Source organism: Vigna unguiculata, chromosome 8, assembly GCF_004118075.2.
Source record: "Vigna unguiculata cultivar IT97K-499-35 chromosome 8, ASM411807v1, whole genome shotgun sequence".
Lineage (NCBI taxonomy): Eukaryota > Viridiplantae > Streptophyta > Magnoliopsida > Fabales > Fabaceae > Vigna > Vigna unguiculata.
In genome coordinates this window covers 4,056,626-4,128,714 of record NC_040286.1, presented here as the reverse complement: position 1 = coordinate 4,128,714, position 72,089 = coordinate 4,056,626, and the positions used below count along the sequence as shown (strand labels likewise).

General features: G+C 31.8%; 3 protein-coding genes, 1 non-coding gene and 1 pseudogene across 13 annotated transcripts in view; 3 read left to right on the top strand and 2 right to left on the bottom strand.

Moving 5' to 3' along the window:
• LOC114194748 (cytokinin dehydrogenase 7-like) overlaps window positions 1–2,425 on the top strand; it is a 4,471-nt gene extending 2,046 nt beyond the window's left edge. Inside the window, exons 3-4 of the mRNA XM_028085137.1 lie at window positions 1–262; window positions 1,960–2,425. The exon at window positions 1–262 is cut by the window's left edge and continues 1 nt beyond it. Coding sequence (XP_027940938.1) covers window positions 1–262; window positions 1,960–2,287 — 590 coding nt within the window. The 3' untranslated portion in view covers window positions 2,288–2,425. The remainder of the gene's footprint in view (window positions 263–1,959) is intronic.
• A 21,608-nt stretch (window positions 2,426–24,033) lies between these two features.
• On the top strand, window positions 24,034–24,107 carry TRNAN-GUU. Its single transcript has one exon. It is a non-coding gene; the product is annotated as a tRNA-Asn (tRNA).
• Window positions 24,108–32,938: 8,831 nt separating this feature from the next.
• On the bottom strand, window positions 32,939–35,110 carry LOC114195634 (annotated as a pseudogene).
• Window positions 34,879–44,354, bottom strand: LOC114195633 (pentatricopeptide repeat-containing protein At5g50280, chloroplastic-like). 10 transcript variants are annotated; one of them, XM_028086160.1, is made up of 7 exons: window positions 44,092–44,354; window positions 43,915–44,008; window positions 41,433–43,826; window positions 38,878–40,171; window positions 38,045–38,203; window positions 35,359–37,496; window positions 34,879–35,104 (listed from the first exon to the last, which is right to left on the bottom strand). In XM_028086160.1, exons 3-5 carry the CDS (start codon window positions 42,161–42,163, stop codon window positions 38,063–38,065), a joined length of 2,166 nt encoding a protein of 721 aa, XP_027941961.1. In that variant the 5' UTR covers window positions 42,164–43,826; window positions 43,915–44,008; window positions 44,092–44,354; the 3' UTR covers window positions 34,879–35,104; window positions 35,359–37,496; window positions 38,045–38,062. The 10 variants fall into 10 exon arrangements, with proteins under 10 accessions (XP_027941961.1, XP_027941964.1, XP_027941963.1 ...); XM_028086163.1 differs by lacking the exon at window positions 43,915–44,008 and having other exon boundaries at window positions 35,359–35,559; window positions 37,249–37,496; XM_028086162.1 differs by lacking the exon at window positions 43,915–44,008 and having other exon boundaries at window positions 41,433–42,331; window positions 42,427–43,826.
• Window positions 44,355–61,597: 17,243 nt separating this feature from the next.
• LOC114194016 (F-box/LRR-repeat protein 15-like) lies at window positions 61,598–71,645 on the top strand. The gene is made up of 17 exons (XM_028084046.1): window positions 61,598–62,267; window positions 62,491–62,740; window positions 62,850–62,982; window positions 63,778–63,874; window positions 63,955–64,152; window positions 64,230–64,500; window positions 64,602–64,700; window positions 64,798–64,886; window positions 65,052–65,151; window positions 65,236–65,406; window positions 65,745–65,897; window positions 66,189–66,349; window positions 66,421–66,619; window positions 69,775–70,232; window positions 70,514–70,577; window positions 70,986–71,072; window positions 71,193–71,645. The coding sequence occupies exons 1-17, from the start codon at window positions 61,960–61,962 to the stop codon at window positions 71,271–71,273; spliced, it is 2,919 nt and encodes a 972-aa protein (XP_027939847.1). The 5' UTR covers window positions 61,598–61,959; the 3' UTR covers window positions 71,274–71,645.
• The last annotated feature ends 444 nt before the right edge of the window (window positions 71,646–72,089 follow it).

Genomic DNA, 72,089 nt, shown 5'->3' with positions numbered 1-72,089 from the left:
AGGTGGATAAATTACTCGGACGACTCCGATTCGTTGAGGGTCTAAAGTTCTCCCTGGATGTGACCTACATGGAATTCCTGCTACGTGTGAAGCGTGTGGAGGAGGATGCAAGAGCCAACGGCATCTGGGACGCACCCCACCCTTGGCTGAACCTGTTCGTCTCCAAGTCCCACATCGCTGAATTCGACCGTGAAGTGTTCAAGAAAATCCTCAAGCACGGTGTTGGTGGCCCCATCCTAGTCTACCCTCTGTTGCGATCCAAGTAAATATAAAACCCTAAACTTTATCGTTTTAGATTCTTTTGCAGTTCCTTTCATTTCCTTCAATTTCCTTCAATTTCACCACCTAGAAATATTTATTCCAGCATTAATTAGTTCCACAGGCCAGATTTGGCAAAATCTCCCCTCACCTTCGTAGAGGGGATAGCAAGCTAAGCTAGGTAGCTACATTACATGCATTCACGTCAGTCTCTAATTTTAATGCGTTTGTTGGGTCGGTTGGTTGGTTGTGTGTGATCTTCACTTCACATGAAACTGCTCTATCATCACTCTTCTCTAAATAACTTTTCACTATATATATAGTTCTGTAAATAATAATTTCCTTGTTTTTAACCCTTAATCATCTCATGATGAGGTTCTATTCTATAACATGAAGAATGAGAATGGTCTATGGGGTTGACACGCAAGAGGGTATGGGACAAGGGTCCCACAGGGGAACCCAGCGTGACCTGTAAGCCACGTATGTGAGTCACCTGAGTCCTTACTTTGTTTGCCTTGTGTTGTGTGTGTATTGGGTATGTGTATTTATCTATTGTGTGGTGAGTGTGGGTTGGTTTGGACCACAAGATTGTAAACTGGGGGTGGTTAAGATCTTGAGGGTGGGTCTAATATATTCCACCCAAAGGGTCAAGCCAATGGTGGGACCCACTTCCATCCCCATTTTTGGTCGTAGGGAAACCTCTCTTCCTCTTCCTCTGTATCTCTCCGTACAGTATTGGTAGTATAATTTTACTCTACTATATATCACCCTTTTCTGTTTCTTTATTTTCTCTGTTCCCTACTTATTCTCAAAAACATCTTCACCATGTTCCTCTGCTTTGGGACACCCTCCTAAGGGGGTGCATGGGTTAAACTTACGACTTTAGATTTTACATCTTGTCTGTCTTCACTTGGAAATCTTCACTGACAGAGACTCAGATCGGTTCTCAACAAAAACACCAATATTTCAATATTTTAATCTTTTTGTTTGGTGTCGCTATTTATTTCTAGAGACAATAGTGGAATGTGTATTTCACTGTTTCACGTTGTGCATGATAAATTTGTTGATGTCTTACAGTAAAGTATTTTATATGTGTATGACAGTAAATAATCAAGTTATTGTTATGATTGAGATATAAATTTAAAATAATTACAGAAATTGTGAATCAGTGGGGATGTAAGAAGTTATTGAAAGGTTTGTATGAGAAGGTGGTAGTGTGAATTTTGAAGATTGTTGTAAATGTGTGTGGATTGGGATTGATTATGAGCATTAAATGATTGGATTGGATGGGAAGAAAGTATCTTTGATGGTGTGTGTGTTGGCAAATGGAATGGACAAGGATATTTATTGGCCAACCGGATTACAGCGACACCGGTGTTTGTAAGGACTCTAGAAACGAGATTTGATTTGTGACAGACAAAACAAAATCCCTCTTCTGGTTCCACACACACAGGGATTCAATGTGTGTTGTGGTGCTCCTTTTCCGGGGGATAACAATTTCCCTTCCTTTTAAGGGTCCCCTCCCCTCACCCCACCTTCCCCCATCTGCAACTGCTTCAAGTCATGCGCAACCCATCATCAATGCATTCATCTCATCAATAACATGCTTCAATTGTGTTGTGATAATTAAGGACCACCACCACCACCATCACCCCAATTCATTAATTGCTTCTACTTTTGTTTTTGTTTTGTGTTTATCAGGTGGGATAGTCGACACTCGGTAGTGGTTCCGGACAGCAACATCTTCTACATTATAGCCTTGCTCCGATTTATTCCACCACCACCCAAGGGACCACCTACGGAACTGTTGGTGGAACAAAACCATGAGATTATTCAGCTCTGCTGCAACAGAGGCTTTGATTTCAAGCTCTATCTCCCTCACTACCACTCGCAGGAGAACTGGATGCGACACTACGGAGACAAATGGACCAGATTCCTCGAGAGAAAGGCCAATTTTGATCCCTTCGCTCTTCTTGCACCTGGACACAATATTTTTTCCCGAATCCCTCAACCCTTGCCCATCACATAAATATATTTACATTAATTAAATATATTGTTTTCCTTTCTCTCATCATTCTCTCCTCTGTCACACCCTTCTACCCACATATTGTAAATCAACATTTTCGGGCTCAAATTAATGTGAATCTTCATCCTTTTCTGCTCTTAATCAACTACCAATAATACAATTTCACACCAAACTTTAAATGCCTTTTTTCTCCTTAACTATTTCTGCTGCTAAAACTCAAACGTGAACAGCGTAACATGGATCAGAGGTGTTAATAAAATGACACGTAAACTTATTAATTTGTTTTTATAACCAAGTAACTTGGTATATGTAAAGCAGGTAGTGCTTGTCAAAAGTCGTTTTCCCTTTGGATTTTTAACCTTGGGGAACAACCTACGTGCCAATCATGAATTGGAGCGAGCACTACATGAATATTTGTCTTATCTGAGACAGCATTAACCGACCTTGATCTTTCACTTCATGTTTGTTTCATCCTTAGCCAGCTCTTTTGGATTTGCATCTTCTCTGGGTCCAAAATGTTGAAATTAACTCGAAAACTGGAAAAAGTAAAACTGAGAAAAAACATATAGAAATCTGAAAGTGAGGCCACTTGGGTTTGGAGTTAGGTATATGTGGGATTCTTTATTCCCCCCTTTTGTAGCTTTTTGAAGTAAAAAGAGGAAGTCCAATCCAATAAAAGAAGCTAAAAAATGTGAAGGGAAAAAAGGTTAGGGTTTTCTTTTCTTGGCCCTTTGAACTGGTTTCCACAAATCCTCGGGCTGTGCTGGTTCGTTGTTTGACGCGAAAATCAAACAAAATCTATTTTGCTTGTTGATTCTCCTCCATCTAGATATATTATTATTCTTTTTGTTTTTGGAAGTTCTGTTGTGTTTGTTTGGGGCTGTAACTTGCTTTTACTCGCATGAAAAGTAGAGAAAGGTAGAAAAATACATGGTGGGTGGGGGTCCCCTACGTAGCTTTAGAAGGCAATAATAAGATCATGATTTCTTGTAAGAAGCACCAGCCAATGAGAAAGCGTTACGCGATTAGACTCATGCAAAAGTAGAATCTACGTTCTATGGTAAACGTGTCATGCACGGACGTGCTTATTTTTTCTCTATGTATTCTTTCGACTAACACACAGTACGGACGCGTAACCCCTGCGCGTGTATCTACACACTCTCTTTCCCTTTCTTACACTTCCACCCTCTTGCTTTTCAAAAAGCACCCTTTATATGCTTTCTTTAGTTTCATCACACATGCAAACCCTACAACTTACGTTTCAATCCTTGGGAAATGTGAAAAATAAACAACCTCGTCATTGTTTTCCAAACAAATTCTTCTCAAATCTTCGCTAACTGCTTTGTTTAATAAACAACATTGACCATGTTACTAGAAATATTGTGCATTCTAATTTATAAGACAAGATTATATATTATTTATCAAAAAAATGAGAAAATAATTATAATAAAGTTGTTGTTTTTGTTTTTGAGAAAAATAGTATAGAATTATGCAGTTGAAATTGTGACAGGAACCAAGTTTGGGATATATGAAATGAATGGGAATTGGAAAGGCAATGTCACTTCGAAGAAACAGAGAATAATCACTATCCTAATGACACTATATAGCTCAATTCATAAACTCTTACCATTCTCTATCTGTCAATTCTATGAACATCCAAAGGAGACAAATTCCTAATGTTCAACACTGTTCTTAGTGCACGGATTCTCACGTTACACTCTTTTTTCCTTCTCCAATTACTTTTTTTATTAACTTCATCTTTTAATTTAATCTTATCAAATATTAAATGAAACACACCACACCACCACCAACAATTAAATTGTCTTATTTTCTTAAAATAATCTTCAGATGGGAAGAAAGAAACTATTTGTTTGATTTAATTAACTTCAAATTTTACAATCAAATAGTATCTATACTTTTTAATGGAAAAAACTAGTATCTACTACAAATTTTTTGTTAGAAATGTTCTAATTATTAATTAATGCGAATTTATATTATGCTATAATGTTGATATTAGTTATTTATATTATTATACTAGGCTCTACTTATTTAAGGTGGTGAAGTCAGATCAAAAGAAGGGACATGTAGTTCCATTCTCCTAGCTTGTTAATGGAGAATCAAATGTCAAAATAATGGTGGAAATTAGATAGTTGGATGCTCATCATTTCATTCATAAATTGCTTTATCTTGTTGTGAGGATCTTTTCAGGTTATTAACAATTACTAACCATGTCTTTTCAGTCACAAATATTAAATCAATGCCATTATTTACATTTTAAGAATAAATTTGTTCAAAAATTTACCTGGATACGAATCAATTCCTTCTTTAGCTTTGAAGTGTAGGATATGTAAAAGAGTGAACAATTAAAATAGATAAATTAAATGTAAAAGATGAATGAATTGTATTTGACCCTAAAATTATTTTATCACTAAATTTTCATTAGAAGCATTTCTACACTCGATTTCATTAAACGTAATAATGGTGTTAGGATTAAATTAGTATTGGTTAAGGGTTCATTTAAGACAAAAATGGTTGGGTAGATATATAAATAACATAAGTTTTTTTATAAATGGGATTTAAAGAATAATTTGTGTTTCATCATTATACATTATTATAGTTGCTAATTGCAAATAAATATTGGTGTTCTCGTTTTTTTTTTCAAAGTCAGTTAATATTATTATCGGATTTGATTACATCAAAGCAAATCGAATTCTTATACTTGTCTGGACGTCAATGTCTTGATCAAAATATTGAATTAAGATTTTGAACAAAATAAGCGTAATTTGACTGAAAACTAAACATGATTATAATTTGACCAAAGAAAAACTCACTAATATTTCTTTGATTCTTTAGTCTCATACACACTTCATCCAAAACATTGTGAAAAATATCGAGATGTTGTGCAAAAAAAATTCAAATATTTCAAGTTATGTCTCAAATTAAAATATACTAAAAATCAAAATCAGTTTTTACCACCAGTGAAAAATATAAAATAATGACAAAAATAGACTACGGTCTCCTAAAGATGTCTTTTATGCTCAAGTAATGAGAATTTTGAAAATATTGATAAAAATTAGGTAGATTATATGTTATGAGTTCCACATCGGGGAGGTCACCTCAAAGAGGAGTCCTTATAAGGACTTGGGCTCTCCCACTCTAGTAGCTAGCTTTTGGGGTGTGGTTCTCCCAAAGACTTATGCTCATAACAAATGGTGCTTATGCTTATAACATCGGGGAGGTCACCTCTCAAAGGGGAGTCCTTATATAAGGACTTAGGCTCTCCCACTCTAATAGCTAGCTGGAGAGTCCTTATATTGGGCGTGGTTCTCCCAAGGACTTAAAAAACATATTTAACTATTTTGACGTAATGTGGAATTTGGATTCACTCCCACAACCCTCCAAAAATTTACCATATTAATGCAAACAAATAATAAGCTATACTAATTGCTCTCACTCTTTGCTCCTTCATCCTCAGACATCTCTCAACACTGCACCTTCCCAACTTCATTATCATGAAGCTATGAACCTTAAAAATTTCAATAACATGTAAACATTTCAAAATATTGGATTTGATCCCATGAGATCATATTATTAGCTTAATGGTGAGATCATATATTTCCATTTATATAAGTCTATATTACTAAAAAGAAAAATAAACATTTTAAAAGATTAAGAAAAATATTTTGAAATTAATTTTCTCTAAGTTAAAAGTTATTTAACACTTCATCCAAACTCTCTCGTATAGTTTTATATACAAGTTAGTTTAAAAGTTATTAAAAAAACTCATTTATGTTGTTCATAAAATGCTTATAAAGAAGCACGTTGATTAAATTAGGGTTATTTTGAAAGGTTAATTCTAGGGTTTCCATCTTTAAAACGCTTAATTACTCTCCCACCTACATGAATTTGGGGAAATTTTTGAAGAATTTAGTTTACTTGATCCATGTAGAAGCACGTGGGTTATGTTCTTTTGTTGGGAAAAAAAATAGTATGAGTTTGAATGCTCAAAAGCAGAGCTGCTTTTTGATGCATGGAAGACTATTTGCAGCAATTCCCATTTTCTCCATTTGGCAATTCATTGTACGACGTTCAAATTTTCATATGCCATATCACATTTCACTTTACAGGACTCTGCTCCATCATCCATCTCTTCCATCTTCTCTCCCCATAAAGAATATTCCACCTTTTTACCTCAATAAAACATACACCAAAATATCACAACATGCAAATAGTAAAATATTAAACGTCAATTAAAGTTTTTAATTCAATAAAAATAAAAAAAATTGACCATCATCGTGTATAAAAAAATGTGAGATCTTTTACGAGAAAAGATACCAAATGAATCAAACGTGAATAAATTCACATAAGATATCATGTTAGGACACCGACTATAATGTAGAATCTTAAGATAATAAGTTCATGAGTTTTTCCACTTATATACTAATCATTTCTTTTCATATTTATTCAATGTGAAATTTTTAACTCATCTTAAACCTTTATTAAAAAATAGTTATAAACTTATTATCTTAAGGTTTTGAAATCAAGATTAGACCAATAATTTATCTGTGTTCAACTCATTATTAAAAAAATCTAAATATGAATCGAAATCTTACATTAAATAAAAATAAAAAAATCGAACAATAATAAAAAAAAACCTACAAATTTATTATTTTAAGATTTTTTGTTAGATGTAATATTATTAATATTGTATATTTTCTTAATCTTATATGGACATACATTCTTAAGTGATGAGAGTCATCACCGGGAGAATACAATAATGAATCTTGGGGTTCAAATGAGTACATGTGTCAAAAACTATACTTTATTGTTTACGTGAAGAATCATTTGGTAAATCTTATGTTGTATTAGAATACAAGATTCGAAGAAGACCTTAGCCTAATAAAATTTAACATAAGATGTTGTGTTCTCACTCAGGGAGGGAAATAAGCAACAGCAGAGCAGAAACTTTGTCCAACTTTTAAGAGCTTTTATTTTTGTACATTTCACAATGTCTTTATATCTCCACTACTAAGAAACTTTATAGCAACTTTTCCATTTACAACGTGATTTTCCCACGCTAAGGAAACTCCTAAAACTCAACGTCAAATAGTTTTACATTTCTGTCTAATCATAAGTTAGGTATGATCAAAAGTTTATTAATTTATAAAATAATAATTTGGTAAAAGTAACAATAATTTCTTAAGAATTTGAAGATGGACAATTTTAAAACATAACATTTCTTGTAACACAAATAATCGCTGGTATTTGTTTACCTATTTTTTCTAATAATTAATTTCAGGGAAGATTTGAAAGATTAACTTTTTTAAATTAAAATTAATTTTAGCATACTAAATCATGTTACTTTTTTATATTATTTAAGGTGATAATAAGTAATGTTTCTGATAAAATAGTCGGTTCTTATTTTTAAGAAATTTATACGAAATCTATAATAATATATAAATGAAATATTTTTTTTTGGATCAACATTTCAATAGGGATAGTAATATAGGTTTGACCCAAAGTCGAGTCGACAAACATATTCACAAAAAATACGTGGGACAGACCAGAAGAATAAACTCACAAACCCGCACTGGTCCGGCCTGCAATGACCCGTGACCCGCGCGGGTTGGTCCGTTGACCCGCATACTCGACTTAGCTTAGGGTTTACTAAAGTCAGTTCTCTCTTTCTCTGCTCTGTTGTTCCAGTGCTCATCCACCGTCGGATTGCACGCCACTGGTCCACCGCACCGGAGCAACAGGGATCACGTCACCAGATTGCGTCAAATTTCTTCTCTCTTGCTGCCTCCATCGTCGCAGAGTCGCAGTGGTTTTTCTTCTCTCTTCTCTCCCTGCTGCCTCCATCGCACCGCCGTGACGAGGTTGCTGCCTCCATCGCACGTGCACCGGTGACGACGCTGTTGCCTCCATCTCTTTCTTTTCCTCGCATCTGGATCTGTTTCTCTTCTCTCCCTGCTGCCTCCATCACGAGGTTGCTGCCTCCATCGCACGCGCACTGGTGACGACGACGCCGCCTTCATCTCTTTCTTTCCCTTGCATCTGGACTGTAACTCGCGATTTCCAGACATCATTGCATCTTTTTCTTTCCGATTGACAGTAAATTGAGGGGGGTTTTGCTGGAGCAGGGTTTTTCTTCCAATATGGGGATTCAAATTTGTGGCTGACGGGGTTTTGCAAAATTGAGAGATATGGCAGCAATGTATGCGGGCTAATCCGCAGTCCCGCGGGCCAACAGATCTACGGGGCGGACCGTGTGTTCCAGCCCGCGAATGCGCTATTGTCCGACCCACAACTTGTAGGTCTAATGTGGGCTGGGCCTAAACGGACTGGATCAACCCGCATTGACATCCCTATATTTCAAAATTTTAATTTTACGCTTAATTATTATTTCTAAAATTAATTATTTTATAAATAATTTACTCTTAACTATTATTTTAAGAACATATTTTATCTTTAACCATTATTTTGAAAATTTCTTTTATATACATATCTTATTTTTCCAAATTTTACATTTAATAACTATTTTAAAAATTAGTTATATATTTTTTATTCACTTTAATTCATTTTTTTTATAAAAATCAAGAAAATGCGAACACACGGTACTGCCCGATAATACATGTATTTTTGCTAAGTGTTTTTCAGGAATGTGTATAACCAACCAACTACACTTTTAAAAATTGAATTTTTCAAATTTTATGATTCTCTTACCTACAAACACAATTACTGTTATTACGCTTGGGCCTTTATCCGACCTTGTGATCCTTTGAATTAGAACTCATTGCTTCCTGCACCCTCAATATTACTAAATACACTCCCATAATATTAGGAAAAGATTCCTATATCCTTTATCATTGCACACATCACACCACCGTTGTCACCACTTCCTCGACCGCCGCACTGCCGCTGCACGGAAAGAAGAAAAGATGGAGAACGTTAAATATAAAAAAGAAAACAAGAGGAAAAATGCAGAAAAAAAAGAAAAAAAACTCTTTCTGAAAAGTTTTTTTTTTTCAAAAGTGTTTCTTATATTTTAAAAATATCTTCCTGAATCACATTTTTTGTATAGATATTTTAAAACACGAGTTCAGATTTTTTGTTGATTTTTTTTAATATATAAAAATATTTTTAATGTATCTTAAAATTTTAAATGTAGAGTTCATAGGTATATTTTAAATACATGGCAGAGAAACTGAATTCAAATTTCAAAAACACTCGTTATGGAAAAAGGAATTTTACGAGTTCCAAAAATATATTTATAAAAAAATTTATTACGGAAATTTTATTCTGGAATACATTTCATATCTTTCGAAAATCATACTCTAAAAATTTCTTTTTGGAAATTCTGTTCCAAAAATTTTGTTCCAGAAAGCTTCTGAAATACATAATCCCCAAGACAGTTTTCCGGAGACAATGTCAAGAGCTTGAGGGGGTGCTTGAATAAATTGTTGGAGTGCGGGAAGTAAAAGCCTGAGTTGGACCCAATGTGTGTAGGCCCATTTATGGCTTATGAAATTGGGCTCGGTTAGTGATGTGGTGGATGGGTTAATAGGTTACATGTTGAACCGTTTGAGTTGGTTTAACCTAGATTATATTGAAATATATAATATGTAATTGGACTAATTTCAAATTCATCAACGTATGGTATCTTTTCTTCACAACTCATTACACTCTTTAAAGTAATTTTTACTCAAAATATGGCAAGCATAATATAAAATCTCATCCCATGTTTCGTTAAATAAATCATAATTTTTAAATACAACATTTACAATATTAAGTAATGTTGTTCTTCTTTTATTTAGCGAAGTGTCTCTTCATAGATAATATTATCATGCATTTTACAAAAATTTCTTGTATTGTTCTCTCTCAATTAGAATGAAGAATCTAAATTTTTCTTTCTAATTTTTTTATTTCTCCATTTTGTATATTTTGATTTTATCAGCTATTAATTAAATAGACATAATAAAATTTAGATAAATTACTGGTAAAATTAATATAATGTATTATGTTATCGTGTGTTAAATCATCACTATGTCACATAAATTATTATGAATAAATTCAAGTAAATTATTTTTTTTTGTGTATTTATAATTTTGTTTGTTTTCCTTGAACAAGTGATTCACACTTTTACTTTGATTAAATAAAAATCTTAGGATTAGGAGACATTTTTTTTTTAATTCAAATTTACATTAGGAAGTTTAATATGCCGCATACCACAATATTCAAATATATTCAATAATTAAAGTTGGATCGTTGGATATTTTATTATTGAAAAAAGGCATAAGATTTAGCTTAAAAAATATCATAAATGTATCCTTCACTAGAAAAAACATCGTATCTAGACATAACGATTCTATTGGACTCACAAATAGTATTTTTAACCTCGTAAAACTAACAAATAATCCTTATATATATTTTTTTCTAATATTAGAAGATGAAAGATTCCATTTAAAACAAAATAATTTATAGACTATGACACCCTCTTCCATAACACGTGTTATACTTTCATTGGTTATTTTCTTCAATTAAATATTTTTGTTTGCATTGATTGTGTTAAACAATTCAATACTTTAAAATTTATGATCTTAAAAATTTAACACAACTCAACCTAAATAAAATACCAACTTTGTTGTATTAATGGAAATATAACGGAAATAATCTACAATACTTTGAAATTGACATGTATCTATTTAAAAAGTATTTAGACTACTTTTTTAGCTTCAATTTATTTAAAATATTATTAGTTCACTAAAAATATTTTTTTAATTTCAAATTAAAATTTATAATTTAGATTAACTTTTTAATTGATTTTATAGGAAAATACGTAGTATAAGTAAAAATTTCTTTCACTTGATTATATTATTACAAGAATATCGATGTAATGTAAAATCGAGTGATTGAAAAAATTCATATTGTGCTACGAAAAAACGAAAACAAATATTTTATATTTTTACCCTCACAATTTTCTTGTTCTGTATGAATGTACTCTTACTTGTCCTTGTCTTCTCTCTTCTTCTGTATTTTTGTTCTCATAACAACCCTTTTCTTTAGACAAAAATATTGTTTCTTATTGGGCCTATGAACTTGCTTCGAACTATAATGGACTTCCATTCAACTTTATATAGGGTGCTTCTTTGCACCTCCCTGTATTTCTTCCTGCACCCCATAAAAGTTTAACTCTCCAAGTAAAGATAAATGGGATTATTTTTTACTTTTTACTCGTATAAAATAAAGGGTTAAATATGTTTTTGGTCCCTTAACTTTCAATGAATTTTGGAATTAGTCCATTTCGAAATTTTGGACCAATTTAGTATTTTTCATCTTTTGAAATACGTGGATTTAGTCATTTTAATCAAATTTTGTTAGTTTTATTTGATGTTTCGTACACATTTCAAGATTGTATTTGAGTTGTTTATATTGTTTGACATATTTTTGTTTTAATGTTAAGTCAAATACTATTATAAAACACGCTTGAAATGTCAAATAAACTTAACCAAATTTGATTAAAATGACTAATCCCAAAATACTTAAAGGATGATAAAAGAGGCACACCACGATGCCAGGTACAAAGTAATGTAAGAGAGTGAAAATGACTTAAATAAATTCCCAGAGAAAACAATACATGGGCCTTAGCCCTAAATGAAAAGCCCAAAAGCAGAAGTCAATCCAAAGGCTAAGAAGCGGAACCATCACCTCCCTGTTGGCCACGGGTGTTCCTCGCATCTGCTCACATCAACAAGTTGATGATCATCGCAAAAGAGAGTACCACACAACAGAACACACAACAAATAACAGAAGGGTAAGCTAGAGCCAAAAGTGATTTTATCATGCAATCAAATATACTTTAACAGTCAAATATACACACATCATCCAAACATGTTATGACTCCTCAATTCAATACACTAAGACTCGACTCATCCAGATACATATAAACTGGTCGGATTCAGCGGATGCTTGCACTTGTTGTGGATACCTCTGCTCACCCCCGAGCTATGTGTTACAAGTGTTACAATGAATCAATCCCCCCACACAAGGTTAGCTCTTAAATTAGTTTCAGTCCATTCAAAGTGAGACTAACTGACTCCTAAGAGTGTTAGGATGCAATCCTTACCTTGAATCCTTACCAAGTTATATAGATGGGGCACTACCATGGACACCTACTAACAGGGGCCATGGAATTACGTTCTGACCACTGAAGCACGACCCTAAAATCCCACCTAGAGATTTCAAGGAATTACGCACTGACCATGGACCAATCATAATCAAACAAGTAATATTTAACATGCGTGTATATATATATATATATATATATATATATATATATATATATATATATATATATATATATATATATATATATATATATATTCTTTTTTTTTTTGTAAACGTACTTATCAGTTCTGGAACAGGGCCAAACGCACTAGCTCGTTTAGGCGAGCTCTCCTCGCCTGAGCGAGGCATTCTCTCGCTCAAAAATCAGGACCACTCGCCTGAGCGACAACTCGCGCAACAGGTCTGGGCGAGCCTCTGCCAGTCTCGCCTAGGCGAGCCTGACTTGCCTGGGTGAGATTATAGTTCTCGCCCTTGTTCTCACCTGCAGCAGTAGCATTTTCGTATCCAAACCATCACACAACACATCCCACATATCCATAACAACGAACAATCCATACAAACACTATGCATACACAAGAGCAGACCAATCATAACTTAAAACTCAAAATCGTAGCTTCCCTTACCTGGAAATAAGCTAGCGGAAAGTTCTGACACGCACACAGTGGACACCACAGTCTTAAGAGTAGGCCAAAGAGCTGAAAACGAAATGGAGCAGAATGGGAACAAGATTACTACAAAATCCTAATTGTAATCACAAAAATAGGCCTAGAGAGCGAGAAACATGAGCTCGAGATTGACTTACATGGAGTAGAGCTAAGCTTAGAGCTAGCTTGACCAAGAGGAGACCAAACCCTAACAGAGCTTTCTGTTTAGAGAAGTTGAGAGAGACGACAACGGTTCTGTGAATGAGTGAAAGTAAGAGTGTTAGGGCAGATTAGGTCTGGACTCCCTTTGGGCCAGCCTTAGGCCCAAACGATTTGGGGCAGCCCCTTACAATTTAGGGCAAGGTAAAAAGCGGGCCTTACATGAGGGACCAAAAACATATTTAACCCTTTATAATTTGATAATAGTTTGAAGTTGTATTTTTGAAATTATATATTTACATAATTTACTAAAAAATCATAAATATCATGTCAATTATGTTTTATAATAGTATTAATGGTTTTATAACTTTGTTAGTTAAAAACAATTACAGATGATATTATAAATTAGTTCTCAACTTTTTAAATTTATTCATTTTCATAAAAAATTATCAAAATTTAGTACTATGGTATGGTCAATATAAATGAAATTTGATGGATAGGTTTCTTACATTATTATGTGGTGGAGTGAAAAGAAAAATAAGATCAAAATTTATGTACTAAAAAATCAAAAATATCATGTCAATTATTTTTATAATAGTATTATGGCTATTAACCAAGTTTTAAAATAATGGTTTTATAACTTTATTAGTTAAAAACAATTACAGATGATATTTTAAATTAGTTCTCAACTTTTTAAATTTAATCAGTTTCATAAAAATTCATCAAAATTTAGTACTATGGTCAATATAAATGAAATTTGATGGATAAGTTTCTTACATTATTATGTGGTGGAGTGAAAAAAAATGTCAAAATTCATTGTGTTTTCCATTTTCTCGATTTTATGCATTTTGACTCTTTAAAAAAATTAATATTTTTCTTGAAAATAAATTATGATATCTAAGAAATAAGTTGATACCATTTTTCTAAGAATTCCTAAAAAAAATCTAAATAAAATTTGATCTTTAGGTTTAAATATGGATTTATATTTACTCACAAAATTGTATCTATATGTACAAAATTGATTTTTGCATATTAACTTATCATAAGAGATTATGCTACTTCAGTTGTCTAACCCCACTTTAGTTAGTTTAGAGGGAAGGAGTGTCATGAGGCTAGCCTCCATCCCCTCGTGTTTTCGCTTGCCTTCGTACTAGTGTGACATGTCTTATCATGATAATAGTTGGTTGTCAACTTGTTTGGTATCTTTCATGGTCGAAAACTATTGACCTGCCCGAATTGAACACGATAGGTCAACAACTTTTTGACTATGAAACTTTGTGGCTTCATTGTGTGACTGATTTTAACACTGACGATGCATGAACAATACTTATTAGGATCAATTTTTGTTGCCTTTCAATTTTTAAAGGAACTTAAGCATCATTGTTCTTTTTTGAAGGGCTAGAGGTGGCCACGACAATTAGAAGAGTTCTAACCATAATGGTCACCACCAGGGAAGTCTTGGAAGACCCAGGAAAATTAAATAAATAATTATTTAATATAAATGTGGGTAAGAGAATCTTTATGTCATTTAATGCGGAGAGTTATGAAAAGGAACAATACTAGTTCAAGTGGTTGAAAGTACTTGGTTGTATTAAGAGAACTTGGATTTAAGTCCTATGTATGTCATTAGGATGTTAATTTAATTGTTTTATTATTTTTCTAATATGTTTGACCATGATACGTGATAATATAATCATAGATGATAAATAAGTGGAGGAATTTAGTGAGGAAGAGGGGGAGAATTATGGGGCAACTGAGAAAGTCTGGTGAGCACACCAAATTCGTGACCTAAGGAGTGAATAGAGCGTTAGTTCGATTGGTAGAGGCAAGAGTGAAACAAGTTTGGGCAAAAAGGGAACTCTAGGAGCACTTGTGGAGCGGGAATTCCAAGTAAGGAAAGTTGACCTCGTTTGCTATTTTTATTTCTTACACTGATGGGTGATGTATGAAAATCGATGTAAGAAGTGTGTGGGTATTATTTTAGGTATCTGTTGGGGGATTTCTCGCATCCCTTTGTTTGTTACGCTGTTCAGTTTTTGGTTTATTTTGTGGGTGGTTAAGTTGTAATGGTTGCCAAAAGTATGCTATATGTGTGTTTATGGCGATTTAGTTTGTTTCGTTTCTCCCATGTTGGCACTTGCATGATATACGTATTGTGATGTTGTTCCCAGTAGACTTGAAGTTACCTTTTCGCGGGTTGGGGTACAACCCTGTGTTTGTGCATAAATTCCTGTACTCATTGATGGTTATTGGAACCCATGGATGTATGAAAACTTATTGGTTCCACCTTATTATTTTTAGTGTTGTTTTGTTTCTGGTGTGGAGGATTCATACTACTACGTGGGATCGTTAGTTGAGTGATTCAACAAGAAAATGAATTTGGTCGTGGTTTAGGCGTTGAGCAGGAAGGATGCAGAGTTTTCCTTTGTTAGTGATTCATGCATGGGTTTTGTTTCACTTTGGCATCCTTTATCATAAGTGTGTGCACAGAACCATAGGGTAAGGCTTTGTCCTTTGGTTGGTTTTCCTGCTAGCTACCTGGGTGAATGTCAGGTGGTATTTATTAAGGAAAAAGGTTGTGGAATCAAATCCTTCACGATGGGACCTGCGATGGTACAACCAAGTACTGTTTGGGCTTCCTTGTAGTATTAGTTGGACTTTATGTTTTGTTCATGGCTTTGGTACATTGGAGGGACCCAAAGAGGCATATAACTTGTAACTTTTGTTGTGGTGCAGTGCATGCATTAGTTACTTATGCGTATCTTTTCATGTGTTAAAGCATTTTGGGTTTCTTATTTCTTTATTATATTACTTTAATGCCATGATTGGGTGGTTGAGAGAGGGTCCACATGTGCCAATAAAAGTTGAAACATCGTTTTGATTGTGGAGTGGCCGTGATTGTTCACGTACAAAAGGGATCATAGTGGTTGGATGCAGGGTGCCATTCTATTTGATTGCATTTTCAATGCCTTATCACGTGTTGAAGTTTTGCTAATTTAATGCTAGCTCTTTTTCTTTTTAAATGAAAATGTTAATTGATTGGTAAAAGGACATGGCACACACGTAACTTTAATTGGTTTCTTTTTTATACATTTTCTTTTTTGCCACCATGCTTAATTAGGTGTTTGTTAGAAACCAGGGGCCCACATGTAATATGTTTTTATCTCTCTTTGCTTGTGAAAGGTACATGCACACTTAAAAACATGCTCAAGATTTACTTATTGGTTTAGTAAAAGTGTTGATGGGACAATTCATGTTGGAAATGGTTTAGGTGCAGTTTTACACATTTCACACTTACCATTTGTTTTTCGAAAATGGGTCACGTGTTGGTTGGTTTAGTTGTACCTTGTTTTGGTTGATTGCATGGTTCATGTTGGCCTTCCTTTGTTTTGGGTACAATTCCGTTTTGCATTCAATAAATCATTGCTTAAACTTGAATTGGTTAAGATTTCGGATAAACGCAAGATTTCAAGCACTGTTTTGAGGTGAGTTCAAGGTGGCATGAGTTAGAAGTCTAGTTGGGTCCCGTTGCGACTCTTTTATAGACATAAATATATCTTTGTTTATTCACATGTTTGAGAATAACTTCATTTTTATGAGTGCATGAGTTGAATATATATTAGGTTGCAAGTTTAGAACTTCTATGAATATGATCAACTTTTAGTTGATTGCATGTATTGACTTGGGTTACAATTATGAATGCAAATGTGCTTATACATCATTGATGCATGTGAGGGGTGACTCGCCAGACGATAGCCCAAAATAATGAGCCTGGATTCTACCTGGCGCCTGGTGGCGAGAGGTTTCTGCCAAGCGGTCTGCATTGGGATTTTACCTGGCGGCGCTTAGGCAGCACCAGACGATAGCGCAGGGGCAGTATGTTTTTCTTGAATTTGTTTTTATGTGTTGAGATGTGGACTTGGACCAAGAGATGCTTGGCATTGTCACGAGCGGGTAGGTTCGTGACTGGTGATGAACGCATGATTAGTATGAGCTTTGGGAGGTTCATATTAATGATGTTCTCATGTAAGGATACGAGCGTGGAGGTTTGTATGTTCCGTGCTCACACTTGAGAAGCTGTTGCGAGCGGGGAGGTTTGTAGCTGGATGGATCACGCGTGTTGAACTACGAGCGGGGAGATCCATAGAGTTGGACTACGAGCAGGGAGGTTCATAGAGGTTGGATCACGAGCGGGCGGGTTTGTGGAAGCATGAGATATCCTAAGTCCATGGTCAAGTGTTTATATAGAGTGCCTGGGTTTGTAGTTTCATTTGTATAATGAGACGATGACCAGAAAACCTTGGGGCAATAAAGATTTAAGATTAAGCATGAAATGGAATAAAGTAGCTTGGGGTGAATCTCTTTATTATTAATTTATATGTTTATATTATTATGAGCTCATTCTATCTGTTTGTTTTTGGCAATGATCGTGTGACTTATCACACGGGAGAAGATGATGCTCCAAGTAATTTTGGAGATGCTTAGAGCTGGAGTGAGTACTATCTGTTGGGATTTTATTTGATAAACTTTGTTTTGGTTATTTTTTTTTGTAATTATTTTTAATGGAGTTGGTTTTGGAACTTGAAAGTTGTAATGATTTACATTATGAATTTTGATGTTAGGGTTGTGATTATGTTTTAAATTTCCCGCACTTTTGGGAATTAATGTTAAATGTCAAATTATTTTAAATATTTTTCTTTTATAAGTAATATCCAGCTAGGATGTTACAAGTCTCGCACAATGCACTCTAGTGTGAAGAGTCTCTTATCGGTCCCCGCTTGAGTAGGCGATAGATCGATTGGGGAGGCAGCCCAACAACATGTACATGTATGTGTAATGCCCCGACTACTATATAAATAATTATTATTTGACAAAAAGATGGAATTATTTATTTTTGTACAATAATTTTTTCCTCGAGAGAACATTAACATTAATAATAACATAACTTTATATATATATATATATATATATATATATGTGTGTGTGTGTGTGTGTGTGTGTGTGTGTGTGTGTGTGTGTGTGTGTGTGTGTGTGTGTGTGTGTGTGTGTGTGTGTGTGTGTGTGTTTGTGTGTGTGTGTGTAAGTGTTACATCTTTGTAATTGTTCATAAAATTTTACAAAAATATGTATTTTTTATAATATTAAGAGTTCTACATTAGAATAAAACATTATCTATATTTTTAATATCTCAAAAGATATCAATATAAATTATCCACAAGTCAATCTTCAAAAGATCCCCCAATAATTTTTCGAGTAGCTCTTACTGAGCATGTTCATCTTCTACTCGTACAATATGTACATATAAAGAAAAAAATGAAAGGAGTGAGGTATTTATAAGCCTTAAATATCAATCTTAATAAACTCAACAAACGATACAGACACTGGGGGCCTAGAATTGGACCTACAATAACCACACATCTCAATTTCATTTTTATCAGACATATGGATCCATATTCAACTTCTTATGATCCATTATGAACATCAAAAGTTACTTTAGGAAATGACTATGTAGTTGAGTATTTCTCATAAAAACATTGGTACAATTGCAATTATTTCTTTCTCGAGAATATTAGCCATTTACCGGCTCATAAAAGATATATTTACTCACTACCTAACCTTGGTGATGTCGGGCAGGTATCAGATAGTCCCAAGTTTGGCCCATAAATATCCTAGTCCAGGGCACTATTCTGAACTATCCAGATATTCACCTACTCAGTAAAACTTCCTTAGACTCCACCATTTCCTTGCCTTTCATCCTGTAGTGTACGAAATTGTGACCTCCCAAATACAAACATTATGACATTGGTTTGACCTCAACTTATTGAAACCAGATTTAACTCTTTCATAAGTGACATACTCTTGGACATTCTAAGATCATAAAATGTGATGACTATCAGGTTATGTCATTCTTGACCAATAATATATACACCATACACAAAGAATATAAAACAACTATAAAACATATAAGTAGTTTTCTTTTATCCAAGCTCATTGAATAAAACAATATTTACTTTTACTTTATTTTTATATTTTTAAAATTATAAAATAATGATAAAATAAAATAAGAATTAAATTAAGAACTTTAATAAATATATGAATTATAATGTTATAAACAAATATAATAACAAAAATATAAATCTATAACTATATATAAAGGGGATTCCCTCTTTTGTGTCCACATTTCATAATTCCAACTTTACCCTTTATAATTTAATTATTTATTAAATTTTTAAAAATTAACGGTTACTTTTACAAGTTTTTATAAAATTATTTACTTATCTCCTTTTTCTTTTTTTCTCTTATTATTCATCAACAGTTATTTTTCTCTTATTTTCTCCGTACATTTTATTTTATTTTTTATAAATATACTTTTATTTTGTTTATTAAATTAATAACATTATAATATCATCAATTATTAATATAATTCAAAAAATGCGTACGCACAGGCGCTATCGCGCCTGTGTTTACACTAGTTACTATAAAGAACATGTGCATGACTGAAGATAAATTAAATTAAATTAAATGAATAAATAGGATTAGTACATATTGAAGATAAATTTCATAAAATAAATAAACAGGATCGATGCATAATTGAAGGTAAAATTAAATTAAATTAAATAAATAACTAAATAAGATTAGTGCGTAACTAGAGGTAAAATAAAATAAATTAAATAAATTAAGAGGACACCAATTAAATGAAAGCAAATAAAATAATATATAATTCTAAATAAATAAAAGATAAATATAACACACATGAGTTTATCAATATTAACATAAGAAGAGTTTAACCTAACTCCTCCCTTACCTTAATTGTTTAAGGGGCATACTATCAATATTTTTAGAGAATTAAGATTTTTAGATAAGATTTCTTTCATTAATGAAAGGTAAGCCAAATTTTTTTTTTAAAGTAATCCATGTGCTTAAATGCAGTATATGTGCATTAAGTCATGTTATCTCATCTTTCCTTCATTATCCCTTCCATTAATCTATTTACAAGTCATGCATATGTCAACTTGTCCAAGTAATGAATGCATGCATTTAATGTAATGCTATAACTTCTTATTTTTATCTTCCATGTATTAAGATAAGATTTCTTTCATTAATGAAGAAATATATCTCTTTCTTTATCTTTTCTTTCTTTTTCCTTTTTTTTATATCATTTATTTTCATTATTACTTTTATTTTACGCAATCATAATATTTCCTAAAAACTACTTAATTTTTTAATGTTCAAACTACATCTAATAAATTACAGAACATTAAAAATAGAAAATTTTCTAAATCTTATTTTTAAATATAAGGATAAAATAAATAATATAGTTATTTAAAATGTAAAGATGTTATAGTATGCAGATGTCTTGAGTCGTTCCTATCTTGGGTAAGAGGTTAGATGAAGTGATCGTTTTTTCAAACTTTCGCATTTCGTGCCTAGTGATGTGAGACTTATGTCATTTGATGTTTCCAATTGCTTGCTTTCCAATGGTAGTTATGCGGTGGGCCATCTTGTGATGTGGTGTTCTATGAATGTGAGAGCATGTGAGTTGTGATGAGGATATTATTGTTGGTTGGCTCCATACCTTACACATTAAATGGCCAAACATGCATTCCTTTTGTTCCCATTTGGTGATTTGGTTTATCATTCTTGGTCTATCCTTATATTGCCTAACTACTAAACAATATTTATGTGGCTGGTTAGAATTGTACCTATCTGGATCTCTCATATGAGGTGTTGGAAGTTCATGAAGTCACGCATATGGTCCATCTTAGGTGGTTCGATGCACCAACATTGTGCCACACGTGTCGGGATAATTATTTCGGATGTAGTGTATGCAATGAATTCAGGTTTAGCGACCCAATTCCTAAAAACCAGTTGTGTACCATAAATGAAACCTTGCCCTCGATGCATAATAAGTGGAATTATTGTTCACAACCCGTATCGAGTGCATGTTCAAAAACGGGGGAAGATTTGCATACCACAAATGAGACCTTGCCTTGATGCGCGCGAGTGGTTTGCGAATGTGTTGTTCACAACTCGTGTCAAATGCACGATTGAAAGCATGGAATGTTATCAGTTTTGTACCATGAATGACACAATGCCCTTGATGCATGTGCATAGTGTGAAACATTGCTCTTCACAACCCATGCTGTGGTGAGTGCTTGGTTGTCAACTACGAATGCTACCTAGTTTATCTTACTAATAGTCATATGCATGTCTCAAAGACTAAGCCATTAATGTGTGTTAGATATTGTTTAGATATTGTTTGATATTATTAAGATATTGTTAGATATTGTTAATCACAATATCAAACAATATCTTCTATTTACTCTATTTATTTTCAGTTACTCTTTTTAATTGTACCTCTCTCTATTATAAATAGATTACCCTATGTGTGGTTTATACACAAGGGAGATTAATCTCAAACCCTGTTTTCTTTATTCTCAACAATGTGTATATATGTACTAATTTGGACTTTAAAACTAAAATGACTCATTAAATCATTTACAATTTATTCGAATGGTATCTACTACTCGAATAATCATAGTAATTCTATAGCTAATACATGCAATAAACCCCTACTTTTGGAATTGATGCATTTATTAAATAAAAAGATTGATGTATTACTACGATCCTTCTCGGAAAGATAACAATCTTTTCTGACTTTGGATTTCTTCTGTAAACAAACAATTAAATAGGAGTAAAGAATGTGGAATAAGACAGGGATGAAAAAACGCCACAATCTAGCAGATTGATAAGTCAAAGGAAGATTTTCCACAAAGAGGTCCCTCTTTGATAAGAATCGATAATAGAGACGTCACAATCAATAAGATTGGTAAGTCGAAAGAAGCTTTGCCACAAAGATCCATGTCTTTGATAAAAACCAAATAATTTTGACACCACAAAGAACCCAGTCTTTCATAAGTTAAGGAAGATTCGCCACAAAAATCTCTTTGTCTTTGATAAGACCATTTAAGGGCTAAGCCAAGAACCAAAATAATCCTCTCTTTAATGAAATAACTTTATTAATGGAAAATTACTTTTGATGGAAAATTAAGCCAAGAACCCAGTCTAGAAATGATTACAAAATTGTTGTAAACATGGGTATTTATAGGCCTTAAAAGATAAAAGATAAAAATGGAAAAATATCAAATATATCCAAAATATCAAAAGTATGAAAAAATAACAAAGATATTAAAAGATAACAAAAGATAAAATTAAATAAAAAATAATAATTTACATAATTAAATTTAATGTTAAAAGCTCATTGTTAAGTTCTTCTTGTATACATTCATGAGATAGTTCTCTATCATACTCTCCTTCCTAAAGCGAAGTTGTCCTCAACTTCGTGTCACCTGAAGATTCTTTCACCTTTGTATTGGATCAAGGGATAATTCTCTATCATACCCTCCTTCCTAAAGCGAAGTTGTCCTCATCTTTGTGTGACTTGAAAATTCATTCACCTTTGTATTGGATCAAGAGATACTCCTTTATCATACCCTCTTTCCTAAGCGAAGTTGTCCTCAACTTCTTGTTACCTAAAGATTCTTTCACCTTTGTAATGGTGGGCAAGTTTAGTGCTAGCAATTGTGTAAATTTCAACTCTATATATTTAAGTTGTTGTAGTTAAAAAGCTTGTAGTTGGACCTTGGGTTTAGGAGATCTATTTGCCTCTAGTGTGCATCGGTCCACTTGTCCCTTGTGTTGGAGATGCGCTCTTGGCCTTAGTTAGCTAGGTTGTGCCTCAAGTGTTGTTACTTTGAAGAAATTAGAGTGCTTAATGCAAACTTACACTCTATATACATTAACATGGGGTAACACTGGATGATTTTGATGTTATCCTGTTAGCTTTCAAGATTGGAGTAATAATTAATAGGGACAGTTGAGGATGTTAGGTTTTACAAAGGAGGTTTCACTGGAGAGATACAACACCAATGAGATCTGAGTCTAACCACATAAGACACTGACACCACTCTCAACCCAAAACCTTAAGGCAATGGGTTTATGGGTCTTTATTCTTATATAGTGCTCTACTTTCTCATTTCTGGTCAATGTGGGACTTAGACTCACACTTGGATTCCTAACAATCTCCCCCTCAAGGGTGAGTCCCTTCAACCACACCACGAGTACTCCTTTTCTGCCCTTTTATGTACCGCCGTTATTCTTAAAGGGACACGTTTTTATCTGACCAACACTATCAGGAAGACTTTCGATACTAGGACTATACTGCACTCATCTGAGTCGGTATTAACCATCGGCTCTGATACCACTTGTCAGGTTTTACAGAGGGGGATTTCACTGGGAGATACAACACCAATGAGACCTGAGCCCAACTACATAAGGCATTGACACCACTCTCAACCCAAAACCTTAAGACAATGGGTTTATGGGTCTTTATTCTTATATAGTGCTCTACTTTTCTCATTTCTGGTCAATGTGGGACTTAGACTCACACTTGGATTCCTAACAGAGGACATTCATATTATAGTCATAGGTGAAATTATTGATTTTTTGAAAGACGAATGAAAGACAACAATTGGGAAAACATTTGTCAAGAACAATATTATTATTGAAGGACAAACGTTTGGGGCTTTAAAACATTCATATATCGTCTTAGTCTCAACCACAAACGATGTTGACAAAGGATTGATGGATGTTGTTTTTAAGACTCTTTTGAGACTTTATGAAAAATCAAAGTCTTTAGATTCCAAAAAAGTATAGTCGCAAGACTAGAACTTAAAGAAATCAATGGAAAGGACACCAATAGAAGTGGAGTCTATGAACGTTGGAGACAAATGTAAGTTTGAATCAAGTTTCATGTAAGCTGGAATAGCTCAGTTGGTTAGAGCGTGTGGCTGTTAACCACAAGGTCGGAGGTTCAAGCCCTCCTTCTAGCGTTTTAACAACTATTAGACAGACTAGTATATATATATACATATATATATATATATATATATATATATATATATATATATATATATTAAGGTACAATGTCTAGGGTAAATGTTTGATCTCTACTTAAGTATACACTCTTTATTGAAAGACCACTAACTTGAGTGTCAGAGTATCTACAGGTACCACACCTCCAGAGCACCAACTCATAGAAGACTCTTGAGACAATTTAGTTTCGTACAAGAATAATTAAAAAATTTACTTTATTACCCCATTTATTTTGTGGACAAGTGTCCCAAAAGTTTTTTTTCAATCATTTGTTAAGTTATTTTTTTATTTATATTTTTTTTGTCACATGTCCATAGGAGTTATTATTGAATAAAACTTCATATTTTTAATATGTATTAAAATGGTATTATTTAATAAAAGGTTATGACTAATCATATATACATAGAAATCTAAATAAGGTTTGAAATCATTATATTTATAGCAGAATAAATTAAAAGATTGCACTTATCACTTCATTTAAGGTTTAAAATATGTATTTATAATAAAAAAACTCACACTTTGTAATATTATAAAATTTGTTTTATATTATTTCTTTTGTTTTCTTTACTATTTTGAACTTCAAAATATAAATTTTAGTATGATTGAAACAAAAGGTAAAAACTAATAAATTAATTGACTTAAAAAATACTACCAAATTATGTATATTGATGTTGATATATGTTTCTAGAGAGTTAATTTATATTTTTATCCATTTGTTTTGTCCTTAGTCAATCTATGTAAAAGTGGGAATATATTCCAACCAGTGGCGGATCTTGACCAATAATTATGGGAGAGCTAAATTAATATATTCAAAATGTTGAAGTTGTATTTGATATGAACACCATTTTAGATACGCTCTCCTAATTTCATCATTTTTACTTATTGGATATTCTCATATTTGAATATGTTTTTCTGTATAATATTGTTCCAAAGAATTAATATCAAACTCATCATCACCTGTAATTTTTTAAACCTTAAGAAATAATATCAAACAATTGGATTATAAGTACGATATTCTGGTTTGTATAAAGAATTTGAATTTGTTTTCATTTTCATCATCGTGGGTAGTTTTCCTTTTATTATTTTTATAAAATAAATATAAATTCTTTTACTCTTCATCAATTGACCTATTTTTTTTTTTATGTTTGAAATTCAAAAATAATTTATCATAATCTAATGAAAAATTCAAAGATATACCTAATAAAATAAAACTCTAATAATCAAGTCACAATTGAAAACTCGTTATGAAAAAACACATAGTACATTATTTTTTCTTCTATCTTAACAAAAAGTGAACATACAAAGGCTCATGAGATAAAAAATAAATAATGCTAACTATAATAAACTAATAATTCACTAGCAAGTGAAATAAAAAAGAGTTTTTTTCTTCAAAAATTGAAGAGAACATAAGAAATGACAGTAAAAATATTAAGTTTGTCTTTAACTTTTTTTTCTTCAAAAACAAAAGGAAAGAAAATAGGTGAAATTGGGAAATGAGTATAATATATGAAAAATTCAAGAGACAATGTTAAAAAAGATAAAAAAAAAATCCTAAGAGATATTTTTATTCTTTATTTATTTGATTTTATGTTTTAATATTTATTAACATTAAACGTTGTGCTTGCTTCATAAAATGAAGACTTAGTTATATTTTAAATGTCGCTTGCTCATTGCTTAATTGTCGCGAGATGTCATCGTATTATTTTATTATTTTAAAATTTTATAATATAATTTATAATTTTATAATTATTTGATTTAATATTTTTATAATTTAATAATTTTTATATTTTAATTCAAAACTATATAATTATAAAATTATGATTGTATAAAATATAAAATTGATATATTTTTAATTTTTATTCAAATAATAAAATTATAGTTTATTAATCATACAATTTTGAATTAAAATAATAAAAATATATAATTATAAATTTATAAAATTAAAAATTCATAAATTCATAAATTCATAAATTACAAAATTATAAATTACAAAATTTTAAAATAATAAAATGATATAGGTGACAAGTCAGCAAAGTGACATGGAAAGATAATAATTACATCAACCCCTGGAGAGCTACATCATCCCATTAAGAAAAAAAAGTTAACATTAGAGATTTAATTAGTACTCAATGGATCACAAAAATTTATCACGATTCAATCAAAAGTTCTTAGGTTTATCAAGAATCTAAAACATAATTAATCCAAAAAAAATAAAAAATATATAATTTAATTTTTAATATATACATTTAATTTAAAAATTTATAAAAATATTAAAAATTTAATATATAAATTTAAAAATTTTAAAAACAAAATTGGGGGCCATGGCCCCTGCCCTAGAAAACTTATTCCAACTCTATCATTTAATATATAATACATTAACAATAATATTTGCTCATAATTTTTTAAAATAAAACATTATTTTAATTCTTAAATAGTGTCGTTAGTTTCTTAAATTTAGAATTTTCAAATGACTCTAAAATATCAATTATGTCTAATAGTTTAACTTAACAATAATGATAAGTACGTCTACAAAAATATATATATATATATATATATATATATATATATATATATATATGAGCAATTAAATTTAGATACTTAAATAAAAATAACGAAAGTTTAGATTTATTTTTAATATTACAAATTTTTATTTACCAAAATAATAATTTGCTAACATAATTAACCATTTAGATGTTTTATTTGATTAATATTTTCTGATTTGTCACTCTAATTTCATGCACAACTTATAGTTTATCATTATTGTTGATCAATATAAAGAATAAATATCCTACATCAATTTATTTTAAACAATAAATTGAAAATATACACTTTAATATATGATATGCATCCTTAAAAGTTATTTTAAAAATTAGTTGATTTTGAAAATAAATAAATAGTTAGTTTTTTTAATGTGTGTCTTTAGACACGTTTTAATCATCATTAAAAATTTTTTCTTTTAATATATTTATTATGATAAAGAATGATTTATATTTAAAGTATTTTTTTTCTATACTATTTTAGAATTTTAAATCTATCCTTTTATGATTTCTAATTAATTATCGATCATTTAATAAAATTAAAGTTAGAGAAATGTATTTTAATTTTACTTCTTAAAATAATATTATTTTGAAAAATAATATATATTTTTTGATAATACAAATTGTTTATACATCATACGAGTGTGTCAATATACTGATTAGACGAGTTTATTGATGGGTTGATTAGACATATATCAACCCACATCATAAAAGTCTTTCCATATACTTATTTATATGAGTCTAGTAATACACATTAAACAAGATTTTCACACAATAATTGTTGAGTATAACAAAAAAAAGAAGGTTAAATCATTCCATTTGTCCCATTTTTGTAGAGAAATCTCATATTCATCTCCTTTTATTTATATGTCTCAATTTGGTCTTTATTTTGATAAATTTGATGCAATTAAGTCATTTTTGTTAGTACTATGGTAACAATGTTAAAGAGGTGTCATGTGTCACTTCATGATTTTTAATTTAATGTTTTTTTATTTTCTTAATTTAAAAAACAATAAAAAAGTTGCATGTGTCAAGTTGATATCGTGTCACGTGATAATGATAATGTGATGTGACAGTGGTAATACCACGTGTCACTGTCACGCCAAGTGTCATTTCCTTAGTATCAATTTAGTGCATGTATTTTTATTTTGTCTCAATTCAGTTCCAATTTTTTTTAAAATTAAATAATTTCGTCTCTCTCTAAATTCAAACCAAATTTAATTTTTATGTAAACATTATACCAATATTTTTATTAAATATTTTTAATAAGATTAAGTTCAGTAAAATTTATATTTTACATAGAATTTTATTTAAATTTGTTAATAGAAAGTAATGTTAATAGGAAAAAATTCAAAATTAATTTCAACTAACAAATATGCTAAACTTTTTTATCAATTGCATTTCATAAAATAAAATAAATTTATCAAGTTTTTCAATTATTTTAAATAATTGTATATTTCTAAAATGTGTAAAATTCAATAATTTATATACACATGTCTAAGTTGGTTTAAAAATAACAATTTTGTAAAATCAAATGTAAAATAAATAAATAAAAAAACAATTTTATAACAATTTAAAAGAAATAAATTTACATTTTGAATATAATTTTAAATAAAGTTCACTATAAAATATAAATGTAAATAAATTTTATCTTGTTAAAAATATTTAATAAAAATATCAATTTTCATAAAAGTATTTGTATAATATTCATACAAAAAATGAATTTGGTTTCAATTTAGAGAGGGACAAAGTTGTTTAATTCAAAACAAAAATTAGGACTGAATTGAGACAAAATAAAAATACACAGACCAAAGTAAGACTAAGACAATGACACCTGACGCGACACTAACTCATGACACTACTACTACCACATGACACTGCAACGTGGCATAACGTGAGTTTGACACGTGACAACTTTTTTTAATTAAAAAAACAAATAAAGAAAATAAAGGAAATTACAAACTAACACGTGCCATATATTTAACGTTGTTAGTAGAGTATTAACGGAAATGACATGATTGCATAAAGTTTTTCACAATAGGGACCAAATTGAGACGCATAAAAAAAAGTAACTGATTTGAGATTTTCCTGCAAAGATGGAAAAAAATGGAATGATTTAACCAAAAAAAAACATTAGACGAGTAATTTCATACATTGATTAGAAGAATCTAAGAATACATTGATAAGACTAGTATAACACAAAATATTATATGAGTCTACCAATTGATTGATTAGACGAATCTAGCTATTCATTGATTAGATAAGTATAACAAAAAAATATTAGACGAATCATTTCATATATTGATTAGATGAGTCTAAGAATACATTGATTAGAAGAGCATAACAAAAACAAGTTAGATGAGTGTGTCACTCTAGTCTCCTTCACAACTTAGTAGTACCTGAAGTTGAAATTCTTTTATTAACCAATATAGTTGATTATTATAAAGAATAGAATTATGTCAATTTATTTTAAATGATAAATTGAAATTATACACTTTAATATATGATATGCATCCTTAAAAGTTATTTTAAAAATTAGTTGATTTTAAAAATAAATAACTAACTAGTTCTTTTAGTGTGTGTCCTTAGACATGCTTTAACCATTATTAAAACTTTTTTTCTTTTAACATTTATTATGATAAAGAATGATTTATATTAAAGTATTAATTCTTTTTTCTATACTATTTTAGATTTTTAATTTTATACTTTTATGATTTCTAATTAATTGATCGTTTAATAAAATTAAGTTTAGAGAAATTTACTTTATTTTTACTTCTTAAAATAATATTATTTTAAAAAATAATATATATTTATTGGTAATACAAATTATTTATAAATTATATGAGTGTGTCTATATATTGATTAGACGAGTTTATCAATGTGTTGATTAGACATATAACAACACACATCATATAAGTCTTTCCATATGCTAATTAAACGATTATATGAGTATAGTAAAAAACATTACATAGTCTAACAATACACATTAGACGAGACCATTTACACTATAATCAGACAAGTATAACAAAAAAATATTAAGACGAGACCATCAATACATTGATTAGACGAGTCTAATAATACACATTAAATGAGTCATTTATATATTGATTAGACAAGTCTATGTCTATCAATATATATTAGACAAGCTTGTACATAAAAAAATTATGACTAGTCTATTAATTCACATTGGATGAGTTTGTCCATTGAGTACATAAACATTTAAATATTCATTAAATGAGTTTGTTCATACACAAATTAAACGAGTATATATATAAAAAAACATTAAATCAATATTTCTATACGTTGAATAGATGAGTCTAAGAATACACATTAGACAAGTCCTTCCATACACTAATTAGATTACTCTTTCCATATACTGATTAGACGAGTCTTGCAACATATATTAGACGAGTTTGTACATACACTAATTAGACAAGTCTAACAATATACATTAGACGACTCTAACAATATACATTAGACAAGTTTGTTCATACACATATTAGATAAGTATACACATTAGTCGACTCTATCTATTCTCTATTTAGACGAGTCTTCTGATACACATTAGACGAGTTTTTTCATTCACTAATTAAATGAGTCTAGAAACACACATTAGACGAGTATGCTCATGTACTGATTAGATGAGTCTAACAACATATAGATGAGTATGTTGATGTACTGATTAAACGAGTTTGTCAATGTACTAATTAGACGAGTATGTCGAAGTAGTGATTAGACGAGTCTATCGATGTACTGATTATACGAATCTAACAATACACATTACACCGTTTATTCATAAACTGTTTAACATTTTTAGAGAGTCTACTCTACATTTTTCGTATAGTTTATCCTTTGTATTTTTGCATAGTTTGTTATTTTTGCACATGCTCTATAATTTTTTTACATGATCTACTATTTACATTTATACAGACATATTTATTTTTTAAACCTATAAATCACTGGCGGGTCTTGAACACTAATATTGGAGAGTTAAAATAATACACTCAAAATATTTATATTTTATTATTATCACTAACACAACAAAAATGAGTATTTAATTTAATATAATTATAATGATAAAAGAAATATTATATATCTAATAAATTGTTCATTATTCTTTCAAATTATTGAACACATCAATAATTAAATCAAAACAAAAAATTTTAGATATTTATTTCTCAATGTAAATAATCATATTATGTGGAAGCAATTTTTCTTCCATTTTATTTTACAATCTTTTTTTGATAAATCATTATGGATTTTTATTTTCAAATAAAATGTACCTCATATTCTTATCAAAGATGAACATAATTCAAATATAGTTGATAAATTCTTCACATTTGATGGTTAACAACATCCACAATAGATCAGTGAAATTGAAATTTTAAACTAGTTTTTTCTTCAATATGATATTAACAATTTAATAACAAAATTATTAATTAATAGCAAATGAGCAAGTAAAAAAGTTATGATAAATATTAGTTGTCTGAGTTTTATCTTTAAGAAAATTATTTTTTGAATACTCATATTTTAACACAATAAAAAAACATTATTATATTTTAACGAGTAATGTGTAATTTTTTTTAATGGGACATGGCTTCCTTACAATATAATAAATATTCCTATTATATAAATCATTTTTCATTGATTTTATTCAAAACTTAATTATAAATTTAATAATTATTATTTATTTTCTCGACTTTAAATTTATTTTAATATTATATATTTATTAACGTAAAAAAATACACAAAAAAACACAAAATCCATCCGTAGGCAATAATTTAAAACTATTTTGTAAGAAAAACTCATCCAATGGAGCGTTCCATCCATTTATACCAACTCAATATATACTTTTTTTCATGCACCCAACATTTTTTAAATTCTAAATTATATACTTACTGTAATTATATTTTTTGATTGTACAATATGTAGATATTTCAATTTGGAATATAATTTAACATTACCAATCGTAAAATGTGGAATGTACAGATTGTGAAATGCGGAAGTTACATTCTATGTTTTTATTACAAGTTCTCAATTTTTTTCTTACATTTCATATTATTATGGTGTGTGTTTCCATTTATTTGAATGGACTCTTGCAAATATTTTTTAAGGTAGAGGTAGAAAAAGATTATGAGACGGATGAAGGTGAAGGTGAAGACAGAGAAGAAGGTGAGAGAAGAATGGCTTGGAACAACTTTATCAGGACCTGTGTTTGTGGACAAACCAAGGCAAAAGCAAAGTTACAGTGAATCGAACAAGAAATATTAAGTCAAATGCATCTGAATTGGAAGAAATAGAAAGTCTTAAAGTACAGTGAAGAATCATGGCACAAAAATCTAATTAATACAAGTCAGAAAACAGTTGCATCCTATAGGGAGTAGGGGACCACTCTTGCTTAAATGTGTTTCTTGCAGAATCAACTAACAGTTGAAAAGCAGAATGCTTCCACCAATGTATTTTCTGGCTTTCAACAATTTCTATTTATGGATATGTTTTCATTAAGGTTCAAACATGGCATAAACTATCAATCAACTGATGAATTGGCAACATGTTTTGTTTCTTCTAGCCATTACAAATTTTCATGAGCTGATCCTGCAGTCTCTGTAGATACAGAATTAAGTTTCTCTTCCATTTTATTCAATCTAAATTTCACATTGATCAGAAATAAAACCAGTATAAAAGGATTTATACTTGAAAGAGAAATTATTGAAAAGTTCAAATATCAGTTTAAATCACATCGAATAAAAATGAGAAAATCAAGTAGAAACAATGATGTCAATTTTTAGTTGTATATTTGATTGATGTTAATGTTGTATGTCCATGGTGATACTATTTTAAAAGACATGTCACACTCCTACTTTTGAGACATCATTGATGCAATGTTGGATTGCCCTTTTGTTAATTGTTCCAGTAACTGGTGCCTCAACTGTGAAAGCTGTGTTTAAACACTTTTTATCTGAAAAAAATTGATTTTACTTCTGTTCTAGTTCTCTTCTCTTAATCAGCATCAGAGAAAAAATACAAATATGGAAATGAAAGAAAAGGTGACATAATGTCAGAGCAATAGAATGATAATATAACCTGCAGTTCCAATTTTAAACAGCCAGCTTCTGTACTGATATTTGAAGATGATCTGGTGGAGCACCAAGTGATGAAATTGCCTTAAATGTATCAGTCATTGCATGTTGCTGAATTAACTCTCCCAATACTACAGCAACTCCTAAGCCTAGACCAAGGTAGCAGAAAAATTCTCAGAACAGAAAATGTTCATTCATTGCCTAGTGTTTGATGAAAGTCCCCACACACTTCATGTACCAAGCCTACTCTGAAAAGTTCTGCACTTAGGGTTGTTCAGAAAAGTATTAATGGTCTAGATTCAACCAAGAATCTATTATAAAACCTGAACCATTTTCTATAATCAGTACTGCACCAAACCAAAGAATCAAGGTTTTGGGGTCTTCTGCAACTAAACTTGCAGCAATTTATCCACAATTTTATTGGGACAAAATCACAACCAGTGATAAGGTGTAACAGAAATGTGAGACTAAAACCGAGGAAAAACAATGTTGTTGGAATAACACTGTTTTTCTCTAACTTGAACCAAATTGTGGTTAAATTTTTAACTGAGACACTGCAGTGTTAAATCACATCCAAATTCTACACATGGAATGGTGTAGTTACTAGGATTAACTGCATTTTATGGTAGCTCCAAGTTCATGTGTTCGTTCACTATCAAATTTTTCACTAAAAGAATCATTCATCATTAACCCTTTTAGCTTACTGGAACATTCAACTGCCTGCACATTGCACCATCACCAAGCTGCAACAACATACAAAAGAAATCACCCTAATCTTTTTCACCCCTCATAAATTAATAAAGGTTAATCAACTTATTCACTTTTTGCCTTCTATGGTGTGTTTTGTTTTAACATTTCCACAACTTTTCATGAGATTTATGCAGACCAGGAATTCTAGGATTCAAGTTCAATGTGAGTTTTAAGATCAAAATAAAAGTTCTTTCATTTTTAAGTTTAGTTCAATTTCAATTTTATGTTAGATTTTTTGTATTTTTCTTTTAGACTTTCAAAAATACATTGATATATAATAATTTTAATATTTTAAAATATTTAAAAAATAATAATATGTTATCAAGTTAATGTATACTAAGGCATATCGCAAGGGCCACACAATCACAAAACAACCAATAACATTTTATACATCTTTGCATTTCTCCATTCTTCATTGTGTAATATAATATGCAACATAATATGAAAAAGGGTATGTGAAAAATTGGATCTCACTCTTCTAATGTGAATAAGTATAAGGTAGTAATCTCAGTTATTAATGAGAAAACCAATAGTTTATACTCTGTGATACATTTATGATTTGCTGCTATGTATGTATACTTAATATCCACCTTTCATTTTATTATTGAATACTTTTAAACTTGATTTAATCTTACAAAATCGAAATCAACTTATAAAATGAATTTTGCATTCATTAAATTAGAAATATCTCTACACATTTTATTCTTTAAGCATATAACCACTTGCCTTAATGGATCTTTTTTTCTCAAGCTCTATAAGGAAAGCTGCAGTTCCTGCTTTTGCTTTGTGTACAGAAGTACTTCCATCTTCTAGATCCTTCGAATCAACTATATATATATATATATATATGTAACAAAGGAGATGAAAAATGCCAGAATTTATCAAATGCAGCAATTCCATTTGGCTAAGCTGGCTAAAGATGCCTAGTTAAGTTACCTTCACTTGTTTCTATCGAAGTGGTCAAAGTAGTGTTCCTGGTTTCAAGAGTAAAATTTGGTGGTGAGATCTTAGCTAAAAATTGGAAAGCAAAGCTCACTAAAATCATAATCTAATAACTGCATTCATCAAAAACCAAACACATACTTAGCTGCATCTTTGTAATCAGCCGAAAACTCATTGAGCTTGGCCTTATTATCAGCAGAGTTAGATGAATGAACAGCAGAACCTAGACATACAGCAATCAAAAAGCAACCAACTCCTGGGAAAAGAATCTCAGCTTTGTTGATCTTGTCATCCAAAAAGTAATTGAAGGTTGTTCCTGTTACACCCACAACAGAAACAGTACAATGAAACTTTTTTCTCTATGAGTATATTAGGATCCATTGCAATGTAGAACTTGAGTCTAGTAAGTAACATTTAACTTTTGTGGTGTGTTCTTCCCAATGTTCTTATCAGAGTAAGAAAGCAACATAGGTTCAGAATCTAAGAGGTGCATCCATGATGGTATACGTATAACAACAGTTATGCTTGATCTAATCACTTCTACAACTGATAAGCCAACAAAAGCCCAAGCATACTGCGTTGAAAGATTTCCAACACTCAGCACCACTCCACCCTCATGGCAAACAGAACTGAAGGCCAGTTTTCCTGCATCAGATAATTGAAACACTTTCAAAATAAGAGTAATTGAAATCCGTTATTTTTTTTTATTTTTTTTTCAGCTGCGAAGTTAATCCCATAATCTTTCTCATCGTCTTTTCAAAACTCACCAAATCAATTTTATTTCTCCAAATTATTAATAGAAGATCAAATTCAGGATTTTTCCTTCTTTATTACTAAGTTATTTTATCATTCCTACTAAGCTGATATAGAAAATGTTTGTGTTGAGAGAAGAAAAGTACCTGGTGGAGTTGAGACAAGAAGTTGGGGGCAGTGTTGCCAACCTCTCCAAAGGTGAAAGCAATGATAACAGCAGCCATGAGATTGGTAAGTGTGTAGTCAAGGTAAGTGTGCTGAGGAAGACGACCTCGTCTCTCCAGAAGAATCATCACTGCAGGCCATGTCCCCAAGAACAATTGGCATCACAAGAGTCTCCACAAGTTCTAGAATGCAGCCCCACACAAGTGAATCACACAAGAATCAATCATAAGGCCCAAGTCTCTCAAGGTAAATAATGTATCAAAACTGGTGAACAAAGTTTATAACATGTATATCACCTATCCATAATGAAATGAGTGTAAAAACTAGCTAAAATGCAATCTACTCAAATCAGAATTTTTTTTTTTACATAAATGCATATCATGAAAGTGAAAATAATGAGGGAGCAAGGATGAAAATTTGTAAAGAACCAAATACAGCAACTAAAACTATCCATACCAGTCCTAATTAACTAAAAATGATCAAAGGAAGACTCAAAACCTGACTCCTACAAGAACTTCTAAAACTTACTACCTCAAACTCAAAAACATGACTAGAATAGCTAAAAAAAATTCAAACTGCACTAAACTAGCTTAAGAAAAGGTTAGGAAATGTCCTAACAAGTTTAAAACCATTAAATCAAGCAAAGAAACAAGTCACATAACAAAAACGACCTGAAAATAAAAATTTGACTACCTAAGACCTAAAACTAGCAACTAAACTAGGCTAAAAGTAGCAAAACTGAAAACTGCACTAATCTAATTATTTAGAACTGCTAACTAACTATCTAGACAGCTTTTGAATGATCAAAGATCAAACTGCACCAAACTAGCTTAAGAAAAGGTAAGGAAACTGTCCTAACAAGTTTAAAACCATTAAATCTAGCAAAGAAACAAGTCACATAACAAAAACTACCTAAAAATCAAAATTTGACTACCTAAGACCTAAAACTAGCAACTAAACTAGGCCAAAAGTAGCAAAACAATCTAATTATTTAGAACTGCTAACTAACTACCTAGACAGCTTTTGAATGATCAAAGAAAGTTAAAAACTAAACTAAAATTTGAAATTACCATAAAACTGAAAATCTGACTGGTTAAAACCTAAAAAAGAAACCCTAAATCTAACAACTAGTTACTCTACTTAGGCTACAACTGCTAAAACTAATTATCTAAGCTATCTAAACAGTAAACTTACTTTCTAAACAATTTCTAAATGGTATACTAATGCTAAAAACTAATCTAATTACTACTAAAAAAAAAAGCAAAATTTCACTATTCTATCCTAGGAAATGCATGCTAAAGCTAGTCAAAATCCGTAAATGCACTAACTAGAACTTAAAACTGAAATGTAAGTATCTAGACAACTTCTAATTGGTATTTGGAAGATAAAAGTTAAGTTAAAATTCAGAAATAACAAGAAAAACGAAATCTGATATGTGCAGACCCAAAATCTTACTATTTGACAGCAAAAATAGGCATAAGAACAAGCTAATCACAAATCAGCAATTAAAAACCAACTAACCTAACTTCTACAAGTTTAAAACAGCAAAAGAATACTAGAATTACAAACAACAACTGAAAATTATGCAGAACTTTATATTTCACTATGTAAACCCAAGAAATACAGAAAATACTATCCTAGTTAACAACTAAAATAAGACTATAACACTGAAACAGACATATAATGCTAAAACCAACCAAAACATTCAAATATGCAAATTCAACTTGCTCTAACAAAGCTAACACTAAGTATTTAAAGGAGTAAAACTAAAATGCAGAACTTTACTAAATACAATGCTAAAAGAATTATGAATATGTACTAATCATCATCAACAGAAAAGATTAGAGGAAACAGGGTCAGAAAGATTGAACCAGAGAGAATATGCCGCCTTGGTTAACTTTTGCTGTTAAGACTGAACTAATGCACAGACCAAACTGGAATTCACATGCTTCTCAATCTGGCCAGATTTTGCATCTCGGCATTAAGTTGTTGTCCCATAGTGCTCTGCTGCAGCCAATGTTCATTCAGATTTTTGTCCTTGAAATTGCCTGAACCCACTGATTTCCCTCCTTGCAGCAGCTGTCATTGATCCTGGAAAGAACTTTCTCAAGAATTTTCTCTGCAAATCAGCCCAAGTAGTGTTTAATGAGTCCGGGTGCTTACGTTATCAGAAAGTAGTAAACTATTCCAGTGATGTTCAAAGCTCAGCCATCTTCACAAACATCATGTTTTAACATCACACAATTGCTCAGATTTCCAGCCTCCTCAGGCAGATGAGCATAAAACAGATATTCACATTGGCCTAAATATCCAATCTCATCAAGGATTAATAAGGCTAGCACACACAGTTCTACCACTTCATTAACACTAGAGAGGGAACTCTTAACTTTCAACCACATCTTTTCTAGATAATACCGAAGATGAACTCTTTAAAGTAGCACACGCTTAGTTTTCAACCACCCAAAAACAAAACATTTAAGGAAGGCATAGCCAACAAAAATCGAACTCCCTTGCTTACAATACACACGAACAATAAACACAACAAAACAATCTAACAATGTTAGTCTTGTCCAAAGCGCGCAACACGCAAACAATAAAGCAAATACATTAAAAGAAATTCTCTAGCAAACAAAGCAAAAAACAAAACTAGGTTTAGGGAACTCAAACCTTTTCAAGTTACCCGTATTAGAAATAGGCTTGAACAAGAGTGGCTGAAGAAAACGGGTTCAAGCCTCTTGACTGGAAGGCACGTAGAAGCAGTAGAAGGAAAAAGAAGGAAGAAGGAACTCTTGCAAAACGCTCGGTTTGAAACAGTAGAATGAAACCCTGATTTCAAAAGCTCAAATTTACACCGTGTCAATTACTACAATTAATGTTTATTTAAAAATTAATGTCACCTTAACTGCCACGTTAGGTTGTAACATTGTTGTCAAAATCTGGTTGTTAGAATATATTTTCCATTTTTATTACATGTTTTTTATTCTTATCTATGGTATGTTGAACCAAAGACAGCATAAGTTGGAAACAATGACATGCGTGAAACCAAGTTAACCATGTTAAGTGATGTGAGGTATTGCCAACCTTCATTAGGTTGACCATATAACCCGCAAGCATAACGTTGAACAAGGCATAAGAACTTCGGAACAATTAAAAGTGACCATGTACGATCTTGCAGACAAAATTTAAAAATTCTTAGTTTGAGAGTGTAGTGCAAGAGCATATCCAAGATTTCCAAAATATCAATATTATCTGAAACATAGAAACATGTCTTTGACTACATTAATTTGGTCTATTTATCATTGTTCACACGCAATGTCAACGTACAAATACAATGTGTGAAAGATATTGCTGATTGAAGAGGCAGCATAATGTGATGTATACTCTTCACAGCTAATATCAAGAAACTCCTAATAATATTGATTCTTAGAGAAAAAAAAGTGTGCCAAAATTGAACCTACAATTCTTAGAGAGCATTGTATCTTAACTTAATGTACACTTACATCAGAATTATTTTTTCTTCCACGTCTTCTCTTGTAGTACTTCCAAAACTCATCTTTCTGCCTGATCACTTTCACACCTGTCTTACCTTTAATCTGAGCATGCAAGGCTCTCCAATCCTTGTTTTTCCGAGCAGCTCTGGCCTCCAGAATGTCCAGAAGAGTCTGATAAAAACTGACATCCATAGTCTGTTTATTCTTGACCATCTGCTTGTGATAAAGAAATGCCCGCTTAAAATCATGAACTCTGACAAAGCCAAATATCATAGTTGAGTAAGTCACAGAATCTGGTTGTAAGTTAAGAACTGCCATCTCTTTGAATATCTGTGGCAGTTTTGAGTGTTGCCCTCCCTTTGCATAAGCATTCATCAGCATATTGTATGTCATCACTGTTGGCTGCATTCCAAGCTTTCCAAACTCAGATATTATGCCTCTTGCCTCCATGTAGAGACCCTGTTTAGAAAAACCATCAACAAGAACGTTGAATGTTGTCCGTGTCAGTTCAATTTTGTCATTTTTCATCAACTTCCATATTTCCATAAGTGTTTGAGCTTCACCTGCGCGCCTAAGCACATCTAGTAAAGTATTGTAGGTTTCTACGCAAGGTTTAATACCTTCCATTTTCATGTTTTCAAATGCTATGTAAGCTTTCTCGTGCAAGCCATTAACTGAATATGCATGGATTAGTGCTGTATAAGAATGTGAGGTGGATTTTATACCAACTTCCTTCATCCTCAAGAATGCATCTGCAGCCGCCAGGTCACTCGGGGTTTTTTGCTTACCATATGCACTAATTAGACAAGTATATGATTCGGCATTTGGCTTCAAGCCAACATCTTGCATTTCAGCCATTAGCTTTTCTACAATCTTGGGTTGCATTCTTCTGCTGTATGCATGCATTAGAATGTTGAACGTAGCTACAGTAGGCTTAATCCCTTTGGCTCTCATCTCCACAAAAAGGCCTTCAGCTGCTTCTACATGGTTGTATTTACAGTATGAATCCATCAGAATGTTGTACACAATTGCGTTTGAAGAAACCCCTTTTTTCTCCATTTCGGATTGAATGACCAGAGCCACCCGCATCAGACCCTCATCACAAAAAGACTTTATTAATGCACTCAGGACTTCTTCACTCCATCTGACCCCTTTTCTGTTCATTTTCTCAAAAAATTGCCATGCATCTTTTGCACTATGGCCAAGTTTTCTCATAACGGTAACCATAATAGAGCATGTCACATGATCTGGATGAATATTCTCCGTTTCCATTGACTCATACACCTTCCAAGCATCTTCATACCTAAAAAAGCAACACAATAAAATCTTACACAATACATTGTATAGTATTTCACACAAAAAATGCTGACCTAAACAAAGTAAGATAATTTGTAGTAGGAAGAGATGAAATAAATTTTTGTAAGATCAAGTCCTTGTTAAGGAATTAAATGTGTTCATTATAATTACTTAATTAGTATTTTCCCAACGTAGCACAGTTTTATGTTTGAAAGCAGTGCCTAAACAGGTGAAGTGATGTGAAACATCAGCTGCATTTTTTGACATGTAGCTAATTAAGTTTCATAAACTTTATAGTCATTTATAAGCTTTCTTAATAGCAAAATTACCAACAAGTCATAAGACCAAGCTAGCCCAAGAGGTAAACAACAAAATTTTCCTGCCATAAAGGAAAAACTAAATTGGTAGAAGAGAAATGCGTATGATTTGCTCAAGCCCTAGAAAGCCAAATCATCAACGTCGTAACCAACCAACTAATGTTTAACATGCAATTAAAATTTTAAATTATATTCTATCAAAAACCAAATTAAAACTATATTTTCACAATTGGACACTTATAACAGAAATAAAGAAACATTTAGAAAACAAAGACATTTAAGTAAATATGAGCTTCTGGTACTGCCTTAACAGAGCAATACACAAAAATAATGGTTTCTCACCACAGAAGTAATAGAGTTTGGAAGCAAAATTATACCCCTTTTTAAGAGAATTTGAAAAGAATATAGACAACCTAAAATATAATGCCAAAACTGATGCACTAGTATCAGCACAGCAAGCGAATATGCATGTCATAAGTCACAACATTATCTTGTTTGGTCTTTGTTCAGTTTTTTAAATATCAGCATTAATTAGAATTACAGGAATGATAAGATAACAAACATGTTGCACACAATTGTACATTTTCCTAGAGATGGGAGAAGGACAATTAGAAAAATTATAATAGTGACACAACCCAGATAGTATACAAGGAAAATGTGATATCTTATCTAAGCAAGACAGAGGTTTTAGAATATGATCTAAGACCGATCGTGACAGCAATGTCAAGGATTTTGGAGTCTTCACAATCACATTTAAACCACAATTGCAACCGTATATCAATGAACTCAAATAAGCTGCTCCACAATTTAAAAAACCTCAGAAAAAGGTACAAGCATTTTTTATTTTGACTAGAATCCTTGTTACGTAAGCTAATCTTACCAGTCCTAGGAACAACAAAAGCAGCAAGGAAGAAACAAAGCAAACCATATAAATGGGCAAGAATTGTATACCTGCCACCATACAGAAGTCCTGAAATTGTGGCATTATAAACATGAACATCTCTGAACTCCATGCTAGACGGCAAGCTTCCGAACAAACCCATCACCTCATCACCCATCCCTCCTTTTCCCAACAATGGAAACAACACAATAGAGGCCCTAGGTGTAACAAGTGATGATTCCTGCAGACTCATCCACCGAAAGAAAGACACACAACACAGCAAGAGGCGCTCCTCCCCAAGTATTTCTAGAACCTCCCAACAATCTTTCTCATTGACCCTTCCTTCATACTCACCCAAAGCCTCCTCCAGAGTCAGATTTTGAGGCAAGTTCCTCGCAAGCTGAACAATTTCCCCCACAACGCCCTCAACCTCACGCAATTCCCTACTTTGACAAGACCCCATTTCTTCAATCTCCAAACTCATTTCAGGCTCTTCATCGATGTGCCACAAGGTAAAAGGGTTCTCCTCTAGGAAGCTCTGACACACCATAAAAATCGCGCCTCCATGTCGGCCTCTCGTACTGGACACGGATGCGTGCACGACGCGCGTGCGACACCGCGTCGGACGTGGTTTATTGGGCCAGACACGGCCCTGCTGGGGGACACGCCGGAGAACACACGGCCAGGCCCATGAAGATGTCGAAGTTGACACCATGGATGGGGTCGCAGTGGTTTCGATCTGAGTATTGAAAGAAAATAAAAAACTTGTGAAGGCACCGGTGAAGCCTCCGATAACAACCATTGTTGACGACGACCTAACTGGACAGAGATGGTGAAGGGGCGGCACTTGGTGTTACTGGTTTTTCTTTCTTAAAGCTTGATGAATGCTTTTGAGTACTGACGAGAAGCCATTTTCCAATCTCCTCTTGTCTTCATTATTGCCTTAAACTCTGCAAAACTAATTACCATCCTTCACCAAACAAAGCAAACAATTATATGCAAACCCAAGGTTTAAGAATGTATATATTATATGTAGGACAAGTTTTACTTCATATCAATTCTTACACTATCCAAGTCAACGTCATTTATAATGTCTTTGATCACTTGGTCGTTCATCACTTTTGACTCACTTTCGACTCACCATTTTTTGTTAGGATTATTATGAACTTTGAAAGAGTGCGTGTTCAAACCAAGGATCCAAACTAACCTATAAAATTTGTAAAAGCAAGCAAATTTGGCTATTTCAATGAGTGGTTCATCACCAACAATCCCATCTTTGGAAGAAAAAAAATTACAAACCCAATTTTTATCAACATATAATCTGCATTGGCCAAGTCTTCACAAACCAAACCAAGGCATATTCAAACCAACTACATACATAAGAAGAATAAAACTACAATGCCAAAAGCCTCTAAGGACAAAATTCAGATGCAGTTGTATTCTTAGTGTTATTCTCATTAGAATTGTGGTTTCAAGTAAATTATACAGTAAAAGTTTGTATTAAGGATTAATAGATATGTCAAACCACTTTATGGCATCTCTTAAAATCGTTTTACAAAGCAAGTCACAGAAAAAGAGCTTCAACAAAAAGCCAATTGGAAGAAATTTCTTTAAAGGGGAATAAAAACAAACTAAGTGGAAGAATACATTAAACAATCAAATAACTTCATGTTGTTAAATATTCATGCTATTAACAAAAGGAAAATTATGTTTTGACAAATTTGTTTTGACAAACTTGACAAAGTTGCCATAAATATAATTAAAATAAATTAATCTTTTATTTTTTAACCAAAATGAAGTAATAAAGTTGTACTTTTTTACCCAAATAGGTAGATTGTCAAAGTTTGTTAAAAAATATTTTTGTTAAAGTATCATTTTCCATTAACAAAACCATATATATATAGGTGTTAGCTATCTCATCAATTATATTGCCAAGTGGGGTTTGGTTATGATTTTGGTGAGCAACCTACGAACAATTTATAACATTTATGTTGGGTGAAATGTCTTCTTATCCCTGATCATCCAATAACATGCAAAATAATTTAGTGAAAAAAATATGAATGAATGAAAAAGCTAACACAAATGCAAAACAACCATAACAACATCATAGACAATTATGACATTATCATACTAGCACAGGAGGCTATCTTGTTAGACCAAGGACTGGAAACCACATAATCCACTCCATTTAGACCCCTTGGTGGCGAAATCAAACCCGGTGCAAGATACAATGATGTTGATCTTGGAGACCTTGAGGGAGTACCAATAGAACAAGCAGCAACACACATGTTAGAATTTGAACCATCCATATCAATTCGAGATGAAGAATCCCAAGTAGGACTAGGAATGGGCTAATGAATGGGAACAATTAAATCTAAAGAAGGTAATTGGGGTTTAGACTTGGGGAGCTTCTTGGCCGAATCAGGTTGAGCCAAATCAACTTTCGGCCTCACTCCTAGAAGCCCCTGTTCATGTATGATTAGCAAAATGTCAATTCTATTAACATTGCTAGAATCAGACACAAGCTTCACTACAACTACACCTCCAACATACCTAGCCCTACGTAGAAACACAACTTTAAGGAGTGTAGAAATAGTTCCAATCAAGATAAAACCCACTAAAACTTGTAGAGTCTTGGTAAGTCAATCTGAAGTTCAATAAATGGATACAAAATTACAAATTACCCTAATTAAGAAAAGGTAATAAACAAAATTGAGATTGAGAACTTACAAGCTGTAATAGGGAAAAAGTTATGAAGCTAAAATGTTGATAAAGTTGGTTTCCCTACAATGTGTGAATAATGTTATAAAGTGAGAGTTGTTGAGAAGGAAGCTCCGACACGGCGTCGGAACCACGCTTCCCCGCTTCGGAGGCGCACCGTGGAACGTGGCCGCTGTTGTAGAGTTGTCACCGTGGATGCCGTTGCAGAATTGCCATAGTTTACGTTGCAGGCAAAATAAATTCACGGGAAAGAGAAGATAGAAGATGGGAAGGAAAAGTTAGGTGAAAAAAAAAATGAAAAGAAAAATAATCATATTCTGATTAATTTAATAATTTAGTTATTTTATACAATAAATTTGTTTTAATCAGTATATAATATACGATTAATATAATATTAAATTAATCATATAATTTAATAATCATATTCTGATTAATATAATATTTTATTTAAAGAAATTTTAATTTGTTTTATTAGTATATAATATATTGTATTATAATTAATTTTAATATGATTATATAATTAATATTTTTTACTCCATACATGTTCCGTATTTCAAATAAATATAAATAAATTATTTTACATAAAAAATTAAAATTAAAGACAACGGAATTTTTACATTATGAAATATTAAAGAAGATGATTTTTCATTGAAAGAAATTTTTTACAGCGAAATCTTTTAGATTTTTAGTTTATGTCTTGACGAACCAGAAGTATTTTTCAATCAAAATGAATTATTTATCTTTTTTGCATACATCTTTTTTGCGAGATTTTGTTTTTTTTATAATTATTTATCTTGATTTCTATTATTTTTTATATAAATATTAATTTTCAATTTTTTAGACTATGAATTATAATTGTTATATATATATAGTCGTGTCTATGTCCATAATTTTTTTAATTTAAACATTTCTCCGTGTATGTGGTGTCCGTCTCTGGGCTTTATCAATAATAACATGAAGAATAAAGTGTAAGTGCCCACCTGAATATGATAGCGAGAAGGGCGAATAAGGAAGCATAGAAGAAGGAGATGATGGTGAAATTGGAAGGTTGAAGACTATTAGAAGTGAGAATCACAGAAAAGGAAAGGGCTTTAATAGACTTGAACACGGGAAATAATGCTAGTAATTGGAAGAAGGGAAAATCGATGGACTGCGAACACCGGTAGACGATGGACTGTGAACACTGACCAACGAGTACTGAGAGATGAGCACTAGTCGATGAGCACCTACGGCTTCGAGATCGATGACGGAGATTGTCAAAGCTTAGGAGCGATAATAGTGATAAGCAGCGGCGGATTTTAATGGAGGCAGGAAGCGGTTGGGTCCCCCAAAATTTTAATTTTTCTAATTTATAATATATATATATATTTAAAATTTATTAAATTATAAGTAGTATATTTTAAAAATTGATAAAAATTAAATTGTGTATTTTTTTATTTATTTTATAAAGTACAACATTTAGTATTAATAGATAATAAAACATAAAATTAAATATAATAAAGAATAAAAATATTTAGACTTAATTTCTTTTTAGTTCCGCTTTTTGTCAAAAAATAATCTTACAATAATGTTAATTACACCAACAAAGCAAACCATTCATATTAAGAGTTTCAATTTTAATAAAAAAGTCATTGATCTGTTCTAAAAAATTTAATGAAAGTTATCGTAAAAGATCAAATTGTATCAATTTCAATAATTGGGACCAAATTATAACTAAAAAAACTGGAGGACCAATTTAACATTTTTAAACCAAAACATGAATCAAAAGAGTAATTAAACCAAATATTTTTAAGGTAATTTTTATTTTCTTTCTCATTATCGTTTTAGTTCTTCACAAATTGTAATAATTTCTCACTCTAATATTGTAATCATTTCTTACTCTCGCATGTTTTCTTTCTGTTCTTGAAGAGAAAAAAAAGTTAGAAACAAACTCATTATTTTTGTTCTTATTTCTCATTTATCGCATCCTTTTCTTGTCTCTTGTCTCAATAATGAAAAACATTATTTTTGTATCTCATGAGCTTTTTTGTATATTCATTTTTTTTATGAATATAGAAGAAAAATAAATAATATATTAAGTATTTTTTCATAACCGATTTTTAATTATGACTTGATTATAATACATTTTTCTTTTAATAATTATGTGTCTCAATTATAAAAAAAAATACAATGATAAATTATTTTTTAATGTTATTTACAAAAGAAAAGTATATTGATAAAAAATAAAAGAATAAATTCATTTTTTAAAAGTGATAAAAAATAAATTATTGATGAAAAGAAGATAAACTCTATTTCTTCACATATTTTGAACCATTAGACTAATTATCAATTTAGTTAGAGAATTCATTTATTAAAGCATTATACTAATAATCAAATCTAATAATCTCAAAATTACATTATTTTGATTCTCCAAGTTAAGATTCGCCATTGATGATAAAAGACCTTAGATTTTCAAATTTGGAAGAAAAAGTTTTGCTAAATATACAAATTTAGGAGGGAACTACTGAAAAAATAATTATTATTTGAGGAGGTCATAAACCTCTTAAAAAATATTAAAAACCCTATTATTATCAACTTTTAGACAATTTACCATAATCATACTTAATTATGTTAGGTTAGGAGAAATTTTTGTAGCCTTCGCCAAAAACCTCCACTAAATGTATCTTTTTTGTAATGTATAAATACAATATTAATACACTTATTACAAAACAAACACCTATTATAATTGTTATCTACGTTTAAATTTATCTCATTTGTATTCCTTGTCTCAATATTTATATTAATAGGAGTGTTAAAAGTGTCACATTATTATCATTGGAAAAGAAACCTTCTACTTATTTAACAATGATAAATTATTATAAATTAATTTGTTATACTTATATTTCTTCTATTTCTATTTCCAAGGTTCATACTAGAAATAGTATAGTTGTTTTTTTATAATAAATTCACAATGGAAGTGTACACTTTTATTTTTATTCCTGGGGAAATAAAAACAGGTGCACAGAAACAAGATCATTGACACCTATAATGACTGAAATAGCCTGGGCAAAGTTGAGAAACCAAATTTGGACACTTCCATGTTAAGGGTTTGATCGAAAGTTATTGAGCAATAACAGCTACATTATGATGCAAAGGTGAAACATTTTGATAAGAGTGCAAACTTAAGAAGTAGGGTTTTCTATTTTTAAAGTATAGATCATATAATATCTTGAAAATATTGATTAATAAATACTTTTCTATTAAAAATCCCATTTCATATTATAAATTGAAATATACAACTCAAATATTGAAATTTTTGCTCTCCAATTTCCATCACACGTTTTATTTTATTATTATTTATTAGTCAATTTCCTACATTGTCTAATTATTAAAATCATTTTAATCACTTCAAGTTAATATATTTTACAGAAAAAATATTACTGGTGGACAATTGGTGGACAATTTGTAGGCCTTCTTTTATATATATATATATATATATATATATATATATATATATATATATATATATATATATATATATATATATCTTGAAATATGTTATGCATGATGAGTTGTTGTGAGACCTAATTCACCTAAATTTTTATATGATTTAATCAATTATGTTAGCATATCTTAATTTCTTGCCTTTATTTTGAAATTGATGTTTTATTCTCTGGAGCTATAAAGTCCACATTTTAATAAATATCTATGTTTTTGTTTTTTCTAAACCCCATAGGTATTGGTAATAATATTTTATCATCATGTTTATATTATTTTTTCTCTTATTTTAAGTAATGATAGAGATATTGTTTCAACCTATAAAATTTACAAATCATTTAAAATATGTTATAACTAAAATAATATTATAAATATATGATTTTATATTTTATTTACGTTTATTGTCTATTTAATTATGTTTTAATTTAAGATTAAAATATGTTTTATGGATTTTTAAATTTAAAAAAAAATTAAAATTTTATAATTTCATAAAATCCATTTTAGTGGTAGAGACATATAGAGCTAAGAGAAGTGATATATGTTTTCTTTAGGATTAAATATGTTTTTGTTCTTTTAATTTTCAGTTAATTTTGGAATTAATTTATTTCAAAATTTTGGACCAATTTAGTTCTTCATCTTTCGAAAAATTTAGTCATTTTAATTAATTTTTGTTAAGTTTATTTTACATTTCAAGCACGTTTCATAATGTATTTGACTTAACATTAAAGCAAAAATGTGTCAAACAGTATAAACAACTCAAATACAATCTTGAAATACGTACGAAACATCAAATAAACCTAACAAAAAATTGATTAAAAATACTAAATTCACGTATTTCGAAATATGAAAGACTAAATTGGTCTAAAATTTCGAAATGAATTAATTTCAAAATTCACTGAAAGTTAATGGACAAAAAACATATTTAACCATTTTATTTATTTAAAACTTGTAGCTAGGGGTGAGCAAAAAACCCTCACTCGTCCGCATCCGACCAACCCAAATAAAAAATTGGACATTCGGTCGGTTTTAAATGAATTCGGTTTGTATTGGATAATTTAAATCGGGTAAAACGGGTATAATTGGTCGGGTACGGATCTGAAAAAAAAAACCAAAAGAATTCGACCGATGTAAAAATAAAACCTCTAAATTTTCATTGAACCCTAGTCGTCACATAGGATGTTTCACTCTTTTTTTTTCGAATAGCAAAACAATTGTTTCTTCCTTTCTTACTTCTCAAAACTCCAAATACAGAGTCCCATTTTCCATTGTCGGACTTCAAGCTACATATTCATTCTTCCACAATGCAGAGAAAAATAAAAGGGGTGGCTTTATTTTTGGGTTGTCCTTCTTCTATGTTTGTGCCATGATGATCAGAGGAAGCAAGCGAGAACATGAACGTTGCTTTTTGAAGTTGTAACAAACAGCACAATGATTCTTCCACTGCAAATAAAAAAGACAAGTGACGAGGCAAATGAGAGCGTTGACAGCCAACAACAACTACTTGTTTTAGGTGCTTGTGCAGAGGTTGTAGATGCAATGCAGATCTGGACTCACACGATCTTCGGTGAGGGTGAAAAACTGTTGCAAGTGATGAAACATGCTGATATTCTCAAGATGGTTGTGGATTTGTTCAACGCTGCTCGCGGAGGTAGCGAAACTATTCGGTGGTGCTCAATATGGTAGGGAATTTGTTCGGTCGTGCTTGCAATAGATGTGAATTTGTTCTCATCAACGTCGCGTAGAAGACATCTTGTGCCACAGGAGCAGGATGCAAATATGCAAATGAGAAGCAAATCCTTTGTTTTCTTAAATTCGGATAATCCACATCCAACCGAAAATATCCAAACTCGATATTTCCCGAATTTGACAAACCCGAACTATAAAATGGTCGGATTCGATTTTTTATGTAATAAATTCGTATTGGGTCGGATTGACTTCTTGGATCCGAATTCGACCCAACCCGACGTATGCTCACCCTACTTGTAGCTTTTATATGTTGCTAAAGTCGATTAAGAGAACACTTAATTGTAAATGTATGCGAAATTTGCTACGGCTCATAAACATGGATGAACGCGTTATTATTACAATGGTTTGCGGCACAAATCAGAAACATCCACAACTCCCCTCTTATAGCCTTCCAATTTCAATTCAAAAATCAAAATACTCATCCTTTGCATTTTCAATTTGCAACTACTTCACACACACTACTAAACAAAACTAACGTTGAAAAACAATTAACTACAGTATATATTTCTAGATTAAAACTAAAACAATGAATCCTTGAATATCTAGAATTAGTCATTATATTTTATCTGTCTGAATAGGTCACCAAGATAAATTATCAACTTTAATATAAGAATCTTTCAAGAGACTTTAATGAAAGACACAACAATTAGATATAAATTCAATTTATATAAGGAATTGGTAATAAATTTAGGAGTCTTATCTTATAAAATGTTAAACTTTCTTATTTTTGACATTTTTGAGTAATACAAGATTTTGAATTACACTTTAATTTTCAACAAAAAAAATATGTTAAATAAGTACATCTCACTCATAACTCATAACTCATAACTTGATGTAACATCCAAAATTTACAATACAACATTTTTCATATTCGTGTTAGGATTATATTATTTATAATATATATATATATATATATATATATATATATATATATATATATAAAAGAGAAAAAGAAAGAAAAAAAAAAAGAGAAGAGAAAGAGAACTAGAAAGAAAATAAAACGTGTATTTTCTTATAATTATGGAGAATAATATTTATCATCTTTTTTTTATCTATAATTATTTATTTAGTAAAATATTAATTTTATTTATTCAATTATATCTAGTTATGCATTATTCATATTTATTTATTTACTTATATATAGTTATACATAGTCTTATTTATTTATTTATATTTATTTTTTATTCTTATTTTTATTTATTTATAGTTACATTTGGATATACACTAATTTTATTTATTTGCTTACGTATCAGTTATATCATTTATTGGTTAAAATACTCCGATGGTCCTCGTTTTGGTTCAGAAATTTCAAATTGGTCCTCGAATTTTAATTGATCTCAATTTCGTCCTCATTTTTGTAAACGTGTTTTAAATCAACCCAATCGTTAACGGTGTTAAAATTATTAACGTTAACTTCATTTTAATCTTCTGAAGTGGCTTTATGCATTATTTTGAGGACTGAAAAATTGGTGTGTGGACCTTGATAATTAAAATAAACATCATCCTTGAAACCCTAAATTACTGAATTAGGGATTGGAATTGGGTGGTAAAGGTAGCACTGCACCATGAAAAAAAAATTGCAGCCAACAACTTCTTCACTTCCACCCTATCCAAGGAAAAATCAACACCACCAATTACAAAATTAGGTTTTCCAAAACCAAAATACGAAGAAAAAAAATGTCCACCAAAACAACAAATATCATACTTTGAACTTTAGGCAACCCCAAAATTTTCTCCCCTTATTCTTAGCAGTTCTCGTGATTGCTTTTTCACCGGAATAACAAACAGGTGTTAAATCGAACCTCCTCACCGCACCTCCATGAGAAGAAACGTTGGAATTTTTCATTTCCCAACCATTGCAAGTGCAGGACGAGCAAGAATGAGAGGGAGACATTACCAATCTTACCAAATCAGAACGCAGGAGACAACTTCACCTCACCCTTTTCAAACCCTAAGCTTCAAATGTTATGAACATAAACTCTTTTTAAAAGAGAAACCAAGAACACATGTGCCAAAACAACTGAATGACACATCAGAATACACAAAATAGCCACATCATCAGGAATAAACGTCGTTTGTCAACTGATAACGGAAAGGGTTGATTTAAAACACATTTACAAAAATGAGGACGAAATTGAGATCAATTAAAATTTGAGGACCAATTTGAGATTTCTGAACCAAAATGAGGATCATCGGAGTATTTTAACTTTATTTATTTATATTTATCTTCAATCATGCACAAGTTATATATATTTATTTATTTCTATTTATTTGTGAATATACATTGATTATATTGATTTATTTATATTCACTTATAGTTACACTTTGATTTTTTTATTTATTTATATTTACTTATAGTTTACCATTCTTCTTATGTATTTATTTATATCGACTTCAAGTTACGTATTGGTTATATTTATTTATTTACATTTAATTATGCACTCATCTTATTTATTAATTTATTTTTTGTGTTGTTTTATTTGATATATTTATTTGTTTATAGCACATGCATATGTTGATAATAATTATTGTGAAATGATAAGATATATAATAAATAAAGATTTGATTATTGTAGTTGAATATGTGATCTTGAGAATTTAAATTAGTAACTTTTACTTAAGATTATATGTTCTTAGGTTACTTTGTTGGTCATAGTGAAACTAATTTTTCATGATGTGATTTTACATTATATTTATTTTGCTTCTGTGTTTTATTGTTGTGTGTGAAAAATAAAGTTTAATAATGTCATCTTAAATAGATGGTTGCACTAAACATGCCAAATCCTTTTATTGCAAACATTATAACGATTTTTTCTTGGCACCACTCGGCAAACATATGTTGTGAATAATTCAAAAATGTTTATAAGGACGAGTTTGTCTACCCTTGCATTCTTTCAACACCAAACACATCCTTGGTTTTAGAAGGAAAAATTAAAGTTACCTTTTATATGTCCTTACTGTCCAAGTGAACCCTTTAGTGAACTTATTTTTGTTAGTCCCAAGAAGACTAATGGTAGTGTTGAATGAAGAAGAAGCAGTAAATAGATAACATTTTTTTCTCTTCTCCTAATATTGAAAGGTGAAGCATGTAAAATAATGTAAAAGTTATAATGTACATAGGTATGCTTAAATACATCTTTAAGGCTTTATTTATTTATTAAAATTAAAGTATAATATAATTATCTCTTAATTAATAATTAAAATGACACTCTTTAATATTTGGGAAGGAACATCACATTAGATGGTATCAGAACAACGATGAGAGACTTTTGAGATGTGTTCATCGTAAGATTTTTCTAATTTATAAGTCTTATACAATTTCATATGGCAAACAATAAGAGGAATAATCAATTGACTGAAATAGTGCAAGCTATCAAAGATATGGTCATTGCTTTATTAATAAATCAAATACTTGAAGGAACTATTGGGTCACAATGTTTAGATGAATTTAAGAGAAATAAACCTGCACAACTTTCCGGAGGTTATAATCCAAAAACAAGCTAAATTGTGAATTAATGAAATGGAGACTGGACTCATAAAATTGAATAAATAATTTGAAGAATCACTTTAAAAATAGTTTATATGTCTTAGTGTGTCACCTTGGGGAGGTCTAACTTTGTTGGTTAGGAAGAAATATAGTACTTTTTAGATTATGGATAGATTACAAATAATTAAATAAGTTTATCTTTGTGTAATAGATGACATAATAACAAATTGAAAGGAGAATCAATGTTTTTTAAAATAGATTTGAGGTTAAAATATCACCATATTAGAGTAAAAGTAGAAGACATATAAAAAATTGTATTAGGATTAGGTATGGTCATTATGAATATCAAGTGATGCATTTTGGTATAATCAATACTCATATAGTATTCATGAATTACATCAATAGAATATTTTGCCATTTTTTAAATTGTTTTGTAATTATTTTTATAAACAACATTCTTATTTATTTTAAAACTCTTGAGGAGTATGAGGAGCATGAGGAACATCTTCGAACTAACTTACAAATTTTGAACGACAAACAATTGTGTGCTAATTTTTTTAAGTGTAAATTAAAGGAAGTAAATCCAACCAAAGTAGAAGTATTTTTGCAATGGGAACCACCGAGAATAGTCATTAAGATTCATAGTTTTCTAAGATTAACAAGGCATTATAAAATATTCATTGAGAGATTTTGTAAAATATTCATGCCTTAACTCAACTCACCAAGAAAGGTCAAACTTTTGAATAGACAAAAATATGTTATAAGAACTCAAGAAAAGATTAACCATTTCCTTTGTGTTAGCATTACCTAATCTAACTAAACACCTTGTGATATTTTTGTGATGCTCATGTAAAGGGATTATGATGTGCTTTTATGCAAGATAAATTGGTAGTGACATATGCTTATAGGAAATTAAGAGCACATGACAGAAATTACCTAACTCATAATCTATAACTATTTTTCACTATTTTTGCACTCAAAATATGGAGACAATATGTTTATGGTGGTAAGTTTGAGGTTTTTAGTTATCAAAAGAGTCTCAAATATTTGTTTGATAAAAAAAAGTTAAATACGAGACAAATGAGACATGACCTTTTTAAACTATTACATAATAATGTTGTATCATTATTTCAGACCTTCGGCAATCCATCACCTATATTGAATGAAGACATGACCCAAATAAGATAATAATGGACAAACTTTCTCCTCCGACACATATAGCTCAAGTTATTTCATTAGTATGTTTTTTAAAGCTAGACTACTCATTTTATTGAAGAGAAGAGTTTGGTATTTATTTTGAGTTCGGAGATGAGTAGTCTGCTATGAAAATGTTATAATTCAAATATATATTCTATTATGAGTAGTTTCTAATTTACAAATTTTGAATTCATACCAAAATCAATTTAATTTGAAGAAACACAAAGATTTATGTCGTACTATCATCTATTTGACGTAAATTTACGTCTTAATTTGCATTAACAAATGTAAATCTTTGTATTTTAAAAAACTTTTCCAAATTGATATCAAAGTGAAGACTTTTGACACAAATTTACATTAACATATATGACAATGTGATGTAAGTTTATATAAGAGTAATAGTTCAACGGAAATTTATGTCACTCAAAATTATGTTGGATATTTAATAAATATAAAAAATAAAAAATAACTTAAGTAAAAGCCTTCTTTCATTATTTATATTGGTGAACTATAAGGGTTATGATGTTTTACTTGTTTAGTATAAGTTAAAAGTATTTTATACAAGTCGGTGACATTTTTATATATAAAACTATTAAAATAATAATATAAAACATACAATAAAATACTATGAAAAGTTGAAAAAAATACAATATTGTTGATTAAAGATTACGAGAAGGACAAATTAAAAATTACAACATTATTAATGAAATGTAATTACGACGAGAAGTTAACGTTACAACTTTTTTAATGAGAAGTTATAAGAATAGCTAAACGAACTAATTAACTTTATCTTTCATGTTATAGAAGTAATCAATGACCCTTAACTACATAGTATTATAACAAAAATATTTCTTTTAAAAAAGTTGATTTAGAATATCAAAGAATATTACATAAAATTTAGTTAGAAATCAATGTTGGATTTCAAAGTATTTTAAAACAACAACAATGTTATGAATTAATGGTCGTCCATTGATTTATACAATTACTCATATGATTGATAATCATATTATTCATTACTCTTTATGATGTAATATTTTGTATTTACTATTTGATTTTATATCCTTTCTGGGTTACCATATTGTACCTATAAATAGGACTCGTCCTATCAGTAATTAGACACACATAAAAACAGAAGTTGCTCCCTACTCTCTCATTCTCTATTCTTCCTCTCCTTTGTCTCTCTTATTACCTTTATTTTATAACACGTTATCAGCACGAGGGTTATCCAACTGAGCGTGAAGGCAAAATTCTCTGTCATAATATTTTTATTATGACGATGATTATTATTAATATTATTATTTTGATGATGATGATTATTATTAATATTATTATTTTATGTGTTAGTTTTAAACACGCGAAACGTTGCAAAATTTGGATTTGTGACCCTTGATATTGTAAGGAAGAATTCCTTATATTGGATTTTAAATGTTGAAATATATTTAGATGCAATGGATATTGGGATACCATTAAATAAAGAAATAAAGCAACTAATTTGCTCATAACAAAAATATTGTGAAAAGAGACTTCACAAATATTGTGAATTTATTTCATGCCTATGCATGGCTGGCTGGACAAAGCAATAAAGCTTTTGATGAAAAATCATGAGATCCGCCTAATCTGCTCCATTCCCAGAAGTGAATGGAGCAATCAATATTATGAATTGATTTCATGCCTTCTTGTGGCTGAACAAAATAATGAGCTCTTGATGAAAAATCATGAGGCCCGACCAACTGGTTCTGCTCCATTCCCAGAAGTGAATGCAGCAACATCTGATCCATATAATCATGGACGAGGTCAAGACCATAATAATAATCGTGGTCGTAATTTTGGCCGTGGTCGTAGCCATGGTCGTGGTCGTGGTCGTGCTATTAATCATGGTCGTGGACATGGTTATAAAGGAAATTTTCAAAGAGAAACTTCATCAACAGAAGTGGAACAAGAATGCGAAAAAGGAAAAAGAAAGGGGTGAAAATAATGGCAAAAAGGCTGAAAATATATGTTACCGTTGTGGTAGTAAAGGTCATTGGACCCGTGCCTGTTATACACCAAAGCATCTTGTTGAACTCTACCAAGAATCACTTAAAAAGAAGAATGTAGAAACACACTTTGCTTATGAAGATGGTGATTCTGATTATGGTCATATGGATACTACTCATCTTGATATTGGTGATTTCTTTTCTAAACCCGATGGAAGCATTGATCACCTTATTGGTGATGGGAGTGTTAGAAAATAGTTTTATTTTATGATTAATTTTTAAGACAATGTTTTATATTTAATTCATGTTGCTTTTATATGTACAAGTTTTTATGTTTTTATGAATAAAATCCTCTATTTTATTTTTTTTTTCTTTCTCTCCTCTTACAAAGTAATCTCTAATATTGATATTTATGTTTATATGAAGAATGAATATTGGCATTAACACCAATGATGAGGATCTGTGCCTTGCTGATAGTGCAACAACTCATACAATTCTCAAGAGTAATAAATTTTTCTCTACTTTGGTAATGCGAGAAGTCAATGTTAGTACTATTTCTGGTACTACAAATATAATTGAAGGCTCTGGAAGAGCTACAGTACTTCTGCCAAGAGGTACAAGATTGCATATTAAAAATGCATTTTATTCTCCTAAGTTCAATAGAAACTTATTAAGTTTCAAGGATATTCGTCTAAATGGATATCATATTGAGACAAATAATGAAGGAGATGTTGAATATCTTTATATCACTCAAATTGAGTCAAATAAAAAATGTGTATTGGAGAAATTATCAGCCTTCTCTTATGGCTTGTACTACACATATATTAATGCGATTGAGACGCATGTTATTGTAAGCCAGAAGCTTACAAATAAGAATGAATTTCTTGTTTGGCATGATCGGTTGGGTCATCCTGGATATATCATGATGCGAAAAATAGCTGAAAACTCATGTGGACATCCACTTAAAAGTCAAAAGCTTCTTCAGTCCAATGATTTCTCATGTACTGCATGTTCGCAGGGAAAATTGATAATAAGACCATCACCAGAAAAAATTAGAAATGAGTCAATCTCATTTTTAGAACGAATACAAGGTGATATTTGTGGTCCAATACACCCACCATGTGGATCATTTAGATATTTCATGGTATTAATTGATGCGTCCACTAGATGGTCACATATTTGTTTACTATCAACTCGAAATCAAGCATTTGCTAAGTTATTAGCACAATTGATCAAGTTAAGAGCCCACTTCCCAGATTATCCAATTAAGAAAATTCGTCTTGATAATGCTGGTGAATTTACATCTCATGCTTTTAATGAGTATTGTATGTCAATTGGAATTGAAGTTGAACATCCAGTAGCACATGTTCATACTCAAAATGGACTTGCAGAATCATTGATAAAACGTCTAAAATTGATTGCACGACCTTTACTTATGAAAGCTAATCTTCCAATGACTACTTGGGGATATGCAATTCTGCATGCTGCAGTATTGATTCGCATCAGACCAACAAGTTATCACAAATACTCTCCTTTACAGTTGGTTTTTGGTCAACAACCAAATATTTCTCATTTAAGAATTTTTGGGTGTGCTGTATATGTCCCAATTTCCCCACCAAAAAGGACTATGATGGGTCCTCAAAGACGTTTGGGAATATATGTTGGATATGATTCTCCATCGATAATAAAATATCTTGAACCATCAACAGGTGACTTATTTACAGCTCGATTTGCTGATAGTCATTTTGATGAATCAATTTTTCCAATGTTAGGGGGAGAAAGAAAGAAACTGGAAAAAGATATTGGTTGGAATGAATTATCATTATCTCATCTTGATCCTCGTACAAAAGAGTGTGAACTAGAAGTTCAACGGATAATTCATTTACAAAAATTGGCCAACCAATTACCAGATGCTTTTACTGACACAAAAAGGGTAACTAAGTCGCATATACCCGCTGCTAATACTCCAATCAGAATTGATATTCCTGTTGGACAATCTAATATAGCAAATGAATCTCAAACACGCCTAAAGCGTGGTAGGCCTTTGGGTTCCAAAGATAAAAATCCTCGTGTGAGAAAAAGGGAAAAAAAGGCAAGATGGCCTAATCGAGGGGGTAAAAGTCCCAAAAGATTCTTTTGACATAATCAATGATTTGGTTCCAGAAGAACCTCAGGTACCTGAAATTGTTGAAAATGATGAGATCTCAATAAATTATGTCATGAATCATAAAATATGGAATCGAAATAAAGTCAATATTGACGAGGTTTTTGCATATAATGTAGCAAAGGATGTCATAAGTGACAATGATGATCAAGAACCAATGACAATTGAAGATTGTCGGCAAAGAAATGATTGGCCAAAATGGAAAGATGCAATCCAAGCAGAATTAGATTCGCTTGCTAAACGAAAGGTTTTTGGACCTGTAGTTCGCACACCTGAGGGTGTAAAACCTATTGGGTACAGATGGGTTTTTGTACAAAAACGAAATGAGAATGGTGAAATTGTTAGATACAAAGCACGGTTAGTTGCTCAAGGTTTTTCACAAAGACCTGGTATTGATTTTGAGGAGACATATTCTCCAGTATTGGATGCAACAACATTTAGATATTTAATTAGCCTTGTTGCACAAGAAGGTTTGAATCTGCACCTCATGGATGTTGTTACAGCCTATTTGTATGGCTCTTTGGAAAATGATATTTATATGAAACTCCCTGAAGGATTTAATGTGCCCAACAAAGCAAATTCTAAAAAGGATTATTCAATAAAATTGAATAAGTCCCTTTATGGATTGAAACAATCAGGACGTATGTGGTATAACCGTCTAAGTGAGTACTTATTAAAGGAAGGGTATAAAAATGACCCTATTTGTCCTTGTATTTATATGAAAAGATCCGAGAATGAATTTGCCATAATTGCTGTTTATGTAGATGACATAAACATAGTTGGAACTCCTAATGAGCTCACAAAGGCAATTGATTGTTTAAAGAAAGAATTTGAGATGAAGGATCTTGGAAGGACAAAGTTTTGTTTGGGATTACAAATTGAGTATTTAAACAAAGGTGTTCTTGTACATCAAGAAGCTTATATAACGAAAGTGCTTAAAAAGTTCTATATGGACAAATCACATTCACTATGCACTCCAATGGTGGTGAGGTCATTAGATGTTGATAAAGACCCTTTTAGACCTCAAGAAAAAGATGAAGAACTACTTGGTCCTGAAGTACCATATCTTAGTGCTATAGGAGCACTAATGTATCTTGCTAATTATACTCGACCCGATATAGCATTTGCTGTAAATTTGTTAGCAAGATATAGTTCTTCACCTACAAGAAGACATTGGAATGGAGTAAAACAAATACTCCGTTACCTTAAAGGCACTATGAATATGGGCTTGTTTTACCCAAATGATTCAAAATTAGATCTAATGGGTTATGCAGATGCAGGTTATTTATCAGATCCTCATAATGGTCGATCACAAACAGGATATTTGTTCACATGTGGTGGCACAGCGATTTCATGGCGATCTGTGAAACAAACAATAACAGCAACATCGTCAAATCATGCAGAAATTTTAGCATTACATGAGGCAAGTCGTGAATGCGTTTGGTTAAGGTCTATAATTCAACATGTGCGACAAACTTGTGGTTTATCCTTGGGAAAAATGAAACCAACAACGATATATGAAGACAATAGTGCATGCATTGCTCAATTGAAAGAAGGATATATTAAAGGAGACAGAACAAAACATATTCTTCCAAAATTCTTTTTCACTCATGATCTTCAAAGAAATGGTGATGTAGAGATCCAAAAGATTCGCTCATGTGAAAATCTAGCAGATTTATTTACAAAGTCTTTGCCAAGGAGAACTTTTGAGCAATTGGTTCATAGGATTGGACTCCGCCATCTTAATGATGTAAGTTTACATGAGGGGGAGAAATTAGAAGATGCAAAGAACAATATTATATAGAATGATGTACTCTTTTTCCTTCACTAGGTTTTTATCCCAAAGGGTTTTTCCTAGTAAGGTTTTAACGAGGCACATTCTTTTATCAATGGACACCCAAGGGGGAGTGTTATGAATTAATGGTCGTCCATTGATTTATACAATTACTCATATGATTGATAATCATATTATTCATTACTCTTTATGATGTAATATTTTGTATTTACTATTTGATTTTATATCCTTTCTGGGTTACCATATTGTACCTATAAATAGGACTCGTCCTATCAGTAATTAGACACACATAAAAACAGAAGTTGCTCCCTACTCTCTCATTCTCTATTCTTCCTCTCCTTTGTCTCTCTTATTACCTTTATTTTATAACAAACAAAATATTTTAGGAAGCTATATTCCACACTATTTTCGATTCCACTCTTTGTCCCTTTCAACCTGGATCTTCTTCCGTTATACATGTCTCATTATCCTTGTATCGATAAATTTTGTAGCAGAATGTTTTGGTGTTTTTTGCTAAATTTATTTTTACAAACACGACACAACTTGTTTGCTTTACAATAATTATATATAGGTTTACATTTTTTATATAAATGAAAAAATAAAATAGATGAAAAAATAGTAAGGAAACATAAATAAAGTAAAAACAAACGTGTTTATATAAAAGAAATAGAAAACAAAAAAGACAAAAACAAACTAAATAAGTGAAGGCATTAAAAACGACACGTGTAACAACCACAAACAAGTGTTTTCAAATATGCTAACGAAAAGGTATAATTATTAATTTTCTACTGTGGTTTGAGTTGGTTCAATTTTTTGTGTTCTTCTTTTATTTTAAGCGATTCAATTTAGTATTTTTTTGTTATATTTTACTTAATGTTATTTGTATAATGATGAACTGTCATAATGCAATACAAATGTAGGTGAAATTGTTAATTAATTGGATATAACTAATATCATTTTAGTTTCTATGTTGATGTTTTTTTATTAAATGTATTCAGTACAGTATTAAGATTAGTTGTTTAATTTGTTGTATAGTGACAATTCACCATTATACAACCAACGTTAACGAAAATATAACGAAAAATATTAAATTGATTTAAGGATATCAAATTGAACCTTTCAAAAATTCAAGACTAAATTAAACAAACTAAAAAAATTAGGGACCAAATTAATAATCTATCTATAACAATATATAAATATAAATAAAGAGGATTGTCTCTTTTGTGTTCACATTTCAAAGTACCAATTTTACCCTTTAAAATATAATTATTTATAATTTTTTTTAAAATTGATCGTTACTTTTATAAATATTTTTATAAAATTGTCTATCTTCGCTATTTTCTTTTCTTCTATTTATGAACCGTTATTATTCATCTTTTCTGATATATTTTACTTTATTTTTTAATAAATATAATTTTATTTTATATATTAACCTAATATTATATAAAATTATCACGTATATTTAAAAATAAGCTTACGCAAGTTATATCTAAGAAAAATTATGAAAACCAAATTAGTAATTAATTGGAACAAAATTTAAAAATAAATAATGTTAATATAGTTTTCTTTCTTACATTATTTTCTTAACAGAACTTTTAATGTATTGCAGTGTTACAAAAACAGTATCAAACGAGGACAGTGTTGTTAGTCTCACCATTCGGCAGAAGAAACAAAACGTCCCCTAAAAGAACGAAACGGCATCGTTTGAGGGGCTTTTCTCTCTCACTCAGTCTCTCTCCTTGAGTTTTTTGGCACAAAAAGTACGAATTTCTCACTTGCTGAGATATAGAGCAACCCCATAGCAGAGGCAGAGGAAGAACATCCCGAGAAAAAAAAGCAGCAGCAGCAGCTCCCAAGATCCGATCAGATCCATTTTACCGTCTTTCTCTCTCCTCACTTCCACTCTTCATTTTCTCTCTCCTTCCCTCAATTTTTCTCACTGCCCCAAATCGTTTCCGCTCCAGCGCTTAGGGTTTCCCCAAATTGCCTCTCCAAATGCGTAGGATCCACATCCAGCCATCGCCAAGTTCAAGTGCATGAAGCTTTGGTGCTGTCTATGCTTCACTGAAGAGGAACAAGATAACCTAAACCTCATGAAGGAAGAGGACATTTCCGAAAACGACGTCGTTACCGGTGTTGGAGCCGCTGCTGTCGCCGACCACCACGCTGAAGAAAATCGTGACGATGACCGATTCGCGATGACGTCGGTGCAGCCGCGCACCGAGGCATTGATCTCGTGGACCGGCGAGTGCAGCGCCGCCGCGTGCTCGGACAGCACCGTCGCAGGCGGCGTCGAGAACCGCGATTTGAGCCACAAGCGCGCCAAGTTCTATGCCGATTTCGAGTGAGTTTCGCGAACCGAACGTGTGAATGTCTTCTTAGTGTGTGCATTGTTGTTGTTCTGACGATGATGACGTGTCAGTCCACTTTCGTTTTGTTGCGTTTTGCTAGCTTTCGTTTTGAAACTGGAAACTGTTCTTGAGTGTTTCTCTTTCGGTTTTCGTTCTTGCAGTTTTTCTGTGGCGATTGATTGCGGTGCTTGTCTTTTTTTTTTTTCATTTTTGCAGGGAGCGGTACTTTTCGACGAATGCAGGGAAATGCGGTGCTTCTAATGAATGTGGAGATTATGACTACATTAACGATTCTCTTCGACCCAACGGTGAGGCTTGTTGTGATACATTTGCATTGATGGGCGGTGGTGAGGAGAGTGGTTTTGATTCCAGCATTGTGGAAGACGGTGAAGGAGATAATATTGATATCTTGAAAGTGGAAGATGTAGAGATCAGAATGGATCTCACCGATGACTTGTTGCATATGGTAATCCTCGTGGAAAATATTTTTTTGCTATTTATTTTGAATTTTGACTTTTCCTGGTATGTTTTTTCTCTTAACTCTTTCGTCCTCTTTTGCTATATGTGAAATTTAGGTTTTCTCGTTTTTGGATCATCCCAATCTTTGCAAGGCTGCCAGGGTTTGTAAACAGTGGCGAAGTGCAAGTGCTCATGAAGATTTCTGGAAAAGCTTGAATTTTGAAGATCGTAACATTTCTGTGGAACAATGTGAGTCTCTATATATGTTGTAGTAAGCTATTTTCCCTTTTCTTTATTAGTTTTATGTTGTGCCCTGTAGGTGAGTCTTCTACTAGTGAAAGCATATTTATCAATCCCTGAGAGTTGTGCGAAATAACTGGTCTCATATCCCTGAATAAATGCTATAACAGGATGGATGTTTTACCCAAATTGTAGATCCAACATAAAGATTTTGTCATATACGAGTAAATGGTAAAATTAAATAAAAAAAATCTGAAATTAAAGCCATATTCATCATTTAGTTTGACAATTGAAAGTACTACGTTGAGCAACAGAGCATGTGGGTGAAACTGTGAAAATGAATAAGCCCCTCAAACTTCAATAGAGAGTGAGTGTGGCAAAAATAAAAATTAAAAACGAAGTTAAGTCATTCATTAGCATAACGAAGTAGTAAGTTGACCAACAGAACTAAGTTGACGAAAATGAATAAACGAGAACGAACCTCTCATGCTCCAATAGAGAGTGTACAGGGACCTCAAGCTTGTGAGGGTGAACAGTGAACGAGATGAACTCAGGTTATGAAAGAGCAGGCTTTTCTGATGCAACATATGCTGGGAAAATTACGAAGAGAAGAAAATTGGTACTAAAAAATCAGACAGTGGGAGAAAAATTGGGTCACTTTAACTTCTTAGTGACATCCATCTGCCTCATGCTGTTAGGGAACTATTGCAATGTTATAGCACATACTTGATGACTATAAGCAGAAGTCTTGCTTCATTAAAACTTTGCTAAATGTGCTTATTAAAACTCAATATGAATTTACAGTTGAAGACATGTGTAGGCGTTATCCCAATGCCACAGCAGTGAGCATATCTGGTTCTGCTATTTACTTGCTTGTCATGCGGGCTATCTCTTCATTAAGGTAGGTATTCTAAATGCGGTATTGCAATCAATCAAGTTATGTGCTGGACGCCAGCTCTGATTTGTTTTCTTCATTTTCAGGAATCTTGAGGTTCTAACATTAGGAAGAGGACAAATAGCTGATACTTTTTTCCATGCTTTAGCTGATTGTTCTATGCTAAAAAAGTTGAATATCAACGATTCTACACTTGGCAATGGCATTCAAGAGATAACTATAAATCATGACAGAATGTGTCATCTTCAATTAACAAAATGCCGTGTGATGCGAATAGCAGTCAGGTAAATATGCGCTTTGGTTTAACTGACATTTATGGGCCACTTTGCTACTGTATATTGATTATTTGTTCTTTTTTCAGGTGCCCACAGCTGGAAACTATGTCATTGAAGCGCAGTAACATGGCACAGGTTGTACTCAATTGTCCACTTTTGCATGAGCTTGATATAGGCTCTTGCCACAAACTTCCTGATGCTGCAATACGAGCTGCTGCAACTTCGTGCCCACAACTTGTTTCACTGGACATGTCAAATTGTTCTTGTGTCAGTGATGAAACTCTGCGTGAAATAGCATTGAGTTGTGCTAACCTTAGTTTTCTCGATGCATCATACTGCCCAAACATATCTCTGGAGGTGTGCTATAGAGTCTATAATAACATTTTCATGTATAGATTAAAGAAGAGTATATGACTTTGTTTGACATGGTTGCTCACTTGTTTGTTTTTTCTTTGAAGTCTGTTAGACTGCTGATGTTGACAGTTCTAAAGCTTCATAGTTGTGAGGGGATCACTTCTGCCTCAATGGCTGCAATAGCTCATAGTGATATGTTGGAGGTATGATATGTGTCTAGGTAGTAGAAATTAGTGATGTGTCTGAATTACTGAGTATAGACTTCTAAGAAGAATAAATGGCGCCACTCTGCTACTGCAGGTTTTGGAGCTTGATAATTGTAGCCTGTTGACATCAGTATCATTGGATCTTCCCCGTTTGCAGACTATTAGATTGGTACACTGTCGCAAGTATGTTTCTTGTTTTATTTTTCACCCTGGAAAAAGTGTTGTAATTATATTGTTGGTCTTTGCCTTTCTCAGTTGCTCGTGTAATTGTTGTTTGACTCCACAACCCTTTCCTATTTTTGGGCATGGTATTTTCTAATTTATTTTCTTGAATTATTTAATTGGCAGGTTTGCCGATTTAAACTTGAGGACTATGATGCTTTCTAATATTCTGGTATCAAACTGTCCTGCACTTCATCGTATCAATATCACTTCAAATTCACTTCAAGTATGTATTGTAATTAAGTCTGCGGTTTTTCCTTCATGCCATTTATTGTTAGTTCTGTAAAGGATGGACTTTGTGGTGATGCAGAAACTAGCATTGCAAAAGCAAGAAAGTTTAACCACCTTAGCCCTACAATGTCAATCTTTACAAGAAGTGGACCTCTCAGAGTGTGAATCTTTGACGAACTCTATATGTGATGTTTTTAATGATGTTGGAGGATGCCCCATGCTGAAATCACTAGTTCTAGCTAATTGTGAGGTACTTTGAAATATGTCCCCTTTTTGTGACACATTCTAGATCAGTTTCCATGATCTATCCTAGTACTCTATACTGAAAATTACAGGGGTTTTGTGCTACATGTTGGTGCTATTTATCATATTCTACTTGTGTTTAAGAGGCTACATATCTAGGTGTTTCATTTCATATCATTTATAATTTTATATCAAATTATGCCTTTCAACTTTTCTGCTGGTTGCACTTGCGAGAGATTAGTGTCGTTTGAATTCCTGCTTTTGCTTATAGCTGATTTTATTGGTGAAATGTTCTGGATTTTCTTTCTCCCTTTTTACTGAACTTTGGTGTTTTACTGAATTTAGAGCTTGACCTCAGTTCGGTTCTTCAGCACCTCTTTGGTCAGTCTTTCCCTTGCTGATTGTAGGGCAATCACTACTCTGGAGCTCACATGCCCTAACCTTGAGAAAGTAATTTTGGATGGCTGTGATCATTTAGAAAGAGCATCCTTTTGTCCTGTAAGTTGTATTCATTTCTTAGTTACTTTATAGACTTTGAAAGTTGAATTTTTTAATTATGCTTTTTTAATTTGATCATTTAACTAAATATGTTAAATCTATAATTGAAATTGAACTTTAACATTAAATTTGCATGTGGATTTTGCTGTTTCATGCTTTAAGAACAAGTCATGTTTGTGCACTTTCCAGTCAAAGGGGATGCTTTTGGTTTAAGGCTTAGGATTAAATGCACATAGTAATGTTTGTGGTATGTGTGATATAGTTGCTAAATTCATTACTTTATCTGCTTAGGTTGGTCTTCGATCTCTCAATTTAGGAATATGTCCAAAATTAAATATACTCAGCATAGAAGCCATGGTTATGGTCTCACTTGAGCTGAAAGGATGTGGTGTACTGTCTGAAGCATCAGTTAATTGTCCTCTCTTGACATCTTTGGATGCTTCATTTTGCAGGTGAGGTTTCACTTATTATTTGCTTTGGCATCCTTCTTGTATGTGGACTGATGTTTATATTTTTGGTGCAGCCAACTGACAAATGAATGCTTGTCTGCAACAACTGCCTCTTGCCCAATGATTGAATCGTTAATATTGATGTCATGCTCATCAATTGGTTTGGATGGACTTTGTTCTTTGCAGCGGCTCCCAAATTTGACCCTACTTGATTTGTCATATACCTTTTTGGTCAATTTGCAGCCTGTTTTTGAGTCTTGTACACAGCTAAAGGTTAGAGTTGCCTTTTCTTTTTGTGCTTGTAATTTTGGCTGTATGTGATTTGTTAGTAGTATAGTGATAGTAGAGTGGCACCACAACGCACATGCTGAGGGAAAGGACAGCCAATTTTATAAACACCTAATGAAATTGTAGTGCAGAGTGTGTGCATGTGTCTTTTGTCCTCGAATGTTTATGAAATAACTAGTTGGGCTCATTGTCCTCTTCCATAAATGTGAATTTGTTTTTACTTAACTCAACAAAATTGTGATATTATTTGAGTTCACTTGCACAAATAAATAAGTAGAAGTATTATGTCCACGTGTAACTAGGTGTGTTCCTTGTTTTTACCTTCTAATGTTTGTAATTGTTGGAAATCGCATATAGACTAGGTATATGATCAAATTGTAGTATATAAGTCATTATAAACCTCACCTTCCAAGACAATTTTGTGAGGTTAAGTTGAACATAAAATTCACTTTTTAATATGGTATTAAAACCTATTTTGGAAAGGTTTGTTGGGCCTATCATGCTATTTGTTATTGGACTACCTAAATATTTATTCTTATGCTTGAAGTGTGTAGTCCTTGGCATTAGGAGGTGTGTTTGACATCCCACGTCAACTAGTGACGAGGTCAAATTATAGTATATAAAGGCATCTCGATTGCAAGGGTTATATTCAGGCTCATAAGTTAAGACTTTGGTATTACAAGACCTCCTCGTTGACATATAATTTGAGATCCTCAGTTATAAGAAGAAAACAATATATTTATGTCTTGAAAATATTAACCACGACATAAAATATTAGTTAAAGTGTTGGTTTTACAGGAATATTCCATTAGAGAAAAAGTTACAAGGGGTTTTAAAAGTGATGAGGCGCAATAAGACCCATGTAAAGTAATTTAGAACCTCTTATAATGACTCTTGCAACAGAGATGACCTAAGTGAATGCAAATCTCATCTTGCAAACCATATATTTTTGTCAAGTTGAGTTAAGATTAAAGTTTACTTTCTAAGAGTAATAATGAATTGAGTTCATTGTCTTCATGCTAAAATGTATTTTTCATTTAATAATAATACAACAAAAGTGTGATATTAATCTGGTTTACTTGCAAGTTGCAAGTATAAAATAGTTGATATTTTTGGGTGCTGGTATATTTTAGAAACAAAATTATTGTTCATTAAGTTTTTATTAATTATTGTTAAGATGTCCAACATTGGATGGGAATATAGGAGGATGCTCCTCATAAATCAGGTTTGGCCCATTTCAGGAAAAGTCTTCAAATTATTATAGAAGGTTTTTTTTTTTTCATGTATTATGAAAACCTTATGTATTACCAAGTTATCCTAGTCGGATCCCGTCACTTTCATTCTTCTTTTGTACATCATTTTGTTGAAATATATAATCTATAGTTGCCAAGTGAATATAAGCTCAAGCCTTTTGTCTTATTCAAATATTCAAGTTGGTATCAAAGCAGGTTTGATACTTTTGTCATTTTCACGAAGTCTATCTCTGATGGTCATTGTCCTCCAATGACATTATTTTCTGGCAAACCTCTGTTCTTGCTTGGCAGCACCCTGACAAACCACTTCACATTTCCCTTCGCATAGATTCTTTGTGGCATGTGCATCACCGCAGGTGTTGCCTTGTCATCAGAGCTTCGACATGCTACCACAGGCAGTCCCATCGCTTATCTCTGGTCTTCTCTGGTCCTGTTTCAAGCCTCTCCTTGCATTTTTGCCTTTCTTTGGGTAGTAGTCTGGGATCTGTGACTTGAAGAATATCCTTTCTGTTTTGTGTTACAAAATTACCTCAACTGGCCCTGTCTTCATTTTTGGAAGCCCCACCATTAGTGTAGGGAAACTAAATGGTTGAAGTCATTTGTCATGGTTTTTCCTTCGTAAAATTATGATTCCTTGGTCAGGGTTGACATGAACATTTTAAAATAGAATTTAACGAATTATGGATTGAGGAACAAGCTCAATGGAAGGAACATTACTTTCAATTATGTGTTGTATTGTTGAATCAAATATTAAAGACTTTCTTACCCATCCAAATTTGTTCATTGTGGAATAAAGGCTCAATATTTTTGCTAATGACATTCTGTTTATATGATTTTGTTCAAAAACTTGCCTCACTCAGAAAGATTAATCATATTAACGTGTGTTTTTCAAGACTAATCAGTCATTATGGAGCAAAATATGTTTCAAGAAGCTGAGAGAGTAGTTTTACATGGTGCTTTTGATGGTTTGAATTCAAAATGTTATGATGTTCATGATCACAATTTTACCATTAAGGTGTTCCTTTCATGGAAAATTTAATATCAAGGCTTCTTCATGTTCCTACTCATAAAAATGGATGGATGAATCTTGAATCTGTTAAAGCTTTGGCAATGGTGTCCATTTGTGGAAGGGGAGGTTGTGGAAATTGAGGAGGATGTGGTGGTGGAGATGGTTGTCCTTAGCTCCCGTATTGTAAGAGAAAGGGTCATACTTGGGAAACCTGTTGCTCCTCACACGACTTTCCTAGGATGGCGACAAATGTTTGTAAGTTAAAGAAATCTAAGCAGCAGTTTTCTGAAAATGAATATCAAAAATATCTTCTCTTCAAGTCTGACAGCTAAGTCCAACCATCTCAGCCCTTGGTGTTTCACCATGTATTTGTCAATCTATGGGTTGTCAAGGTCCATGGATAATTGGCTAAGTTTTTTCTTGTCACATTTCTGGCAATGGTTCATTCACCTTTGTATCTTCCCCATCTTATTCCTTGAGCAAGTGGATCCAAGGTTGTTTCCCAAGGAGTTGGAAGTCTCCTTTTCTTCCTACTTACACTTGAAGTACGTCCTCTTTATTCCTATTTGTCCCTTCATTGTTCTCTCTCGATGCAAGTATGAGACTGAAGGAGTAATTAAGCCTAATTTGTTTTATTTTTTGTTGCAACCTGCTAATTAAATTATAAAATTGCATAAAATAATTAGAGAAGAAGAGGGAGAAGGAGGATGCGGGAATGTGTGAAAGAAAATATTTATGTCGTTGAATCAAATTTAATGTTATTGTAAATACAATATCTTCATCAGTACTTGGACAATTGACAATAAAATGGTTGATTCACCTTTGTGTATTTATTCTCTTTGCCATTTTCTGATTGTATTATTCCTTGTTTATTGAAGGTATTAAAGTTGCAGGCATGCAAATATCTCACTGACTCATCACTTGAACCACTCTACAAGAGGGGAGCTTTACCAGCCCTCCAGGAGTTGGACTTGTCTTATGCTACACTATGCCAGTCTGCTATAGAGGAGCTTCTTTCTTGCTGCACACACCTTACACATGTGAACTTGACTGGCTGTGCCAATATGCACGACTTAAATTGGGGATGTAGTCGCGGGCATATTGCTGGTGTAAATGTGCTATCTGTTACAAGTTCTTATGAAAATCTCCATGAGCTAAGTGAGCAACCCACTCGACTACTGCAGAACTTAAACTGCGTGGGCTGTCTGAACATTCGGAAAGTTTTCATTCCATTAGCGGCACATTGTTCCTGTTTGTTGTTTTTAAACCTTTCTCTATCAACTAATTTGAAAGAGGTTGATGTTGCATGTCTCAACCTAAGCTGGCTTAATCTAAGGTATGGTTGGCTTTAATAACTGGGTTGATTTCTATCCTTCTCGTTACCGAATGTGTGTATCTGTATAAGTATTTCATTCTCTTGAAAAATACTCTCTTATGTGTATGGGCTGTCTGTGGGCCCAGAATCTCTTGTAGTCTGTATATAGATAGACCTTTGTGTAACAACTGTAATATAATTCTGTTTTAATTTTTTTATAAAACGATCATGCTTTTCTCTCTTATCTGTAGATAAATTATATCACTCCTAACAGTTATTAATGTTTAAACTTTTCTTTTCAGCAATTGTTACTCTTTGGAAGTTTTGAAACTAGATTGTCCAAGATTGACCAGTCTATTCCTCCAGGTAATTTTTTTTGCTCTTCCAATTAAAAGAGATTGTTGCACTCATTATATATTTAGTTCTTGCTGGGAAATTTTGTTCCAGCCGTGCTTGTGAGTATGCTTAGGCAATGTGTCTTAGGTTGTATGCATTACAGCTGTCACAAACTATCATGTGAATTTTTTCCGTTGTGTGGGATCTGTTTTTAGACTGCAAGCATTTTCAAAATGTTTGCAAGCAGGGTTGGCCTGGCCCACTTGAAATTAAGCACGAATGGATGTGTTTGGGCTGAGTGACATGACAAATGGAAATACATCTTAAATTTATATTAATTCTGGCAACACATCTATTGATTCATTACTGTACACCATAAATTGCTTGCTTTATTAAATGTACTAACTTTTTTGATGGAGTGGTACTTCGATGTTTTAGTCTTGCAACATTGATGAAGAAGCAGTAGAGACTGCTATAACCAAATGCGCTATGCTGGAGACTCTTGATGTTCGCTTCTGTCCAAAGGTGATAGCGATCAGCAGTACCGTGTGCACTAATCTTTAATTAATTGTATCCTGTTACCCATTTCATACATGATGGAATATCTTTTTTTTTATTAATTGGTATATTTTTTGTGCTTTACAGATTAGCTCAACGAGCATGGGAAGATTGCGTGCAGCATGTCCTAATTTGAAGCGTATATTCAGCAGCTTGTCAACTTCATAAACATAACCAAGGATCTTCTAATTTACTAGTGGTTTTCACTTGAAGTGAAGACACACTTGGTAATAAATCTGGTTATTTCCAAAATGTGTTGTAAATGGTCAACTTGTTATTGTTCTGTATGTTTGTCATACATAGAAATCAGGTTATATTTTTCGGATTGTTGTAATAAGCAGTCGTTCCTATACTTGAGCTCTTGTAAATTTTACATTTCAATTTTTGTTTATACATATTTGACTCTAAAATAGTGTAACCTTTTTTCTTGGTTGTAAATAGGGGATCTGATCCATTGCCATAGTATTCCATCGATTATGCTGTAAATTATTCTATCATGTACTGACATTTGTATTTTGAGATACGCATTTTTTTATTTTATGGACCTTGCCTTAGACAACTGATGTAACCCCTCCCCCTTCCCCAAATAAAAGGACATTGATTGTGTCGTGTATTGTCTTTAAAGTTAGTGTAAATGCGAGACACGCATTTATCTTCTGGATCTTGCCTTAGACAAATGGTGTAATCCCTCCCCATTCCTCTAATGATCGGATATTTGTGGTGTCGGGTATTCTATCAAGTTTAAAGTTAGTGTAAATATGGATAATCATCGGTATAGATTATTAACGGATGTCACAAACAAGTGCTTATCTGAAAGGACAATGCATTGAGCTCCATAACCACCGAGGCGTAAACCCCAACGCGAGGATCATTCTTTTTATATTCAAATTCTATCCATGTGAAAGTAAAGGTGGCTTAAGAAACTGGCAGTGATAGCTGACAATACGAAGCCGTCTCTCACCGTGTAATCAAATTCCCTTCAGA

Coding starts and splice junctions, on each gene's coding strand:
- LOC114195633 (XM_028086160.1), bottom strand. CDS start 42,163: ATGGTTGTTATCGGAGGCTTCACCGGTGCCTTCACAAGTTTTTTATTT. Junction 40,172..41,432: donor GGACTTCTGTATGGTGGCAG/GTATACAATTCT, acceptor TTGCTTTTTTAG/GTATGAAGATGCTTGGAAGG. Junction 38,204..38,877: donor GAAGAAAAAATAATTCTGAT/GTAAGTGTACAT, acceptor TTTTGAAATCAG/GGTTTCATTCTACTGTTTCA.
- LOC114194016 (XM_028084046.1), top strand. CDS start 61,960: ATGAAGCTTTGGTGCTGTCTATGCTTCACTGAAGAGGAACAAGATAAC. Junction 65,407..65,744: donor TAGTTCTAGCTAATTGTGAG/GTACTTTGAAAT, acceptor TACTGAATTTAG/AGCTTGACCTCAGTTCGGTT. Junction 70,578..70,985: donor TGACCAGTCTATTCCTCCAG/GTAATTTTTTTT, acceptor TCGATGTTTTAG/TCTTGCAACATTGATGAAGA.